The sequence below is a fragment of the Castor canadensis genome, chromosome 16, assembly GCF_047511655.1.
Source record: "Castor canadensis chromosome 16, mCasCan1.hap1v2, whole genome shotgun sequence".
NCBI lineage: Eukaryota > Metazoa > Chordata > Mammalia > Rodentia > Castoridae > Castor > Castor canadensis.
In genome coordinates, this window is record NC_133401.1 from 15987823 (window position 1) to 16055676 (window position 67854).

The following is a 67854-nucleotide window of genomic DNA, read 5'->3' on the forward strand; positions in this document are numbered from 1 at the left end:
ACCAGGCTGGCCTTGAACTTGCGATGTAACTCAGGCTGGCGTTGAGCTTGCTGTGTAGCGCAGACTGGCGGCTGGCCTCTAACACCCAATTTTCCTGCCTCAGCCTCCCAAGTGCTGGGATTACGAGTGTGTACTGCCACACCCAGCTGAGCCCAAACAATTTGATAGTGTTTCATTTACAGACAGGATGCTGGAGGACCTAATTAGACTGCCTGGGCTGTCTATCATCACCTGCTGGGACCCCTGTGTCCTTTTTGTCCCCTGCCCAACCTTTCCACACCCCTGGCCAGGGACGGGGGCAGATGCCAACCTCTGCCCCCACCTGCCACATCACATCCCCCCTGCTGATCAAGGCAGTTGGGGGAGGGGTGCATGATGTCTGCCTTCCAGACCAAAAGCAAGCAGGATGTTGTAATCCTCTGACTCAGCTGCTGCGTGCAGACCCAGCAAGAGGGAGAAAGGGGAAGATTAAGACTTGGCCACACTCCAGATGGGCTGATTCTGCCCAGCGCCAGTGGCTCTGGCAGCTACCAAGGCCCCAGAGCCAGAGAGGAGGAGGGAGAGAGCTAAGAGGTGTAGGCCTCGCTCCAGGAGTCTGGCCTGCGTTCACCCTGGCGGGGGCAGGGCAGCCTCAGAAGAACAGAAGCTGGACCCAGGGTGGACATCAGCCCAGAACTCAGAAAGGAGGCAGGCTGCCTGACCTTGGGCAAGTCCCTCCCCTTCCAGGCTCTGTTTTCCTGTCCTGCAGAGTCCTCTTGGTCCCCCTGAGTGACGCTGAAGTTGGACTCCAAACCCTCGTGCTGCAGTGGAAGTCTCTGGCTACCTCCTCCCGCTCCCTGTTCCTGGAGGCCGCAGAGCGTGGATGCTGTCAAGCAAAGGAGGGCATCTTGCAGACGACTTTCTCCATGTCTCTTCTAAACCAGAAAGTAGGGGTCTAGAATTAGAGCTGACCTGAAGTCTCTGGGATTAATGGCTACCCTCCCTGGTCAATAGATTGGGCCCAGGATGATGGGGCCACAGAGACCTGGCTTAAAATCCTAACTGCTAGCCAGGCACCAGTGGCTCACACCTGTAATCCAAGCTACTCAAGAGACAGAGATCAGGAGGATTGCAGCTCAAAGCCAGCCCAGGCTAATAGTTCTCGAGACCCTATCTCGAAAACTCCTTCACAAAAATAGGGCTGGTAGAATGGCTCAAGGTGAAGACCCTGAGTTCAAACTCTAGTACCTCAAAAAAAAAAAAAAATCCTGATTGTTCCTAGTTCCCTGTTCCCATGTGACCCTGACGACTTCAGATGGGAATTTTCATTGAATTTTTCCTTGCAACACATCAAGTGGATTAAGTGGGTTGATTCCTGATGCGATCTCAGCCCACAGTGAATGGGGCTATTTTGTCTCATGTGTGGACCTTAAGAAGGTGACAAGGAGGACCTGGCCTGAGAGCTAGGATGAAGGTTAAAGCAGGCAGTATGGAGACAGGAATGGACTTCATTCATTCACTTACTCATTCCACAAATTGGTCTCATTTAATCTCCTCTCTTTAGGTGACATGTGTTATTAACAACAGTTAAAATCACAACAGGAGCATGGCGGTGCACGCCTGTAATCCCAGCTACCTGGGATCACATCAAGTTGCAAGGTCAGCCTGGGCAAATAGTTCCAGATCCCATGTTCAACTAAACAGAGCAAAAGAGACTGGAGGTGTGAAACCAATGCTCCCAATGAGACGGGGCCTGCTACTGAAAACATACATCAGTATGGTGTTATTCTGTACTTACTATTATATTAACAGTAACATCAGCTCCACTGCACTGAGTTCTTTCTATACATCGGGCCATAGAGGACAGACACATGTATTCTTGATTTAGTCTGATGTACACATGAGGAAACCAAAGGTCCATGACATTAATTAACTGCCTAGAAGTCACAAAGTTAACAGCAGGAGGCAGGATTCGAAGCCTGGCCTCAGTTTGAAGCAAAAACCCCACAAGGCCCAGGAATTGAGGCAGATGGGAACGCTGGGCCTGATCAGCCCCACCTTCTCCTCTAGAAGGGAAAATTGGAAGCCAGAGAGCAAAAAAGCTGCCTACCAGCTGGACTTTATTTCCCTCTGGGGACATTGGTCAGGTCAAGTCTCCACCGGGAGTGATAGAGAAGCAGCAGGAGAGAAGAGGACATCTGAACAGACACAAAGGGTGGCCTTCGTGGGGAAAGTGGGTAGACAATAAGCAGGACTTCTGTGCTTTCTCTGGGAAGTTTCTGGGACTCATCCAGGGGCTGCCCCTGCCAGTCGGGGGGGTGAGGGCTCCAAATCTCAAGGGCCAGAGAGGAGAGACCCTAGTCCTCCCCGCGTGGGGCACAAGAATCAAGGGGAAAGGAGGGGGTGGCCATCCTGGTTCCGCATCCTCCATTCCCGACACTGGAGGGAGGCTGCTGTGGGAGCAGGGACTTTCCTGAGCTGTGAACATTCTGGGAAATTAGAGACAGCTGTGGGGCGGGGCTGACTCCCCAGTCTCCCTTCCCTCCCCTCCCCTCAGACCCTGCTGGTCCCCAGGCATCCCTCCCTCCCCTCCCCCCAGGGGGCCTCTGACTGCCTCCTCCTGCAGACCCTCAGGTCTTCTCCCTCACACCGCTTCCCCTCCCTCAGAACTGCTTCTCACCTAGTCCTCAGACTTCTGCAGACTGTGCCCCCTCCCTCCCTCAGACCCTCGCCCCCTCCACCAGGCTGTTACCTTATCTCTCTGGCGTCCCCACCTCCTCCCTCAGGCCCTCACCTCCTCCCTCAGACCCCATCTCCTCCCTCAACCCCTCACCTCCTCCCTCAACCCCTCACCTCCTCCCTCAGACCCCCATCTCCTCCCTCAGACCCTCACCTCCTCCCTCAGACCCCCATCTCCTCCCTCAGACCCCCATCTCCTCCCTCAGACCCTCACCTCCTCCCTCAGACCCCCATCTCCTCCCTCAGACCCCCATCTCCTCCCTCAGACCCTCACCTCCTCCCTCAGACCCCCATCTCCTCCCTCAGACCCCCATCTCCTCCCTCAGACCCTCACCTCCTCCCTCAGACCCCCATCTCCTCCCTCAGACCCTCACCTCCTCCCTCAGACCCCTCACCTCCTCCCTCAGACCCTCACCTCCTCCCTCAGGCCCTGTTTTCCCTCATCCATCCCCAGGGACTGGGATGGGACTTCAGCCCTCTGGGCAAAGAGCAGACACAGCCCACCGCCCCAACTGGCAAAAGTGGAGGGGACGAGGGTACCCTTCCGACCCTATGTCTTAGGACCACCACCCTCGGCCCCAGCTTCCCTTTCTGTACACTGGGCAGGGCTTGGTCTCCCGCCCTCTCCTGAGTTTGAGGGTCCCAGAGGAGAGGGCTGTTGGGCCCCAAGCAATTCCTTGCTGTTCTCTTGCAGCACCACTCCCCACCCCAGCGCAGGCTGGGAGTGACATCAGCCCCATTCTCCAGGACAAACTGAGTCTCCAGAGAGGGGATGGTTCCTCTGAGGTTCCACAGGCACTCGGGCTGGAGGTGAGCCTGGAGCCCCGGTCTGCTCCCCCTCCCCTATTTCCCGTGGGGGACGTGCAGAGAAAGAGTGAAAGAGGAGGGAAGGGGTGAGGCTCTCGCATCCCACATCCCGGGTTAACCATCCACTCGGGTGGGGCCCAAGCCGACCAAAGTTCCTTTCCGGGGACCGAGGCCCACACCCACTTTCACGTACTGAGTCGCCAGACGACAGAGCTCGAGAGACCAAAAGGGACTGGGGGGAGAGGGGGCAGGGCCAGAGACAGTGGGAGGGAAGCCAGGGATGGAGGGACTGAGTTGCAAGAGAGACAGCCTAACAGTTGAGCAGGGGGACTCTGCGTGTCCCCTGAGCAGCTCTGGGGTGCAGTCCCCATTCCCTGGGACCCAAAGCTTCCCCCTCGGTCTCCTGTGACTCAATGACCTGGACTCAACCCCAGCGGCTGCCCCGCCCCCAGGGAAATCCGGGAAAGCCCCGAGCCTCTGGGCCCCACCCCGGGGCGGGGTCAAGAGAGAAGGGCGTGGTCAGGGCGGGAGGACGGGAGGGCGGGGACGGGAGAGGCCACCTCTGCCCCGCCCCTCCCCAGCTCCTGCCCTTCTGAGTCATCTTGCCCCCAACCCGCCTGGCCTGTTCCCCACCCACCAGCCCCTCCCCGGGGTGGGAAGGGAAGTGGGGGAGCAGGAGGAGTCAACTTCTGCCCCCCTCCAAGAGCCTGGCCTTGACCGCTGTAACTGTGGCCCGTGCCCCTTGCTATCTCTCTTCCTTTGTCTCTCAAGATCTCTGCACCTCTGTCTCTGTGCATCTGGGATTCCCCTTTAGCCCCGTGGGCCCCGAGTGGGTGCAGGGCCCCCCGCAGCGAGAGACGCATTCAACACTTCTGCACGACCCCCTCCCCAATCTCCGCAGCTAGTGAGGCCTACAGAGGAGGCCAAGATGGGGTAGGGGAGGCACAGGGGTCGCTGGTTCCTGGGCACTTTGCCAGGTGCCAGTCCTCTGGCATGGGCTGTCTCCTCGCTCCCAAAGAGAAGGAAATGGCTCAGAAAGCGGAAGTGCATGGTCAAGGTCGCCCAGCAAGGAAGTGGGAAGCGGGATTCGAACCTGTGCCCTAGCAACCCCAAGACCTCAAGGACCTTACCGCGGGGTGGGGATGGGGGGAGGCTGAGAGGTGGTGAAAGACACGCATCAGGGAAAGATGGAGCCAGCGACAACAGAGACACAGGGGGAGGGTGGCACTCAGACACCTGTATTGAAACAGTCGGAGCCAGGTATAGAGACTCAGAGATCTGGAGACAGACGGACAGGCAGATCGGCACGACCGAGCCCGATGGAGGGGGGCGGGAGGTGACAGGGGAGGGGACCGTGGGACCTGGCCCCTCCTCCCTGGGCACCGGGCGCGGGGCGGGCGCGCGGCGGGGCGGCGCGGGTCCAGGAAACCCCTGGGGCGGACGGGTGGCCCCGGGGGGGCCGGGGGCGGGGAGGCGGGCGCCCGGCACCGCCCCACCTGACAAAAGTCCCTTCAGTTCAGCCGGCGGCAGGGGAAGTCCCGGCGCCCGGAGAAACCTCCTCCCGTGCCGCCGCGCCGCGCCGCGCTCCGGCCGCCCGCTCGGCCGCCGTCTCCGGCGGCCCCATGCCCCGATGCCCCGCGGGGGCCATGGACGAGGGGCCCGTGGACCTGCGCACCCGGCCCAAGGCCACCGCAGCCCCCGGCGCCGCGCTGCCGCTCCGCAAGCGCCCCCTGCGCCCGCCCTCCCCGGAGCCCGCCGCCCCCTGCGGTGCTGCGGGCCCCGTCGCCCCCCTGGACCCCCTGCGTGGCGGCTGCGACACGCCCGCGATCCCTGGGGTCCCCCACGGCCTGGCCAGGCCAGAGGCGTTTTACTACCCCGGTGAGTGGCCCCCTGCGGATCAGGGCCGGGTGGGGGCCACCCAGAGCTCGGAGACAGAACTGGGGACACAACAGATGGGCTTCCGGGTAGCTGGGCGACCAGAAGATGGAACCTGAGGTCCCAGGGACACAGATCCAAGATCATCTAAGAGCAGTGCCTTGGGACACAGATATGAGAGCCCCAAGGATCTAGGGGTCAGTGGACCTTGGAGGACAGAGCCCAGGAGCCAAGTGGCACAGATAATGGTGGCCAATGGTACTGATATGGGGGTGTCAGGGAACCAGGGGACAGAGCCTGCCGTCCAAGGACACAGAATTAAAGCTCTGAAAATACATAGGTTATGAAGAATCCTCCCTCAAGTCTGAGAAACTGGGCTTCATGGTATCCAAAAGTGTGGGGTCAATGGGAGTGAGTGACTGAGAGAATGTCAGGAGGTGAAAATCCCGGGAATGAAATCAGGAGGCATGGGAATTAGGAGAGCAGAATTGGGGCTCTGAGCGCCCCAAGGTTAAATCACAAAGATCCAAGGAAGAAAACCAGAGGTCCTGTGACCAGATACTGCAGGTTTCCAAGAACCAGGAGGACAGAGACCTGGCTTTCTGGGCATCCAATTATGTGTGGTCGGAAGTGATCAGGGTCCTATTTGGAATCACAAGGGCTTGGGGACTGATGGGGGAGGACAGGGAATTCTGGGACTCAAGGCTGTAGGGTGAAGTGGTATCTCCAGATGGAAGTCGTAAGGGTCCCAAGAGCTGGTGGTGGACACAGGAGCCTGAAATCCACAGGAAGGGAATCCCATGAAAGGACAGATGGCCCAGAAAGCCTGATACTATTCTCAGCCCATGTTTCAAGGATGGGGTGTCCCTTCCACAGCCACCTCCCCAAAGCTGCGAAGAGCTTTTCTCTAGTATCCCCAGGTCTTACCCAGTTTCAGCATCTCCTACCCCATTTGTACAGCAGGTCTGCCTCTGCCTCCCAGCTCTTCCCAGTCCCTAGGCGAAAATCCATACCGCAGTTTTTCCATCTGTGCAATGGGTGGGTGTGGATTTGCCTTTTGCTTAGATCCCTTACAACGGTAGGACCTGATCAGGGTCGAGCGCCACCTCTTCTGATCCTCCTCTTTCCCCAAACCTGCTGTATCTTCACTCCAAACCTTATACATTCCTGGTTTACCCTCTTAGCCACAAAGTCACTGGGCCAAGAGGCCCTGGGGTCCCTCTGCCTGGCGATTGGTGGGGAGTCCAGCTTTAAGGGCTTCTGGTAGGAGATGGAGGTCAGACACAGAAGACAGTGACTATCAGGGCTGGGGGGAAGGAGGCTGCAGGTGCTTTAAAGGGACCTGGGGGGGGCTGCGGCTTGGCCTCACTCAGTTACTTTCTCTGTGCCCCCTTTTCCAGGATCTTTACTGCATCTGTACTCCACCCCGACTCTCAGCTCCCCCTTTTCTCTGCTGAATCCACCTGCACCCCTGTACCCGATAATGTGCCAAATGGAACACCCTCTGTCAGCCGACATTGCCATGGCTACCCATGCAGATGAGGATGGAGACACGTGAGTGACAGTTCCTTATTCGTGGGAGATGGAGGGTGAGGTGCTCAAACCTCCACAACACAGGGTGCACACAGCTCCAAAGAAGCCAAGTTAGAGTCCCATCTTCACTGCTGGCTGTGTGACCCTGAGTAAGGCCCTTTCCCTCTCTGAGCCTCAGTTTCTGCCTCCAAAAAATGGGCTCCAAAGAGCATTAGGACTGTTTTTGGAGCAATAGTTTTTTTTTTTTTCCAGAGCTGGGGATTGGACCCAGGTCCTCGGACATGCTAAGTAAGCACTGCTGTACTACTAAGCTAGCTACACTTCAGCCTCTCATTTTTTTCATCACAACCCCAAAATGAGAATAGAGTTCATTTTTCTGATTCTCTATAGTTGGACACGAACAGCTCCTGGCACTGAGTCTGATAGATTATGTATTCAATAAATGCTGACCAATATACTTTGACGGCACTGGGATTTGAACTCAGGGCCTCAAGCTTGCTAGGCAGGAGCTCTACCACTGAGTCACTTTGCCAGCCCTTTTTGCATTGGTTATTTTTTAAGACAGGTCTCTGAGAGAGTCTGGACCTCAGTCCTCCTATTTGTACTTCTCACAGCTGGGATGACAGGCATGCACCACCGTGCCAGCCACTGAGATGAGAACTCATGAACTTTGTGCCTAGGTTAGCCTCAAACCTCAATCTTCCTGATCTCCAACTCCTAAGTAGCTAGGATTACAGGCGTGAGCCGCCATGCCTGGCCTATTAGTATTCAAGAGGATCTCAACTTCAAGGCCAACCTGGGCTACATAGTGAGAAAAGGGGGGAAAAATCACACAGAATGAAACAATATTCACCCCCACTTCGTGAGGTCTAATTTGATCTTTTCTATTCTAGTTTACTTCATTGTTTCCTTGTCACGGCCCACTAAATTAATGTGACAATCCCCTAAACTGATTTCGCAACCCCCCTGGTTGTCACCTAGGAATCTGCACAGGAGGGTTTAGCTCTGTGTCTAGCACAAAATAAGCACTCAGTACAACTGACCACCAGGACTACTGTCTTGTTTTTTGGCTGTACTCGGGTTTGAACTCAGGGTCTCTTGCTTGCTAGGCAGGTGCTCTATCACTTGAGCCAAGTCCCCAGCCCAGCCCAGACCCTGGGATTGACTCCCAGCTGGCCACTTTTCCCCCTTCTGTGCCTCAGTTTCCCTCTCTTTTGTGTGTGTGTGTGTGTGTGTGTGTGTGTGTCACTGGGTCTTGAACTCAGGGCTTCACTATTGCTAGGCAGGCGCTTTTTCTGCTTGAGCCACTCCACCAACCCTTCTATGTGATCATTTTTTTCCAGATAGGGTCTCTCAAACTACTTCCCCGGGCTGGCTTCTAACTCCGATCCTCCTGATCTCTGCCTCCTGAGAAGCTAGGATTGCAGGTGTGAGCCCAGTGCTCAGCTCAGTTTCCCTCTCTGTAAAACCTGATGAACTGAGATGATTTATACAAAGCAGTGAGAACTGGTTTGGGGGCTGGGAACCAGAGGCAGAGATGAACAGATCGTTTCTGCAGAGAACATATTAGGTGACTTCATGTCTCTAAGCTCAGTTTCCCCATTTGCAAACCAGGTCTTACCATAGCGCCTTTCACGATTAGCACTCAGTGCAATGACTGATGTACACAAAGACAGTGTGCAAAGAGTAAGCGCTCATACTTGGGAGTGGGTAGTGTTTAAACAGAGCTCCTGGGTGGTGGAGGAGAAAGTGCCTGAGAGTCATAAAGAATCAGTAAATCCTAGCTGTCCTGTGCTGGGCACCTCTGGAGGTCACTTAAGAAGCAGGTTTAGTTTGTGTGTCCAGCCCCAAGGGGGGAGTTGTCTGTGGCCTCCAAGTAGGGTGCAAGCAAGAGGACAACAGGCCCTCCAGGCTCCAGCCCCAGCCCGCTTACCCCTGTTCCCGTCCCCCCTCCCTCTCCCCCAATGCAAACACTTCTGCCTCAGCTGCCTGTCGGGGAAATCCCTTCCCGCAGAGCGCGACCGCAGCCCAGCTGCTCTGCCTCCCCCACGTCAGCACCCTTCACTCGCTCACCTCCCCCTCCCCGCGCTCCCTCCGACCTTAACCCCTTCCGCTGGGGCCTAGACTTTACCGGAAAGGACAGCCCCAGCCTCAGCCACCAGCCCAGCCCCACTCCACTCGGGGCGGGGGTGGGCAGGGAACGTTAAGTCTGTGTCCCCAAAGAAGCAAGGTCCTGGAGGCTGGCTGGACTTTCAGCTCTTTTTAAGTCAATAAGAGGCTTGGGAACAACTAGATCCCAAATTGATTAGGAGCTAGAAATCAAGGTCCCCAAAAGAGTGGGCCCATGCTCTGTGCCCACAGGGCAGAAGTTGGGGTGCTATATATACTCCTTGATCTCCAAGAGTGTTGGGACAAAAGGGGGGATAGCTTCAGGACTTGGCGCCCAGAGAGGCCTCAGGGGCAAGATCAGTTGCATGAATTTGCAGAATCCCCAGACAGCACACAGCAGAACGTTAAACTGGACCCCAGGGGGCGGGGGGGTTGGGGAATGAGGGGGTTGTACCACGCATGCGCCAGGCCATGGGTTCCAGCCCCAGCTCGGGAAAATAATCAATATAAAATGAATACTCGTGCAATCACACCGTGGTACGTGTGCTGTGAAACTGGTCGTGCCTAGGGGCCTGCAAGTCTGTGTCTCCAAAGGGGCAAGGGTGGGGATGCAGGGTTCGGGGGTGGTGGGGGGGGCAAGGAAGGGAAGCGCAACTGGAAGACCTAGAGCTCAAAATGACTGGGAAGTCCACATTCTCAAAGAAGAGTTGTGGCGCTGTGTTCTCAGCTCCCAAGAGACTTTGGGGGTGGATGGCAGGATATAGGGGGGACAGGGAGCCAGTTGGAGTCTGAGCCCAACGGGGTGGAGCGCCAGAGGGGCCCCCAGGCTAAAGAACTCTGGGTTTTGTCCCTCCAGGAAGCCCTTCCTCCCCCGCCCCATTTGATAAATGGATGTTGGGGTGCGGGGGGGGGAATGACTGGGTAGATCCCCGGCGGGACAGACTTCCCTCCCCCGGGAGCAGGAAGCGGAGCCCCGCCCGACAGACCTGTTACTGGAAGTCCGAGGGCTGGGCCGCCCCTCCCGTCCCCACTTCCTCCAGCCCCGCCCCACCCCCTGCGGCCCGCGCGTTTATGGGAACTCAGGCCTGGACGATTTCTCTGAAATCATTCAGCTGCTCTGCCCTTACTTAACCCCGCCCGCCCTGAGACGGACCCAGGCCTGGTGTCCAGGGAGATGTAGGGAAGCAAGGGGTAAGGGGGTCCCAAGGACCCCTGGTGCAGAGCCAGCCCCTCCCCCAACATTTTCTGTTTACATTTGGCTTTCGTGGATCAAATCCAAGTTCAAGGATTCACCTGTATAATCCGTCCTGGCATGTGGCACTACTGTGGACAGTACTTCCCAGGGGAGGAAAAGTGGGGCTCCTACAGCAACGTGACTTTTCCCTGGCTCCCACTAGGGGGCGCTGTGGCCGATTTTGCACCCCTGGTAAGCTGAGTCCCACCAAAGCCCGCCCGGGTCCCAGGATTCCCCCACTCAGAATCACCCGGAGAAGTTGAATCCATCTGTGGATTCCGGGTGCTCATGGCACTGTTGGGGGGAGCCACAGCTTTCCTGCCTTAGCAAGGTCCTGGTGTCCCCAGCTCTGTCCCCCCACCCCAGGCAACCACATGTTCGTACATGCTTGTCAGTGCTGAATGGTTCTTCCAAGCTGGGGTCCCTGGGAAGCGACACTGAAGAGAGCTCTCCCATCAACACCTATGGGGAAGAAATCCGGTGAGGGCAGAGGGAGAAGCTGAGTTTCCTGTCCACAGGGTCTCAGTCTCCCACAGGCAATGTGGAAGCTGGGTGCCTTTCAGAATTGGAACCAGGAAGCTGGGGCTCCCTGTGACAGCATTGAGCAGTCCCTGGGGGTGCTGGCAGGTGCCCACATCCCCACAGGGCATGACCTTGGGCAAACAGGTCTCTTTGGCTAAGGGGTAATTCCCGGGTTGTCTGAGAGCTGATGACCCCATAACCTAGATCAATGAGTCCTTCGAGGCTGGGTATGGTGGCAAATGACTATATATAGCAGAGATTGCGAGGATCAAGGTTGGAATCAAGGTTGGAAGCCAGGCTAGGCAAAAAGTTAGCGAGATCCTATGTCAAAACAACAAAAAAAAACTGGATATGGTGGTGTGCACCTGTCATCCCAGCTACTCAGGAATCATAAGCACAAGGATCGAAATCCATTCTAGCCCAGACAAAAACAGGAGGCCATACTTAAAAAATAACTAGAGCAAAAAAATGGCTGTGGTGCAAATGGTAGAGTTCCTGTCTAGCAAACATGAGTTCAAACCCCACTAGTGGAAAAAAAAAAAAGTGTCCTTCAATCTAGAAAATGGTTCTAGACTTAGAAGTCCAGTTCCAGAGCAATGACCGCTTTCCCACTTTTAGTCAAAGCTGTGCTCCCGCTGACATCTGGGGAAGACTGTTCCAGGCAGGGAACAACTCTGCAAGCACACTTGCTATGTCTGAAGTGCACAGATGGAGGCCAGTGTGGGCACCGCAGAGCCAGGGGAAGCAAGGAGGTGTGGTCAAGGGAGATCCAACAGGGGAAAAGAGATTACATAGACTTGGGAGGCTGAGGCAGGAGGATGGAAATTTCAAGGCCAGGCCCTGCCATGGCTCACATCTGTAATCCCAGCTACTCAGATTGGAGGATGGCAGTTCAAGGCTAGTCCCAGTAAAAAGTGAGACCCCCTCATCTCAACAAAAACATCTGGGCAGTGGTCGCTGCAATGTCTGTCATCCCAGCTACTTGAAAGGAGGATCACAGTCAGAGGTCGGGCCCTGCGCAAAAATATGAGACCCTACCTGAAAAATAACTAAAGCAAAAAGGACTGGGGGTGTGGCTTAAGTGGCAGAGCACCTGCCTACTGAGCTCAAGGTCCTGAGTTCAAATTCCAGTATTGCCAAAAATGGGGGAGAGCTGTATGTGGTCAAGGTGAGGACTTTGAAGGGGGAGGCGTGTCCTTTTGGCTAGGGTGGAATAATCCAGGATGAAGCCCCAGGGTGGAGGGCAGCAGGAGGAGAAGTGTCCCATGCACATTAGAGTTAGCACTGCCAACAGTGGGGCTGAGAGGTGACGGCCCCCAACGTCTGAGACTGCTCCTGTCCCACCCTGCAGGCCTCTCCACATTGCTGTGGTGCAGGCTAACCTGCATGCTGTCCACCGGCTAGTCAACCTTTTCCAGCATGGCGGCCGAGAGCTAGATGTCTACAATCACCTTCGGCAGGTGAGGCGGCTGCGGGCCTGGGCCTGATAGTGGAGGGGATGGGGGGCCTGGACTTGGGGCTCAACCACTCCAGGCTCTGGCTTGGATGGGGCCTTGGAAGTCCTTGATCCTGGGAGGGATCCTGGTGAGGAGGAGGTCCTGGGGAAAGGAGAGATTGGCGGCCCCGACTTTTAGGCTCTTAGAAGAAAGGGAGGCTGCCTCTAGAATCTGGGGGAGGGGGTACCCCAAACTTCCATTCCCGGGTTAAGATGGAGGCTGGGAGGCAGGACAGGGGTGTAAGGCTAGACACCGGTCCCTCATTGTCCCTGTTTTCTAGACACCACTCCACCTGGCTGTGATCACCACATTACCGTCTGTGGTCCGGCTCCTGGTGACAGCTGGTGCCAGCCCCATGGCGCTGGATCGCCATGGCCAGACGGCAGCTCACCTGGCGTGCGAGCACCGTAGCCCAACCTGCCTTCGGGCACTGCTGGACAGCGCGGCCCCGGGCACGGTGGATCTGGAGGCCCGCAATTACGACGGTGAGTCCTCACTGCGAGGCAGGGTGGGGCTGTCGTTCGGGACCTGGAGGCCATCGGACTTCGCAAAGGCCCAGGCCAGGGTTTGACGACGGCTCCCCCCCTCTCAGGGCTCACTGCCCTGCACGTGGCGGTGAACAGTGAGTGCCAAGAATCGGTGCTGCTCCTGCTGGAGCGCGGCGCGGACATCGACGCTGTGGTGAGCAATGGGGCGCAGTGAGGGGCGGGGGCCTGAGCGATGGGGGGCGTGGTCAGGGGCGGGGCCGGAGGGAGGAGCGTCCCGGGTGGGCGGGGCTTGGAGTCTAACTGGACCGAGGCTGGACCAAGCGGTGGGATCCTGGCCGCCGGCTCTGCGCAAAGCTTGGGGACTCAAAGACCTCTCGTCCCCACCGCAGGACATTAAGAGCGGCCGCTCCCCGCTCATCCACGCCGTAGAAAACAACAGCCTTAGCATGGTGCAGCTGCTGCTGCAGGTGGGTCCGTCCCTTCCCTGTCCCTCCTCTGACCACAACCCAGCTGTCACCGCCGCCCCTGGCACTGACCCGCGCTTTCCACTTCGGGCTCTGGCTCGTTCTCAGCTCTCTGACTTCACTCCCCTGGCTGTCAGCTTGTCTCATTCATCCCTGGTCCCCTCAGCGGCCGTGCCCAGCCTGAGATAGCCTCGTAACCCCGCCTTCCGGCTCTGACCCTATGTCCACTCTGTCTTTCTGCCCCGACTCTATCCATGATCCCAGCCAGACCTGGGACCCTTCCCTTCAGACTGCGCCCCTACCTACATCTGCCGGTCTGGTAGCTTCCACCTTCTCTCCATCCTTTTCCTCCTCCTCCCCCTTGTCTTCCTCCTCTTTTTTTTTTTTTTTTTTTTTAAAGACAGAGTCTTGCTATGTAGTCCAGGCTATCCTTGAACTCGTAATGTAGCTCAGCCTGACCTCAAAAACTCGCGATCCTCCTGCCTTAGCTTCCCCGGTGCTGGGATGGGATTACAGTCTTGCACCACTACGCCCGGCCTAGCTTCCCGACCCCACCTAGTTCCTTTCTAAGTTCTGACCCCGCCCTTCCCTGCACCCCGAGCCCGCCCGTGGGGCTGCTGACCCACGCGTGCCGCCCCGCAGCACGGTGCCAACGTGAACGCTCAGATGTACTCGGGCAGCTCGGCGCTGCACTCGGCGTCCGGCCGCGGGCTCCTGCCGCTCGTGCGCACGCTGGTCCGCAGCGGAGCGGACAGCGGCCTCAAGAACTGTCACAACGACACGCCGCTCATGGTGGCCCGCAGCCACAGGGTAAGTGCGCGCTCCTGGGGCGCCTGTGCCCACTGGTGGGGGCGTGGCCCTGGGGAGGGGGCGTGGCCTAGGCAGGGGCGTGCGCATGCGAATCACACATTCTGCAGGTTCTTAGCAGGTGAGGTGCAAGGGTGCAGGGAGCCGTGTGCGTGGAGACGCGCAGGTGAGAGGCGAGGAGGACTGAGGCACAAAGAAAGAGGAGAGGACGATGGGGGGGTGAATATGTTCGAAGTACTTTATATGCGTATATGAAAATAGCAATGAAATCCATTAAAATTGTAAAAAAAAAAAAAAAAGTATGGGGGAGGCCTGGCTAATGGGAGCAAAGCCCTGAGTTCAAACCCTAGTAATGTCACAAAAAGCGGGGGAGGAGAGAGATGAGGAAGAATTATAGATGTATTGAATACGATCAAAATACAGTATGTGCATGTATTGACGTGCCGCAATAAAAAGGTAATTAAAAAAGGAAAGAAGGTCCTGTCCGCCTTCACCTGCTGAGGAGAGGCCCTCAGTGGAGGTGGCGGACCCTGGCCAGAAGACCAGTGATCCAGGAGAGACAGAGAGAGGGAAGGCGGTGAAGGCAGATGTGGCCTGGGGATGACCCCCCTCTTCCCACAGGTCATCGACATCCTCAGGGGGAAGGCCACCCGGGCTGCCTCGGCAACACAGAGGGAGCCCTCCCCGGAGCGCAGTGCCGCCACCTCCCCCGAGAGCAGCAGCCGTCTCAGCTCTAACGGTGAGTGCTCGCTTCCCCCCCCCCTCGCCCCCCCCCCGCCTGCCGCCCCAGGACCCCGCTTAGCCCAGCGCCTTCCCCCGCGCCCTCAGCCTCCTCTCTCTTCCTTCCACAGGACTTCTGTCTGCATCGCCATCCTCTTCGCCCTCCCAGTCTCCCCACAAGGACCCCCCAGGATTCCCTCTGGCTTCTCCCAACTTCTTCCTTCATCCCCCATCTCCGCCCACCTTTCTGCACTTCCCTGGGGTCCTCCGAGGCCCTGGCCGGCCGTTGCCCCCCTCCCCAACTCCAGGAGACAGCTGAGAAGGATGGGGGGGGCAGATCTGGACTCATGAGGAGGGGGCCCCCTGAACCCCACGGGGCAAACCCTTCTGGAAACTGTGAAGATGTCACTCTGCCCCCCCCCCAATCTTTGGGACCATTGGTGCAGTAAGGCACATGCGCCTACAACCTGAACCCCTCTTTTGTGCATAGATCTTTCCCCATCTCCTGTCCGTGTTGTTCCCACCCCCCCACCCCCCCCATCCCCACCCCACCCAGGATTCACCCATTACTCCCTGGCACTGGCCACCTGTCTGCCATCTCCCCACCCAAGTGTTTCCCAGAACTGGTAGAACCAGGGAACCCTCTACCCAGAGGCAGAAACTGATAACAATGTAAATTATTAGGCATTTTGTTGAATTTCTTTTGTAATAAACTATTTTTGTACCATACCCCTGGCTTAGCCAGGCCTCTGTCCTGAGGAGGTCTGAATGGAGTGTGTGTGCGCACCTGTGGGCTGTGGGTGACATTGTGAACTTCGGAGGTGTGACTTGTAGTGTGTTTTTATTTTTATTTATTTATTTAATTTGGTGGGACTGGGGTTTGAGCTCAGGGTTTCACACTTGAGTCACACCTCCAGTCCATTTTGCTCTGGTTATTTTGGAGATGGAGTCTCGAGAACTATTTGCTTGGGCTGGCCTCAAACCTCCATCCTCCTGATCTTAGACTCCTAAGTAGCTAGCATTACAGATGTGAGCCACCAGTGCCCAGAGTGTAGTATGTTTAATCATGAATTGTCACTGGGCCACTGTTTTGACATCTTCCCAGGTAATCCTGGTACATGCCACAGTGTCCTCTTGTGTGTGGGTGTGTTTCCAAAGAACTCCAGTTTGTGGGTCCCAGGGGACCTTCAGCTGACTACAGTTCTCATGGTCTCTGGTAGCTGTTGTTTTGTTTTGTTTTCGGTTTTTGGTTTTGTTTTTTGTAGTACTGGGGCTTGAACTCAAGGCCTACACCTTGAGCCACTCCACCAGCCCTTTTTTGTGAAGGCTTTGTTTTCAAGATAGGGTCTCATGAACTATTTGCCTGGGCTGGCTTTGAACCTTGATCCCTTCTGAGGGACCTTGCTGCCTTCTGAGTAGCTAGGATTACAGGCAGGAGCCACTGGGACTCAGTTCTGGGTAGCTGTGGGTGGTGTTTTTTGACTGTTCCTGAAGGGATGGTTTCCATGTGACTTGCCTCATGTGGTGGGTCACATTTTATTCAGTGGCTTCATGGGGCCTCCTGAGAAACAACGCTTCTGCTTTGACCCCTGGTATGTCTCCATGTGACAACTGGGGTTTGTATTCATTTGCTGTGGCCACTGTCACAAATAACCACAAATTCAGGGGTTAAAATGACACAGATGCAAGTATAAGACCCTGAGTCTAATCACCAGTACTAAGGGGGAAAAAATGTCACAAAATGTATTCTCTCACAGTTTGGTTTCGTTTTGTTTTGGTTTAGAGGGGCTTTTTTTTTGGCAGTACTGGGGGTTGGAACTCAGGGCTTCCAGCTTGCTAAGTGAGAACGCTTCCAGCTGAGCCATGCCCCAAGCCGTTTTTGTGTTGGTTATTTTTGAGATAGGGTCTTGCTTTATTCCAAGGCTCGCTTGGACCTCAATCCTCCTATTTATGCCTCCCAAGTAGCTAGGAAGACAAACTTAGTGGTTGAGATGGAATCTCAATAACTTTTTGCGTAGGCTGTCCTTGAACCAAGATCCTCCCAATTTCCACCTCCTCAATAGCTGAATGAAACACTGTACCTAGCCTGTATTTTGTTTTTGAGGCAGAGTCTCCCTAACTTTGTGTGGTCTGGCCTCAAACACAAGATCTTCTTGCCTCTGCCTCCCAAGTAGCTGGGATTGCAAGGGTGCACCACCAAGCCCAATGGCTGTGTCTAGGTTCTAAGTGTACATGGTAAAGACCATGCATATGCTGCAATTGGCACTACTGGGAAGGATATAGGATCTCAGGCCCTGAAGTCAGAAGTGAGTTCAAGTCCCAGTGTTCCATTTCCTGGCTGTGCAACCTCGTTCAGGTAATTTCATGGTTCTGAGCCCATTTCGTTATCTGTAACAATGAGGGTATAAAGCCAGGAGCAGGTGGCTCACGCCTATAATGTTACCTATTTGGGAAGCTGAGATCAGGAGGATCTCCAAAATAACCAGAGTAAAATGGACTGGAAGTGTGGCTCAAGCAGCAGACTGCCTGCTTTGTAAGCACAAAGCCCTGAGTTCAAAGCCCAGTCCCATCCCACACAAAAAATGAGGATACAATAATAATGTCTACCTGGAAGGGTTTCTCTGAGGATTACACATGAACGACTTGCATCCGGTGCTTATCATAGGCCATGGTGCAAAAGAAGAACTTGACAAATCGGGCTGTGTCATTATCTTACGAGAATTAATACTGAGGACAGAAAACAAACATGGAGATGAGGGGATCCAGTCTTGGTCCTGATTGAAAATGAGATAACGAGATCTTAGACATGTGTGTTAGCTTGAGTTTTTTATTCCACTATTGTAAGAAAATAAATAAACAGTACCTTAAATAATATTAAATCTATTTTTCCCTCCACACTTCCACCATGCAGTCCAAAATGGCTGCTTCAGCTCCCACCATCACATTCACACTCCAAGCATTGGGAAGGAAGAGAGGCAGAGAGGGAAAGGAAATAGGGAAGGAGGGGAAGAAGGGATGAAAGGAGGGAGGGAGGAAGGAAAGAAGGCATCCAAGTGTATCTCTGCCGTTAAGTCTACAACCCAGAAGTCAAATACATCACACCTTAGTGACCAAATTTTAGTCACATGGTCACACCTAATGCAATGGATGCTGGGAGATGTAGTTTTAGCTGGGAAGCATATACCCAGCTGACATTCAGAAGTGTGTTTCAAAAGGAAGAGGAGAGGATGGCTATTGAAGACAGCACGTGTATCTGTCATATCAGAGCCCTGTCCTCAATGACTGCATGACCCTGGGCAAGGTGACTTAACCACGCTGAGCCTCAGTTTCCTCATCTGCACAATAACAATGACCCACCTTCCAGGGCTGGTGATGAGAAAGACTTAAGGAGTGTGCTGAGCACAGCCTGGTGCCACGTGTTGGGGTCCTTCCCTGCAGAGAGAAGCCATCACCCCGACCACCAAACCTCATCCCTCATGGGTGACCAGCCCAGCATTCTGGGGTCAGCCCTCAATGCATTTCTCAGGGACCCAGCCTCTGTGGCAAAATATCACTTGTTTTCACCACTCTGGATTAACCCATGTGGCCATTTTTTTTTTGGCAATATTGGGGTTTGAACTCGGGGCCTTTTGCTTGCTAGAAAGGTGCTCTACCACTTGAACCATGCCCCCAGTCCTTTTTGCTTTAATTATGTTTTGGATAGGGTCTCTCTTGCTTTTGCCTGGGCTGGGCTTGCACTTTGATCCACATCCCAAGTAGCTGGAATTGCAGCCATACACCACCATACTCAGCTTGTTTGTTGAGATGGGCATCATTCTAACTTTGCCCAGGCTGATCTCAAACCAAGATCCTCTGTCTCTGTCTCCCAAGTAGCTGGGATTATAGGAGTGTACCACCAGTCTGGCCTTTTTTAGGGGGGGGTCACTTGGATTTGAACTCAGGGCCTCATGCTTGCTAGGCAGGCACTCTATGACTTGAGCCACTCTGCCAATCATTTTTTTTTTTTTTGAGATAGGGGCTTGTGAACTATTTGCCCAGGCTGGCTTCAAACCTCAATCCTCCTGATCTCTGCCTCCTGAGTAGCTAGGATTACCGGCCTGAGCCACTGGTGCCAGACAATGCATCTGTTCTTGCAGTGTGTTTGCAGACCTTCATGTCAGCCCAGCTTCTATTTTACAGAAAGGTAAACTGAGGTCTGGAGAAGGAAGAATTTACTTGGTGAGTCTATGGGTCCTGGGTTCCATTTCCTACGGATCAAATTCATCATCAAAAATGGGACGATGCATGATGCACATCGTATGCCTTGTGATACCATGCACTGAGGACACCAGCATCACTTCTAGGATATTACTGCTACCACACTCTAACCACAAGGAAGCACCAGAGAAACCCAATCATGGGGACATCCTAAAAAAATAACTGGCCTGTAATCTTCAAAAATGTCAATTTCATGAAACACAAAGAAAGCCTGAGAAACTATATCAGCCAGAGAAAAACCTAGAGACATGGGAACCAAACACATGACCCTGAATTGGATCCCGAACCAGGAGAAAAATTATGACATAAAGTACAACTTGGAGCCAGGCACGGTGGTGCACGCCTGTAATCCCAGCTACTTGGAAGACAGAGGCAAGAGGATCTAGAATTCAAGGCCAACCTGGGTAAAGTTATGAATTCTTTGTCTGAAAAACAAAATATAAGCAAAAAGATTGGAGTAGAGCTCAAGCGATAGAGCACTTGTCTGGCAAGTGCAAGGCCGTGAGTTCAAACCCCCAGCACTGCCAAGGGGGAAAAAAAAAAAAGTCAGACTACTGTTGGTGTGTAAGAGAAATGTCCTCAAACCTAGGTATGCAACAGTCATATTTAGAGGTAAGCAGGATGAGGCGAAGGGTGTTCCCAGATGGTTGGGAGGGTGGACGGGGAGACAGAGAACAGCGGTTAAGAAATAAATTGATGACACTTGCAACTCTGGGTGAGGTTTAGGCAAGACGACTCTACGGGACCCGGGCAACTTCCCTGAAAACTCGAAGGTATTTCACGTTAAAAGAGTGTAAAAGTCTAGGGGACTTTTCTTGGTGGTTGTCTTAAGCGTTTTGGGGTTTGTGGTGCTGGGTGTGACGCCTAAGATTTCTAAGGGTCTGTGTTTCTAAGCGTTTCTGAGTCTGCAGGATCTGTGGCCAGAGATTAGGGAGTGGGGAGGGGGAATTTGGCTCAATCTTAGGGGTGTGACCAGTGCTTTAGGGCGGGACTAAGGTCTGGGGGTGTGGCCAGGGGCGTGGTCAGGTTCTGGGTGGGGCCAGGAAAAGAGGCGTAGCCAGACTGTGGGGACCAGAACAACATAGTCCCAAGGGAGGAGACAACCATGTGCTCAGAGCGCCCTCATGTGGTTACTCCATTTTTTTTTTTGTGTGGTACTGGGGCTTGAACTCAGGGCCTTCACCTTGAGCCACTCCACCAGCCTTATTTTTTTGTGAAGGGTTTTTTCAAGAAAGGGTTTCAAGAACTATTTGCTCGAACTGGCTTTGAACCGCGATCCTCCTGATCGCTGCCTCCCGAGTAGCTAGGATTACAGGTGTGAGGCACCAACGCCCAGCTGTGTCAGGTATTTTCAAGATAGGGTCTCACGAACTATTTGCCCGGGATGGCCTCGAACCGATATCCTCCTGACCTCTGCCTCCTGCATAGCTAGGATTATAGGTGTGAGCTACTGAAGGCTGGCCTGGAGAACCTTTTTAATTTTTGATGGATGTATAGGCTGTTTCTGCAAGTCTTTATGTGTACATATAGTTTCAATTCTCCTGGAGATTTTATCTACGTGTGTGTGTGTGTGTGTGTATGATTATACGGTATGGTAAATCCAAGGTTAACATAACATTTCTTTTTTAAGGTGGCACTGGAGTTTGAACTCAGGGCCTCACGCTTGCAAGGCAGGTGCTCTACCACTGGAGCCACTCTGCCATCCAAACATCTCAAGTTTTATATTTGCAAAGTAAATATGAAAATATGCACACATGCCTGGCTCCAGTGGCTCCCTTCTGTAATCCTGCCTACTTGGGAGGCTGAGATCTGGAAGATCGAGGTTGAAAGCCAACTGGGACAAATGTTCGAGACACCCCATCTCCAAAATAACTGGAGTAAAATGGACTGGAGACATGGCTCAAGTGGTAGAGTGCCCACTTTGCAAGTGTGAAGACCTGAGTTCAAACCCCTGTCTCCCCCCCAAAAAAAAGAATAAAGAACTGAGATCAGTATTTCAATCTACTTCAGTAAATAATAAAAATAAGTAATATATTAAAAATATGTATATGCGATCCAAAAATTTTTTTTGGTACTGTGGCTTGAACTCGGGGCCCTCACCTTGAGCCATTCCACCAGCCCAATTTTTTGTGATGGGTTTTTTTCAAGATAGCGTTTGCAAACTATTTGCCCCGGCTGGCTTCGAACTGTGATCCTCCTGATCTCTGCCTCCTGAGTAGCTAGGGTTACAGGTGTGAAACACCAGCACCCAGCTTGCAATCCAAATTTTTACAATAAAAGCAATAGTGGTCTGGTTGAGATCCCAACGTGGCCTCACAGCCCAACCTTTCCCTGCTCTGAACCCTGGATTTGATATTTAGACCTCTGCAAACATTTCCATACTATATTCTCATACATTTGTAACACCAAATAACAGTGCATTGGTTCTACCAGGTGTGGTGGCACACGCCTGTAATCCCAGCACTTGGGAGACTGAGGCAGGAAAAATCAAGCGTTCGAGGCCAGCCTGGGCTACATAGTAAGAACCTGTTGAGAAAGAGGGGGCGGGGGAAGGGGAGAGGAACAGAGAGGGAAAGAGAGAGAGAGAGAGAGAGAGAGAGAGAGAGAGAGAGAGAGACAACCCCTGGCTTTGGATAGATTACTCCAATCTCACCTGTGTCCTCACATGGTGTATGGTGTTCTGATCAAATTTCTTCCTTTTCTTCTTTCTTCTTTGTTTGAAACAGGGTCTCACTACTGTGAGGCCCAGGCTGGCCTCAAACTCTTCATTTTTCCTGCCTCAGTCTCCCACAGATTACAGACAAGCACCACCATGCCCAGGCCAGATTTCCCTCCTATAAAAACACCAGTCACACCAGTCAAGCTCACCCTAATCCAGTATAGCCTCATTTTTACCTGATTACCTCCTCCATCACCCTATTTCCAAATATGGCTACATTCGTAGGTAAAAGTGAACAGAATTTGGAGGTGGGGGTGGGGACACACTCCACCCGGTTCAGTCATCATTATGCTTTCATGACTCATGCTACTTGGTGCTTGTGTCAGGTCACCCACCCATCTATGCTGCCTGGGAGCCCCGCGTGTGTGCGTAAACCACAGCTCATTCAGCCTTTCTCGTGGTGTGAGACACTGGCTGTCTTCCTTTTTTTTCTCCATTTTCCACAAAACTGCAATTAATATCCCCAAATACGTCTCTTGGAATTTCTTAGGGCTGTAGTTTTCAAATTGCCAAACACGATCCATTAGCGGACTCTGGAATGAATTTAGTGGGCTGAGAACATGACTTTTCCATTAATGAAACAGAATTAAACAGAAGATATTACAGTGCATGCATGAAGTCCGAGTAAGGGCTAGGCTGTGAAATTTTGTTCCAAGGGTTTACACTGAGGGACTGGGTTCTTCAGGCACGCCTGTAATCCCACCACTCCGGAAGCAAAGGCAGAAGGATGGCGAGTTCAAGGCCAGCATGGGCTACATAGTAAGATACTCATCTCAAAAAAATGTTCTAAGGCCGTGGTATAAGCAACAGTGTTTACAGCCACACCTCCAGTCCATTTTGCTCTGGCTACTTTGGAGATGGGGTCTCCAGAACTATTTACCCAGGGTGGCCTTGAATTTCAATCCTCCCCACCTCAGCCTTCCAAGTAGCTAGGATTACAGGCGTGCTTAGTGTGACATGTGGCTCAAGACATAGAGCACTTGCTTCACACACGTGAGGTCCTGAGTTCAAACCCCAGTACCGCTACAAAATAAAAAAAAAATCAGTATGCAAATGTTTTATAGAGTCTGACACACAGGGACTGGATCATAGGGACTGGATCATGACTATGACTGACAAAGGCTGTTACTCGCTTCAAGTGCTGCGAGTGTAAACTGGAAAACAAGCTAACGTTCTCTACTTGGAAGCTCTCTCATGCGTGTTTGCCAGTAAGAAATAGGTGAGTTTCGGGGGCGTGGCTGGGAGGGGCGTGGCCTGGATGTCTGGGGGCGTGGCCCCCTCTGGTCCACACAGCGCCCTCCAGCGGCGGAAGGGTGCGCAACGCCGGCTGGGTTGATGCTGCAGGTTCTGCAGGTTGGGGTGAAAGCCCCGCCCCGCCCGGTGCATTCTCCAGCCGCACTTCCGCCTCGCCCCTCCCGGACCCAGGGATCTGCAGACTTTGGAAATCTGGGTAGCCAAACTCCCGGAATGGTGGTGCATAGGGGTGGTGGGGACAGAGGTAGGAGGATGGGTCCAGGCCAGCCAGGCGCAAAATCCCGAGACCCCATCTGAACACTAGCTAAAGCATAAAAGATTGCGGGCGTGGCTCAGTGGTAGAGCGCCTTCCTAGAAAGGGCGAGGCTCTGAGTTCAAATTCCATCCAGCAAAAAAAAATAAAAAATAAAATCCTAATTTCCCACAGGTCCCCAATCCTGGGGACCCAGGGCTCTGGTCCTTCTGTGCCCACTTCAGGGGGACAGAGAGTTAGTGCTCCCTGATGTTTTAGGAGGGTCAGCCCTGTTTCCCATCAAAGCCCCACTCCCTGTAGGGTGTGGAGAGCTATGCGCCCGGCCCTCGCCCTCTAGCACCCCACGAAAGTCCGGGGTCTCCCTGAAGCCCCCTCCCCCGCTGTGGAGGAGGGACTGAGCCTCCTCTCTGCAGTTCCCACCCACTCGAGTCCCATCGCCCCCACTGCGGCCACTCAACCTGTCCCTCATGGAAGTCAGACTTCACCCCCACCTCTGGGGACCCAGGAGCCACCGCACGTCCCCCAGCCCCGCCCCTTGGAGGACGCAAGTACCTGCGGTCCCCCGCCCCTGCCTCCACCGCGTCCCGCCCCGCCCGCGCGCCGCGCCTGTCCCCGCCGCGCCCGGTCCCGGACTCCGAGGGCCCCATGGCTGCCGCGCCGGCCCCGCGGGGGTGGCAGTGGCGGGAGCCGCGCGCGCTCGGCCGGGCGGTCCGGCAGCTGCAGCGCCTGGAAGAGCAATGCGGGGACCCCCGGCTGGCCCAGGGGCCCCTCTCGCTGCGGGACCTGCTGCCCCGCACCGCGCAGCTCCTGCGAGACGTGGCCAAAGCCCGGCGCGGAGCGGACGGACGCGGCGCCCAGGGTCCCGGGGGCGCCGGGGACTTTCTCGCCATCTACCTGGCCAACCTGGAGGCCAAAGGCAAGCAGGTGGCCGCGCTGCTGCCCGCCCGGGGCCAGAGGGAGGCCAACGATGAGCTCTTCCGGGAGGGATCGAGGCTCAGGTGAGCAGTGTCCCCGCCCCAGGAAAGGGTCCTCACAGGGAGGGTCTCAGACGCTTCAGACCCCAGCCTCCCCCCTCAGACCCCAGATCTCAGCCTCCCCCCTCAGACCTCAGACCCCAGCCTCCCCCCTCAGACCCCAGCCTCTCCCCTCAGACCCCAGATCTCAGCCTCCCTCCTCAGACCTCAGACCCCAGCCTCCTCCCTCAGACCCCAGATCTCAGCCTCCCCCCTCAGAGCTCAGCCTCCAGCCTCCCCCCTCAGACCCCAGCCTCCTCCCTCAGACCCCAGATCTCAGCCTCCCCCCTCAGAGCTCAGCCTCCAGCGTCCCCCCTCAGACCCTCAGACCCCAGCCTCCTCCCTCAGACCCACAAAAGCCCAGCCACCTAGATTTTCCTCCCTCGGGCACCCACACACACTCGCCACGCCCCCGTTTCCCCTTTCCTGGGTCACCTCGTTGCTGGGGTCCCAGCGCCCTCTGTCCCAGAGGCCTGGGCTGCAGCACCCTGTGACTGTAGGGATCCCTGTGCTTCCTGCTGGGAGGCAGGATGGAGACACCTGCAGTGCCGGATCCCCTGCCCATTCTGCTGGTCTGAACGCTGGGGACAGGCTGCTGACATTGGGGCACAACCCCAGCACCGCCAGACATTAAACCTACAGACCCAACTCTGTCAGCTTCCCTGCCCCGTCCTTTGGCCTTTCTTATCTCCTTAAGTCATCCTGAAACGAATGAAATATGCACATTCCACCCCTGCCTGCTCATAGGTTTAAATTTTACCATCATGATCCAGGCGCTGGTGTCTCACATCTGTCATCCTAGCTACTCAGGAGGCAGCGATCACAGTTCAAAGCCAGCCCTGGGCAGATAATTCACAAAACCTTATCTCAAAAACATCCATCACAAAAACAGGACTGGTGGAGTGGCTCAAGTGGTAGAGAGCCTGCCCAGCAAATGTGAGGCCCTGGGTTCAAGCCCATATAAATATATATATATATATCGCTGTAATGCCCAGACCACAAGCCAGTGGTCAAAGGGTGTTCTTTTTGGTGTATATCATCAAACCACAATTATTCTGGAAGGTACAATGCCACACACCGGCACCTTTGGGTAGAACCACCATGAAGCAGAATCAGACATTGATCACCTGGATTTTCGCAAATTTCAATGAAAGTTCCTTAGGAAGGTGGTGTAACTCCACTGAGAACCCGCTCCTCCTCGGAGTTAGAAACTAGAAGATTTAGGGGTTTAGCGAGTATTGGAAGGGTGCCCTTAGAGTCCTAGGTATCCTCGTAACTACTTGAAGATGGTTCCAGACCAGCGCTATGTAGCACAGGATGGCCTCAAACTCACCATCAACCTGCCTCCACCTCCCCAGTGTGGGGATTACAGGCGTGGACCACCACACCCAACCACAAAAAGATCTTTTAAAAACAAGTCAAATGGGTTCTTCATTTTGGGTTTTCAGTACTGGGATTGGACCTGTGCACAGCTGTGTGCACACTATGCAAGCAACGTACTATTCCACTTATCCAAACCCTTTTTCATTTTCTTTTTGAGACTAGATCTCACTAAGTTGCTCAGGCTACCCTTGAACTTGTGGCCATCCTCACTTAGCCTCCTGAGTAGCTGAGATTACAGGTGTGAACCACCACCCCACACAGCTTTGAAATGAGTTTTGATGACATTTTCTTGAACTTACTATAGCCAAAAATATAATTTCAACTTGTACTTAATAGGAAATTTTCCTTTTTCTTCCGTGTGTGTGTGTGTTTTGATTACGGTTCTAAGGTTTGGACTCAGGGCCTTTCGGCTTGCCAGACAGGTACTCTTATCTCTGAGTCACACACCCAACCCTTCACTTTCTTTTTAAATTTCTCTCTTTTGTGCTAAGTTTTTGAAACCTGATGTGTATTTTACATTTAAAGCACCTCTTAGTCTGCACCAGCCATAGTGGACAGTGGCTATCAGACTGGACCACACAGCTCTAGGATCTGGGAAGGAAGGTTGCTTAGAAAGTGTTAGGAACCAGCTAGAGGTGTTGGCCAACCTGGGCAAAAAGTTAGCAAGACCCCATCTCAATCAATGGCTGGGCATAGTAGTTCACTCTTGTGATCCCAGCTACACAGGAATTATAAATAAGAGGATCAGGCCTAGGTTGGGCCTGGGCAAAAATGGGCTGGGGTGTGGATCACATGGCAAGTTTAAGGCCCTAAATTAAAACCCCAGTGCCACCCAAAACAGAGAAATGTCAAACCTGGCCAGCCAAGGAAACTATTCAAGTAACAAAAGAACAGTAATAAAATTAACACACACTAAGTTCCAATGATATGTAGGCATATCATTTTTTTTTTTTTTTGCAGTACTGGGGTTTGAACTCAAGGCCTCACAGCTTGTTAGGCAGGTGCTCTGCCACTTGAGCCACTCCGCCAGCCCATTTTGTTTTGTTTTATTTTGCTTTGCTTTGCTTTGCTTTGTTTCGTTTTGTTTTGTTGGCTGTGCTGGGGACAGAAGCCAGCCCCCCATGCTGGGTGAGCGCTCACCACTGAGCCACACCCAGGGCACTGCATGTACTCAGTCCTCAGGGCTCCCACGCCAGGCAGCACTGTTTAACCAGTGTTTCTTCCCGCTTCACGGCTGAAGAATCTAAGACCTCTGAAAAAGAAAAAAAAGTAGCCAGGCACCAGTGACTCACATCTGTAATCCCAGCTACTCAGGAGGCAGAGATCAGGAGGATCGTGGTTTGAAGCCAGTCAGAGCAAATAGTTCCGTGAGACCCTATCTCAAAAAACCCTTCACAAAAAAAGGGCTTGAGGTGTAGGCCCTGAGTTCAAGCCCCAGTACTGCAAAAAAAAAAAAAAAAAACTAAAATAACAGTAACAAAAACACAGCTCTGAGCTGATTACTGGTTGGGCTTCAGCAGAGACAGGGCCAAAGGCTGGCTTGAACATTGAACAACTCCTATACTTCTTTCACAGATGAGAAACTGAGGCCCAGAGTGTGTGGGGGGAGACTCAGGATCTCAGGATTGAGACAATCTTAGCGTGGCCTCTTTTTTGTGAGACAGGGTCTCCTCTGTAGCCCGGGCTGGCCTTGAACTCCATCTCCTCCTATTTCAGCCTCCCTTGTGCTGGGATTACAAGCATACCCCACCATACCCAGTCCAACACATAGACTCTTACCATGTGTTGATACACTAGACTGGGGACTTGTCCCTGTGGGGATCCCCCGGGGGTGTCAGTGGGAGCCCCAAGGTATGGCCTGGCCCTCAGAGCTCATCCCTGCAGGCGGCAGCTGGCCAAGCTGGCCCTCATCTTCAGCCACATGCACGCAGAGCTGGGCGCGCTCTTCCCTGGGGGAAAGTACAATGGCCACCTGTACCAGCTTGCCAAGGCGCCAGCCCACAGCTTCTGGAGGGAGCACTGTGGAGCCAGGTGAGTGAGCACCGCCCGGGGCCCGGGGCCTCTGTCACTGCTCCAAGCCCTGCCCTGCCCTGCCCTGTCCTGCCCAGGGACACAGACCAGAACACGCCTCCTGCTACAGAGCCTCCCTGCCTCCACCCAGGTGTGTGCTGCCCTGGGCCGAGTTCCAGTCTATCCTGTGCTCCTGCCACCCTGTGGAACCAGGACCTGCTGCCCAGGCCTTGTGCTCCACCATGGATCTCACCTGCAGCCGCCACGTGTCCATCTTTGAGTTTGACATCTTCACCAGGCTCTTCGAGGTCAGGGGCGCCTGGCTTCTGCCACTAGGGAGGAGGCTGGGGCCTGGACCCCTGGGTCTGGGGGAGGAGGCTGGGGGCTGGACCCCTGGGTCTGGAGGAGGCTGGGGCCTGGACTCCTGGGTCTGAGGGAGGAGGCCGGGGTTCTGGATCCCTGGGTCTGAGGGAGGAGGCTGGGGCCTGGACCCCTGGGTCTGGGGGGAGGAGGCTGGGGCCTGGACCCCTGGGTCTGAGGGAGGAGGCTGGGGCCTGGACCCCTGGGTCTGAGGGAGGAGGCTGGGGCCTGGACCCCTGGGTCTGAGGGAGGAGGCTGGGCCTGGACCCCTGGGTCTGGGGGAGGAGGCTGGGGCTGGACCCCTGGGTCTGGGGAAGGCTGAGCCTGGACCCCTGATGACCCATGGGTGTGGGCAGCGTAACTGGAACCTGGACCTTGGAGATGCTAGGGACCTGGGCTACTTCCTTGGTTCCTCAGTGACCGAGCCCTGCTCCCCCAGCCCTGGCCAACGCTGCTCAGGAACTGGCAGCTCCTGGCTGTCACCCACCCAGGCTACATGGCCTTCCTCACATACGAGGAGGTTCAAGCACGCTTGCAGGCCTGCAGAGACAAGCCAGGCAGGTAAGCCATCCCGGCCTCAGCAGGTGAGGCTGAGGGGACCGGGGGTCTGGTCCTGGCTGGTGTGTGGTGGAAATGCAGCATCATCAGAGAATAAGAGCCAAAGCTCCTGGGAACTCAGGCAGCCAGAAGGGGCCAGGCACTGGTGGCTCACACCTGTAATCCTACCTACTCGGGAGGCAGAGATCAGGAGGATTGAAATTCAAGGCCAGCCAGGCAAATAGTTCAGGAGACCCTATCTTGAAAAAACCCATCACAAAAAAAGGGTTGGTGGAGTGGCTCAAGTGGTAGAGCACCTGTCTAACAAGCATAAGGCCCTGAGTTCGAACTCTAGTGCCATAAAAAAGAGAAAGAAAAAGAACTCCAACATTGGATGGCAAGTGCTTCTACCACTAGCCTGTGCTCCTGAGAACTCCTGGGCCATCCCACTCTTTCCTATAATTAAGAGACCAGAGTGTGGGTTTCAGGCACAGATGGATCCAGGTGCTCCAGACCAATCGTCAGGACTCAGTTTCTGTTTATACCCTATCTCTGCATTCTTGTATGTTAGCTTCTTTCTCAGACATGGTCTTGCTGCATGACAAGAATAAGAGGTGACTTAACGAGTTCTGTAGAAATGGGGTACCTGGTGTTAGGTCCCAGTTCACGGAGCCAGTGAGCAGTGGTGTGAAAGATGTCACAGAAAAACAAGAACTGAAGCAGAAGCAAGGTTTCATTTCCTTCCCAAGGGAGGAAAGAGGCTGATACTAAGAGGTATCCCAGCATGAGGCTAGGGCTGAGGTTTTATAAGCATTTGAGATGTAGAAGCAATACGCTGTTGACATTTTGGTTTTTTGGTTCAGCTAACTGTTCTAGGAAGTGACTGGGACCATCACTTTCTCAGTGCTTTGCTAGGGTGGTTGTGGGCCGGCTTGTGTAATCTTTTCTATGACATCATGGGGTCAAATGTGTTGTCAACAAGAACGCAAGTGGGTCCCCTGGAGTTCAGAAAAAGTTTCTGCAGAAGCACAGTAAAATAGCCTTCCTGCCAGACAAGGTGGAGTCCTGTGCAAAATGGAGTAGGTTAGGCTAATTTGAGTTGAGCTTTATATTTCCCCCTTGGACTCAGGGGGGCTATGTCTTTGGGATCCCTCTTCTAGGGTGTTTGAAGGAGGAAGATCGGTCTTCTGTCAATTCTTTCCTGCTGAGTAGGGTCTTAGAGTTGTCCCCAAGGTATTAGGGAGTCTTCCTTGGGTAAGGACTGGAATTGGACATTTAAAAGGCCAGGTTGCTTTTACACTTTTTATTAATTGGATCATCTGGTTTTGGAGACAGTGATTAAGAAACTGACAATGGAGGGTCCAAAAAATGAGAAGACAGCCAAAGGTCCTGAAAGGGAGTTAGCATGGAAAGCAAGGCAGTTAGGGGATCAAGAGTTCTTCAGGCCAGAGCCGGGCATGGGTGCTCACGTCCGTAATCCCAGCTACTCGGGAGGCAGAGATCAGGAGGATCGCAGCTCGAAGCCAGCCTGGGCAAACAGTTCATGAAACTCTATCTCAAAAAGAATTTAAAAATCACAGAAAAAGGCTGGTGGAGGGACTCAGGGTGTAGGTCCTGAGTTCAAGCCCCAGTACCGAAAGAAAAGAAAAGAACCTAGACCCCAATCTCCGTGTTGTAGAGCGAGTATTTTATAAGGACAGGTCGAAGAGGAGTTTGATCAGCATATTTTTTTGGGAAGCCTGTGGGTTGGTTTCATGACAGATAAGTAAGACTCTTCTCTAAGCGAGGAGAGTCTGAGGAAGTTAGGGTGCGAGACGGGGGGCCCATACAGGAGTTTAAAGGAACTAAGCAAAAGGGGGTAATATGAAGTCAACGGGGGGAGGAGCTGTCTCCAGCTTTGGTGGAGAGTGTTTAGTGACAGTGGGATTTCCCAGAAGGGACGTGGGGACCACCCCTCTCTCCATCCCACCCCACTGTCCCTGCAGCTACATCTTCCGGCCCAGCTGCACTCGCCTGGGACAATGGGCCATTGGGTACGTGAGCTCGGATGGCAGCATTCTACAAACCATCCCTCTCAGCAGACCCCTGTTCCAAGTGCTTCTGAAGGGGCAGAAGGATGGCATGTGAGTCTCCAGCCTGGGGCTGATGGGGGGCCCTGCAAATGCAGTCCTAGCCCAGCTGCAATCCTGGGGTTGGCCAGCAGGTGGCAGCCAAGGGTCCCCTCTTAGCTCACTCAGCTCCTTTGCCAATAGCCCAGGGGCTCCATTCCTTGAACTTGCCTTTGAAACTGGTGTCATCGTCTCCCGCCAGACTCTGGACTGGGAGGGCAGAAGGAGGACTGGGCAAACAGCCAGATTGGAGGTTTTCCACCTGTAACCTTGGCCGCTGGGGGCCCCCTTCTTTGCTTGGGAAGGTGCTTTGGGTGGATGGAAGGGAAGGACAGGGGAGATTCCCAAATTTCCCCTGAACCAGAGCTTTCTTGGTTTTGCCCTGATAGGAACAGAACCCAGGGCTTCGCAGTGCTAAGCAGGCACTGTGCCACTGAGCCCTGTGGCTGGTCTATGAGATAGGTAATTAGGTAGGTAGATGGATGGATAGATGGATGATAGATAGACAGACAGATATGCTGTCAATTCTCAAAATCCACCACAGTTCTGCTCTATAAAGTCACGAAGACCATGAATTATCAAATAATAACCATTATTCCTAGGGGAAATACAGCGTTAGCTTCCTGAAGAACTCCAGTCACAACTTTTTGCTGTTGCTTTTTTATTTCATTTAATTTGGGTTTTTATCTCTTTTTTTCTATTTTAAAATTTATTGGTCATGAGCCAGATGTGGTGGCCCATACCTGTAATCCCAGCAGGAAATCAAAAGTTCAAAGCCAACTTAGTCTACATAGTGAAACCTTTTTTTTTTTTTTTTTTTTTTGCCGTACTGGGACTTGAACTCAGGGCCTGCACCTTGGTCCACCCCACCAGCCCTATTTTTGTGATGGGTTTTTTGAGATAGGGGCTTATGAACTATTTGCCTGGGCTGGCTTTGAACCTCGATCCTCCTGATCTTGGCCTCCTGAGTAGGTGGGATTACAGGTGTGAGCCACCAGCACTGGCTAACCTGTCTTAAAAAAAAAAACAGAAAAATATGTACTGGTCGTGGCTGAGGGTGTAGCTCTGTGGTAAAGTGCTTGTCTGGCATGTGTAAGACTCGGGGTTCCATCCTCAACAGCAATAAAAAAAAAAAATTACTAGTTACAACATAGCTGGCAACCCATCACACAAAATATGTGTTTGTTGGAAGACCCTTTTTTGGGAGGTACTGGGATTTGAACTTAGGGTTTTGCACTTGCAAAGCAGACGCTCTACCACTTGAGCCACATCGCCAGTCCCTTTTGCCCTGGTTATTTTGGAGATGGGGTCTCTTGAAGTGTTTCCCCAGGCTGGCCTTGGACCATGTTCCTCCTGACCTCAGCTGTGCCTGCCTGGAAGATACTTTTTTGTTTGTTTTTTGCAGTGCTGGGATTTGAACTCAGGGCCTACACCTTGAACCACTCCACCAGACCTTTTTGTGGTGGGTTTTTTCAAGATAGGGTCTCTCAACTATTTGCTCTGGACTGGCTTCCTGATCTCTGCTTCCTGAGTAGCTAAGATAACAGGTGTGAGCCACCAGTGCCCAATTTCTTAGTGTCGTTTAAATAACAAAAGCGAGGAAGCTGGCAGAGTGGCTCAAGCGGTAGAGCACTTGCCTGCCTAGCAAGCTTGAGATCCTGAGTTCAAACCCCAGCACCACAAAAAAAAAAAAAAAAAAAAAGACAAAAGCAAGCCAGGAGTGTGGCCCAGTACCTTGCAGGAGGCCCCTGGATTCCAACCCACCAAGCAGGGGGAAAAAACAGCAAAAGCATAAAAAACAGAGGAAATAAGACACTACTTACTGCAAAAGACCTTGTTTCCCTGATGACAGCCCACGCCAGCAGGCAAGTGCCGTCACCCTGTTCTGCCCTATCTAAGAGCCAGCGCGGCCACAACTCCAAGTTGTCACCTCTCTGCACAGGTCTGTGAGTGGTCACAAGACTTGTGACTCCCTCATCAGTGTTAGTGAGGTGGTCATGGATAACGACCTGTTGTGTAGACTACCACGGGTACTGTTATTCTGTCCCTACTCGACAGCCGAGGAAACAGGCACAGAGAGGCAGAGACATTTGCCCAGGTCACACAGCTGGTGGTATCTGAAGCCAGGCAGTCAGGCTCAGTGTGCCCTCCTTACAGTACTGAGTTCAGGTCAGTAGGATGTCAGAGTTAAAACAAGTGAGCCATTGGCTCACGCCTGTAATCCCAGCTACTCAGGAGGCAGAAATCAAGAGGATCTCAGTTCGAAGCCAGCCCAGGCAAACAGTTCATGAGACCCTATCTCAAAAAAACCATCACAAAAAAAGGGCTGGTGGAGTGGCTCAAGGTGTAGGCCCTGAGTTCAAACCCCAGTACCACAAAAAAAAAGAAGGGGAGTGAGTACCACTGACCTGGTCCATCCTTTCTATGACACATACACAGCGCCCCTCCCCATTTTACAGACAGGAAAACCAAGGCCTGAGGGAGAGAAAAAGACACCTGGGTCACAGCAGGTGGTTTTCTGAGACAAACTCTCACCTGAGCAGTCTTCTCTTAGGTGGTTATGTTACGTGCTTATGTGTGTGGGGTGACGCTGTGCAATGTTTTGTTTTGGGAGGTTGTGAACCCAGGGCTTCACACATGCTAGGCAAACGCTCTACCACTTCACACCCCTCGCCTTTTTGTTTTTATTTTGCTAATTTTGCCCAGCCAGACTGAGAACTCATGATGCTCCTGCCTCCTGAGTGGCTGGGATTACAGACCCGCACTACAATGCCCAGTCCTTGCACGTTTGATGAGCCTTATTTTACCTTCTGCCCCAGGCATGATCACATCCTTTTTATGAAAGGAGAAGCTGGGGCCGTGGAGGTACAGTTGAGAGGAGAGCCACTATGGAGAACAGGCTAGGGGTCCTTTGCTGTTCTAAGTGTCCGGCCAGGCAGAGCCACCAGCCTCAAGGGTCCTGCTGTTGATGATCTAAGGCTGCAGAGATGACCCAGGTGGGAGACGCAGAGAGGCCAGAGCCTTCTCAGCTGCCCTGGACCTCAGCATAAGACTTTACCTGTGTCTTCCCGGGCCTTGCTGTGTGACCTTGGGGATACATGTTTCCCACTCTGAGCCTCTGCTCCTGGTCTGCAAGGCACGTAGTATAGACAGCCTCGGGGGGTCCTTCCAGTCCTGAGATTTGAAAGTTCTCAGATTGGCCACTGCGAGAACATGTGACTGACTTTGACCCTGTCCCTGGTATCCCCGGGGGGGCCGAGCCCGAGGTTGGATCAGCTTCCTGGTTCTCACCAGGCTGGTCCCCGGTGGCTGGAGGACATCTGGGGACAGTGAAGGGAACGCAGCCCTTCCTGGGCACCCGAAGAGGAGCATCTGCTCTGGGCGGCCCCAGTGGAAGAGGGAAAACATCCCCAGCCCAGCAGTGGATTGGGGCCGAGCCTCAGCCCAGGGGTCTCTGGTCTCCATGGAGACTGGGTCCTTGTTAGTCTGGGGGGGCGGGTGCTGGCCCTTCAGTGCTCCTTTCCCCTTCCCCAGCTACCTCTATCCCGATGGGAAGAGCCACAACCCAGATCTGACGGAGCTGTGCCAGGCAGAGCCCCACAAACGCATCCACGTGTCGGAGGTGAGTCCCGGTTCTGCACCCACAGCCTGCTTCCCACCCCAGCCCCACTGTCCCTTGGCTCAGAGGCCTTCAGTAGAACCTTGGTGGCTGTGTGACCTTGGGTCAGTCCCTGGGTCTCTCTGAGGCTCAGTTCACCAGTTGGAAACTACAGACCCTCTTGCTTCTTTCCCAAGGATTATCACAGGGATAAAACAGGAAACAAGCTGCTGACGGTATCAGAACAGCAAAAGCAGGGGCCGGGTATGGCATTACACACCTGTAATCCCAGCAACTCAGGAGAAGGAGGTCGGTAGATCCTGGCCCTTGGCCACCCTGGATGAACATATGAGACATTATTTGGAATAAAATAATTAAAGCAAAATGGCTGGGGGGCATAGGTTAAGAGGCAGAGCACTTGCCTAGCATTCCTGAGACCATAAGACAAAACAAAACCCACAGAAGATGCATTGGAGTGTTTGCCACAGACAATCCTGTGCCAGCTTTTTAAATTTCATTTTATTTTTTTGGAGACAGGGTCTCACTATGTGGGCCAGGCTGGCCTCGAACTCCCAGTTCTCCTGCCTCAGCTGCCTAAATACTGAGATTACCACCAAGGAAAAAGTTTTTTTTAGTATAAGTATATCCCACTCAACATTTGGGATATATTTATGCTTCAAATTCTATTCTCCGTTATTATTACTATTATTATTATTATTGTTTGTTTTTGTGGTACTGGGGTTTGAACTCAGGGACTTCACCTTGAGCCACTCCACCAGCCCTTTTTTTGTGATGGTTTTTTTCGAGATAGGGTCTCATGAACTATTTGCCTGGGCTGGCTTCCAACCTCGATCCTCCTGATCTCTGCCTCCTGAGTAGCTGGGATTACAGGCGTGAGGCACCAGCGCCTGGCTTCTATTCTCTGTATCTGAAATTCAAATCCAATAGAGCGTCCTGCATTTCTGTTTGCTAAATGTAGTATAGGCAAGCCCAGAAAAGGAGTCTGATGACTAGGAGTGAAGACCTGGGGTGGCCTTGAACTTGGGACAGGCTTCTGGCAGGGTTGAGGGCTCTTTTTCTCATCCTCCCCCACCTCCTCCACCATCTCACCTGTCAGGAGCAGCTGCAGCTCTACCTGGCTATGAACTCCACATTTGAACTCTGTAAAATCTGTGCTGAAAGCGACAAGGACGTGCGGATCCAGCCGTGCGGTCACCTGCTCTGCAGTCGCTGCCTGGCAGCCTGGGAGGTGGGACTGACCCCTGCCCTCCCCCCACACCCCAGCTCCCCACTCTCTATGGTAAAAGCCCTAACAGGGTCTCCCGTGTGCCTCAGTGAGCAGGTGGGGAAACTGAGGCCCAGAAAGAGTAGAGACCAGCGGGGGTCAGTCAAGGGCATGATTACTGTGCATCTGTCCCCAGCTCACCCTGTACTTGGGACTTCCATTTTCCCTCTTAGTTGTATAATTAGTGCAAAAGCCTCCTAGCGCCCTTGCTGGGCGATCTGAGATAATAGCTTTGAGTCTCTGGGCCTTGACCTTCTCTGGAGAACAGGGCTAATGACAGTGACTTCCCTGAGGCCATAGTGGAGGTCCAAGCCTCTGAGGCCTCCGCAAAGGTCAGGCCATGGCGCGGGCCCCTCCTCCCTCTGACTCTGGCCAGTCCCCCATCGCCTCCCCCTGTATCTCTCCCCTCACCTCCCATGCGTGGTCCCTCTCTCCATCATCCCTCCCTCCATCACTTTGTTGAGGGTTGAGGTGGAGGTCCTCCAAGTTGTCCCAAGGGATGTGGGGACAAAGGAGATGGTGACTGTCCCTCCCCTCCTCCCCCAGCGTTCAGACAGCAGGACCTGCCCCTTCTGCCGCCGGGAGATCCAGGGCCGGGAGGCCGTCAGCATCTACCAGGCGCGGGCCGCGCCCCAGGACGCAGAGGAGCCGAGGGACAGCAGTGGCCTGGAGGACAGGGAGTGGGAGCCCGTGCAGGTAAGAGGGCCACACGGGCTGGAATGAGAATCCTGGCTCTGAGGGAGGAGGCTGGGCCTGGACCCCTGGGGCGGGATTCTTGGGTGCTAGATGTTTCCTTCCCCTGAGGCGTCTCTGGTTGTCACCACCCGAGGGCAGGGACTTTCACTGCGCTGTATCTGGAATCTAGAACAGTGCCTGGCACAGCCTCCAGGCAGGAGCACAGGGAGGTGAGGGGAAACCCGCAGCTCACAGCCTCCTCCCTCCTGCCTCCTCCAGGTGGATCCCTTGCCTCCTCCGCTCCCCCCTCGGCTAGATCTGTCCTCCCAGAGACTCAGAAGCGAAGCCAGGCTGAATGTGGTGAGTCTGTTCTGCGAGGCTAGGGTCTCAGCCCCAGGGTACCTGGTATGGCCTGGTACCTTCCTCAGCCTTTGGAGTGCTGGGATTACAGGAGTGCACTCCCACACCTGTCCGCCCCTGCAATGTTTTCACAGGCCCTTCCCCTCCTGGCAGAGTGAACAGCAGATGGAAACTCTGCATGGGCGGGACTTCCTCTTATTCTCTGTTATATCTCCAGAGTCTAGAACAGGACCTAACACATGCCCACACAGTAGGCTATCAGTAAGCAGGCCTTGGATAAATAACCAAAACCAGGCTGGGCACCGGTGGCTCACGCCTGTAATCCTAGCTACTCAGGAGGCAGCAATCAGGAGGATCGTGGTTCAAAGTCAGCCAGGGCAAATAGTTTTGTGAGACCCTATCTGGAAAAACCCTTCACAGAAAAGAGGTGGTGGAGTGGCTCAGGGTGAAGGCCCTGAGTTCAAATCCCAGTACTGCAAAAATAAATAAATAAATAACATAAATAAACAAAAGCCAGTCTTCCTAACAGCTCTAGGAAGTTGACACTGTTCCTCTCCCCATTTTCCAGAGGGAAATAAGAAAGTTCAGAGAGGTATCTACACCTGTCCAAAGCCACACAGCCTGAAAGAGAATAAAGAAGCTATGGGGTGTTTTTGTTGGTGTTGGTGGGTTTTGTTTGGTTGCTTTTCTGTGGTACTGGGGTTTGAACTCAGGGCCTCCAGCTTGCTAGGTACATGGTCTACCATTTGTGCCACTCCTCCAGCCTTTTTTTCTTTAGTAATTTTTTCCCATAGAGTCCCTCTGCTAGGATGGCAGGAGCCCACCACCACACTGGGCTTATTTGTTGAGATGGGGAATCTTTCAGACTGTTTGCCTGGGTTGACTTCCAACCATAGTCCTTCTGATGTCTGCCCTCCTAGTAGCTGGGACCATACCCAGCTTGTTTTTGGTGCTGCTGCTGAAACCCATGGCCTTGTGTGTGCCAGGCAAGAGCTCTACCACCGAGCTACACCTCAGTCCTTCTTATTTCTTAATTGAGCCCCTCCCTTGCTTCCTTCTCCGACCCCCCCCACTTCCGTCCACCCTGCATTTTCTGAGACCCCATCCCATGGGGAGGGGCAGATCAGCGTTAGTGGCTCGGGCTGAGTACACACCGGCTCCAATCAATACTGAGCCGACTTCAAACAAACAGCTCAGGAAGTCAGCCGGGAACATTTTTCCACCACAGCAAACATGAGAGCCAGCAGGAAGGGGGGCCGAGAGAACAGCGAGGGGAGCTAAAATCAGATCCGATCCGCCCAGCAGCCAAAGGCAGATGGAAACATTAGGAGGCACTCAGGGCTCCCTGAGGACCGGGGCCACCGCCAGAAGGGCAGCGCTGGGCTCCTTGGGCCGCTGGGCACACCTCTCCCAGGCTGTGCCCCCGCCTGGCGCGTCCTCCCTGCTCCCCAAAGCCTGGCTGATTCAAATTCCTGGCAGTCCCTACGCTTTCACACCAAGCCCTTGGTAAGCACTGGCAAGCCACTTCCCAGCAAGGTGACTGTCCTCATAGGCCACTTTACGTGTCCTTTTCCTTTCTTTCTTTTTTTTTGGCAGTCCTGGGGGTTTGAACCAGGGTACTCTACCCCTTGAGCCACCCCCCAGCCCCAGCCCCCCTCCCTTTTTTTGGTTTTGGTTTTAGATAGTTTTTAGATAGTTTTTGCTTTTGCCTAGGCCAGCCTCAGACTACAATCTTTTTGTAGCTGGGATTACAGGCATATACCACCACACTCATTTTGTTCTTTGAGCAAGGCTCTTACTAACTTTGCCTGGCTGGCCTTAGACTGAGATCCTCCTACCTCTGCCTTCCAAGTAGCTGGCAAGAATCACTGTGCCCAGCTCAAGTGAGTGATTTTTTTTTTTTTTTTTTGAGGTATTGGGGCCTGAATTCAGGACCTCACACTTGCTAGGCAGGCGCTCTTATCACTTGGGTCACTCCACCAGCCCTTATTTGTAATGGATTTTTTTCAAGATAGAGTCACATTAATTATTTGCCTTGAACTCGTGATCCTCCTGCCTCAGCTTCTCAAGCGCTGGGATTATAGATGTACACTACTGTTCCCACCTTTTCCACTGTCCTTCTGACAAGCTACCAAGCCACTGTCCACCATAGTACTTCTGCTTTTGTACTCAGTCTCCTGCCTGATGGTTCTGTCTCCCAGAGGCCTCTGAAGCTGCTGTCCTCTCTCTGGTCACCCTGACTCTCCCCCATCACTCAGAAGGACCTGGAACATCTAGATACTTCCTTGTTTGTGAGCTGATGACTCACTGCAAGCCTCTTGCGCAGTAGACCATCAGCTCCATGACAATGGAGATTTTTTCTGTCTTATTCACAGCTGTGTCCTCAGAGTCTAGAACAGTGGCTGACATGTCACCGATGCCTGGGAAACATTTGTGGGACCAACGAACAAAGGGATGGAAAGGGGCAATGGAGACAGGTGTTCAAACAAAACCACTTCCTACTCAAGGCGGAGGGGCAAGGGAAATGCGTGCAATAGCATGGATTGAGAGCTACACTTCGTCATATTTCCCTCTCCCTGCGCTGTGTCACCCCCAACCAGGCTCACGAAATGACGCCCCAGTCCCCCACCTAAGAGATTTCTTTCTTTTTGGCGATACTGGTGTTTGAACTCAAGGCCCTGCCCTTGCCAGGCAGGCACTCTATCATTTGAGCTACACTCCCAGTCCTTTTTTGCCTTAATTATTTTTTGGATAGGGTCTCATGTTTTCGCCCAGGACTGGCCTGGATTGTGATCCTCCTACTTCCGAATCCCACATAGCTAAGATGACAGACAAGGACCACCACACCCAGCTAGTTAGTTGAGATGGGGTCTCACTTAACTTTTTGCCTGGGCTCAGCTTCAAATGTAATCCTCCTGATCTCCACTTTGTGAGTAGCTGAGATTACAGGGGTGAGCTGCCTTGTTGGGCTCATCTGAGACATCTTCTCCCTTCCAGGCCCCTCTCACCGTTCCCAGACTCCAGGCCCCTCTCCCCTTGCCTAGAATGAAAACCGTGGCCTCAGCCCCGTGGGATGTCACCTCCAGCCCCCAGGCCAGGCAGGGGGCTGCAGAGTAAGTAGAGTGGACTGTGAGACTGACACAGGGCTCTGAGGTCGGAGGGAAAACGGGGTCCCAGGTCCCAGGAAATCAACAGTCCCCCAATTCTGTCTTTGCAGAAGATCCTGATGGGAAAGTCACCGTGCCAGCTGGCCCTGTGTGACCCACCATCCCACACCAGGCCTGGAGGCCAGGTGAGTCCATGTCCCCATCCCTCTAGCTTCCCTCCCCTGGCCGCCCTGTCCCCAGGTGTGACTGTCTAACACGCCTTTCTTCTGCCATCACAGGGCACCGGGACGAGCTGTGAAGGACCCTGGGGCTGGGAGGGAAATAAACTCCCAAGCCTGCTCCGTCCTCCTGTGTGTGAACAATAGGGCGGCGACCACCAGGGGGCAGCTTGGCGCTGGGAAAAGGAGGTCCCCAGACCTGATGGCCACCCTGTCAACTCAGGCGCCTGACCCCACCCACCGCAATGCCCCCTCCCCATCAGTCCCAGGAGTTTTGCATATCCCTGATGCTCAGCCAATCAGCATCCAGGCCCCGCCCCCAGTAACAAACACCTTCCTGGACCTGCAGACCCAGTGTGTGTCCCTGGCCCAAAGACACCCCCACAGGTGACCACGGCCTCTGTCCTCCCCCTCCTTCCTCCATCACCCTAGGTCCTTCCTCCAGAGTAGCAGTGAGCACAGGTCTCTCACTGTAGACGTGCCCCCCACCTTGTCATGAGCTCCCCTCGCTTCTGGTCAAATCAGCCCACATATGAGCCCCACATCTGCCCAGGGCCAGAGCCGACATGGTGGTCACTGTCCTCCCTGTGGCTCACAGTCCCGTGGAGAAGGCAGACCCGTGATGACCCAGGGTAGGCACCGCTGGGGTGTGTGTGGCGGGGGTGGAGCTTGGGGGCTGCAGGAGCTCAGAGGAGGCACCTGACCTGACCTGGGTAGTTAGGGAGGGCTTCCAGGAGGAGGTGCGTAAGCCAAGACTGAAAAGACAAGAAAAAGGTGCCCCGTGGGAAGGACACTGGAAAGCTCTCATATCCAGATCTTAATACAAGGCAACAGAAACCACTTCAGGGACAGAAAGGGGACTTTATTGAAAGGATTTTGGGTCAGTCACAGAATTCCAGCAGTAACTTGGAGAGCTGGGGTTGGAGAGAGAGCAAGAAGACTGGCAGCTAGTCAGCAACGGTCACACCACAGAACCGGTCTGATGAGGACACTCAGGTGCCCCAATGACCACTGGGCATTGCAGTCACCTCGCTGCCTCGGCTGCTGCCCCTGAAGCAGGACAGAGCTGCTCCTCTCATCGGCCGGGATTTGTCATGTCATTTCCCAACTTCGAGGTAAATGACAATTCCGAATGTCACTGCTGGCCCTCCAAACCTGGGTGCGGGAGGGGCTCTGTTGTGTGGTCCTGGCTCAGGGCACAATGAACTTAGAACTCCTCCAAGTGACACATTCGCCATCTTGGCCTCCTCTCAGCACTTATGGTGGCCAGAGGCTCCATGTGAGGACAGTTGACCTCTGTAATCGGTGAGTTCGGTACCCACATAGCCATGTAGCCCAGGCTGGTCTCAAACTCACGATCCTCTTAACTCAGTGGGGTGCTGGGATTACAGCTGTGTATCACCATGCCGGGTTGATCTCTCTCTCCCCCGCCTCTCTGGGACTGGGGTTTCAACTCTGGCTTTGTGCTTACAAAGCAGGCTCTCTGCCACTTGAGCCATCCCTCCAGTCCTTTTTGCTCCGATTATTTTGGAGATAGGGTCTTGCTTTTTGCCCACAATGCTTTTTAATGCTGGGGTGACAGGCGTGTGTTACCACACCCCAGATTTTTTCCCTTGAGATGGGGATCTCAAAAACTTTTCTGCCCAGGCTGGCCTGGAACTGTGATCCTCTGGATCTCAGCCTCCCAAGTAGCTAGGATTATAGGCGTGACCACCGTGCTCGGCCATCCTCCACCGATTGATGGAGAAGATGTCAGGCCTCAATTGCTGACGAGCACACGGAAGGGGAGAGACTGTTGCAAGCATCTTCAGGAACAGGACATGGCCCAGCTGCCGTGGGCTGGAGGAGCCGAGCCAAGCCCCGTTCCTTCTGCAGCTCTCGCTCGGAATCCAAAAAGTCTGGCACCATTACCAGGCTTACATCATGCTGGCTTCCACAGAGGCAGGAGAGCGAACATCTGTCCTTGTCAGCTTCAACAGGGCATCGGGCTGCGGGCAGTGAGTTGCTCTGCCTGGAGGAAGGGGTGCAGATGTCGGGTAACTCGCCCCTAAAGACACCCACTGCAGGAGGACGTCCACTGGCAGAGTGGCTCAAGTGGTAGAGCGCCTGCCCGAGCAAGTGTGAGGCCCTGAGTTCAAATCCCCGTATATATTTTAAAACTCCACTACAGTCCACCCCTTTAAAGCTCTACAGCAACACATGCTGTGTTTTGTCCTTACACCACCTTCCCCAAAAACCCCTTCTCTAAAAATTCCCCGCACGAGTAACTCTCGTTACTCACGACATGGAGTATTCATAGTTCTGTTGTCCAGGCTGGAGACACGGGGAGATAAGCATTCACCTCCAAGTGGTCATGTTTCCCATATTCTGGAAGCTGTGGACTGGTCTTAAAGTTGACTACCACATGCTGTGTGGAAAATAATGAGAGACTGAGTGCTAGTGCTCATGCCTGTAATCCCAGCTACTCAGGAGGCAGAGATCAGGAGGTTGGTGGTTCAAAGCCAGCCTGGCCAAATAGTTTGAAAGGTCCTATCTCAAAAATACTGAATACAAAAAGGGCTAGTGGAGTGGCTCAAGCAGTAAAAGCACCTGCCTAACAAGCATGAGGCCATGAGTTCAAACCCCACTCCCACCAAAAGAAAAAGAGGCTGGGTGCCAGTCTCTTCATGTCTATAATCCTAGCTACTTGGGAGGCTGAGATTGGGAAGATGGAGATTCAAGTACAGCCCAGGTAAATAGTTTGAGAGAGAACCACCCCATCTCCAAAATAACCACAGCAAAAAGAAAGAAAAGAAAAAATATTTGGGGGAAAACCGCATCTGTACCAATCATGAAGCCTGCATTTTTTTTTCTTGTCATTATTATTATTATTATTATTATTATTATTATTTTAGTGGTACTGGGGTTTGAACTCAGGGTCTACACCTTGAGCCACTCCACCAGCCCTTTTTGTGCCAGGTATTTTTGAGATAAGTTCTCTCAAACTATTTGTCCCGGCTGGCCTCAAACCGCAATCCTCCTGATCTCTTGTCTCCTGAGTAGCTGGGCTCACAGGCGTGAGCTGCCAGTGCCTGGCTCGATGCCATTCTGTATAAGGGAGAGCTGTGACCCATAATTCTGCAATAATGGCCCACACAGGCGACAGCGATCCCGTAAGATATCACCTCCTGACCTATGGCTGGCTTTGTTTGTGGAAGTACACCTTGTGAGGATCACACAAGAACAAAATTGCCTAACAAGCTGGCTGCCAGTGGCTCACGCCTCTAATCCTAGCTACTTGGGAAGCTGAGATCTGGAAGATCAAGGTTTGAGGCTAGCCCAGGTAAATAGTTCTCCAGAGACCCCATCTCCAAAAATAACCAGAGCAAAATGGACTGGAGGAGTGGCTCAAGCAATAGAGTGCCTGCTTTGCAAGTTTGAAGCCCTGAGTTCAAATCCCAGTCTCACAAAAAACAAAACAAAAAACAACCAGACATAACAATGTGTTTCTCAGAACAGGTCTCATGGTTAAATGACACGTGACTGTACGTCTGTACACATGAGCAGCCAGCATGCAATTGGAACACTACTTAGTTCGGTCCCCAAATATTTACTTGTCTGAGGCCAAGCACGGTCCATGGCACAGGAGATATGGCGTGAACCAGGGAAGTTCCTGTTCTCTTGGAGCTTAGATTCTGTGCCGGACAAGGGTACAGATAAAAAAATAAGCCATCAGTCTGGCAGTGGTAAACGCTATGGAGGAAAATTGGAGCAGCTGGGTGAGCGGGAGTTGCTATTTGAGAAGGGATGGACAAGGAAAGCTTTTTAATAAGGTGAGGCGGAGGAGAGATTAGAAGCAAGTGAGGGAGGAAGCTAGGGGAGGAAAGAATGTTCCCCTCAGAGGGAGTAAGCAAGTGCAAAGGTCCTGGGGCCAGAACATGCCCGCTGTACTGGAGGAGCATCACGGCAGCAGCGTGGAGACAGGTGTGAGAAGAATGCCGCTTGCCAGGGAGGGTGAGTAGATTGGGTTAGGGAGACAACGAGGGGCAGACCCCAGGCCTTGTGAGCCATGAAGAGAGCTTTAGCGCAATGGCTCACGCCTATAATCCCAGCTACTCAGGAGGCAGAGATCAGGAGGATCCAGTTTCGAAGCCAGCCCGGGCAAATAGTTCAGGAGACCCTATCTTGAAAGAAACCCAACACAAAAATGGGCTGGTGGAGTGGATCAAGGTGTAGACCCTGAGTTCAAGCCCCAGTACTACACACACACACACACACACGCACACACACAAGAGTGAACTTTTGCTTGGAGGATTGTGAGTAGAACTGACTCACGGTTAACGGACACCTCTGGCTATTTTGCAGGACTACATTGTAGAGGACAAAGGCAGATGATATTATGACTCTAGTTTCTGCAAGTCTATGCAGTGTCAAGGCTGGGACTTAGGACTTGTCATTCACATTCCAAGTGGCCCTCCTCTGTCTCCCAATGATCGATGACCGCTGGCTTCTGTGAGTTTGCACTGTGTCCTGTGTTGACCAGTCTGGAGGTGGAATTTGCATCGGAGCTTGTGTACGTCGGAGTTTGTGCCTTCCCAACTGTCCCTACGTACCTGCTCTGGGTCTGGGTGAGGTGGGGGACACAGCAGCGACCAAGACAGTCCTGACTCTCAAAGGGGCTCACCGTCAAATGGGAGGGTAGACCCATCCGTGTGCAGGGCCGTGGTGGGGGGCCCAGAGAGCTAGGGTAGAGCAGGGAATGGTACATCTAATACATTAAGGTCACCTTCCCGGCATAACAATTGCTCCCCTGGGCGACCAAAAGATCAATGTAGCTGACCAGTCTGGCCAATGATGCCTGGGCTGACCTGTAATTTAAGCTTTCTGTGTGTGATGGGTAAAACCCCGGCTGTGGTGGGAAGAGGTCCTGTCTTACCAGTGACGCCTCCACACACACACCGAGTGATCAGAGAGCGAGGACTCCCCTAGCATGACCGGCGCACCCCCCTCCCATCCTGACCAGTGTCCAGGGTCAGGACATCAGGTGACCAGTGCCACATCCCCTCCCCCTCCCCAGCCAGCAATCTGTGGACCTCACTCTGACCTGGCTTGTGGAATCCTTGAGAGTTCTGATCTGTGACCCACTCATCTGACCTGTGACCCACTCTTGCAACCAGCGTCCGGGCTCCTCCTTCTTCCCCCTCTTTCCCCCTTATCCTGGCCTCCTCTCCTCCTCTCACCTGCCCCTGCCAGCCTAATTCTCCTCCCCTCCCCCAAGGTGGGGAGGGAATGAAGGGGAGAGAGGGAACGAGGAAGGGGGGTGACATTCCTGGGATTCCCTGGATGGGGGGAAGAAAGGGAGGGCCTTACCGGGAGAGCAAGGAGAGGCACCCTGCACCCCCACCCATCACCCCAGCGGCCTAGGCGGAACTGGCAATTGCAGACTAGGAGATAAGAGATTTGGTGAATTGGTGAATTGGTCGGTTCCAAGCCACTGCTCGGTCAGAAGAGGGGGCCAGCCACCAAGATCAGTGGCCACCTGAGGGGGCGTCCCAGGGCACACAAGGAGAAACTCCTCTGGGCCACTGGTAATGTTTGGGGCTATTAGTGTGACCCTGGTAGAGGCCAGCCCAGCTACAGAGGACAGGTGGTTAAAACCCACACTGGGAAGGAGCCTCCAAGGCTCCAGATCCGAATGGGGGGGGACACGATCTGCGCGTGTCCCCGAGACCCTAGCCCAGGACATTGGCTGGACTTGGTGGGTCTGTCCGTCTTGGCGGACTCTGGGCAGCCGGCTTGGGTTGGACGGACCCCGGGTGCGCGGGTGGGTCCGCGCGCGGCGGTGGGAGGTCCGCGCCGGGCAGTGGGAGGTCCTGGCCCCGCGCCCGGGCTGAGAGGCGGGGCGTGGTCAAGGGGGCGGGGTCAGGGGCGTGGCCTCCGCTGCCAGCCCTGCAGCGGCCGAGCCTCACCCGGGCTCAGTTGCCGCCGCCGCCGCCGTGAACATGGAGCCCCCGGACACCCGCGCCAGGGCGCGGAGGGCCGCGCGGCTGCTGTGTCTCGCGCTCCTGCTGGCGGCGTCCCCAGGTACGGCTCCGGGGCTGAGAGCAGGGCGGGGTTGGGGCGGCCCCTGGGGACCCCGGGGAAGGCAAGGGAAGGGGATAACACCCGCCTCAGGAAGCAAAATCTGGGGACCCCAGGGAGAAGGAGACACTGGGAAGTACTCAGGCAAGGGAGCTGGGAATAACACCGCGGTGGATCAGAGACGCCTTGCGAAGCGAGCCCCTTCCCCGCTCAAGACCTCCCCCCATCCGCCCCAAATCTGGGCCGCGTGCCCCCTGCTTCATAGAACCCAAAAGTTGGACACCCCTCGGAGAAGCTAGGGACCCTGTGGGTAAATCAGCGATCATGCAGTTTGAGGGTTTCCCTAACCTAAATTCAGAGTCCAGACTCTAGAAAGAACCCGCTTCTCCCAAAAAGGGCTGGGAGTACCAGCGCTGGCAGTGAGACCCGGGAACAAAGTGTTTCCAAGTGACAGTGTCCCTTCCTTGGGGCCCCAGATAAATCCAAACACCTGCATGGTGGTGGGAGGGGCCGGCGACCTGAAGGGCGGGGGCCAATGAGAGATGAAAGCGATCGCGGGGAGAGGGCATCTGTCTCCATGCCCTGGCTGTGTGCGGCTCAGACCCAGCCCCGCCACCAGCCTGCTCCGACATCAGTTCCCCTGGGGCAGACTTGGGGCAGAAGTGGGTGACTAGGAATCCAGGGCCTTGGCACAAGTGTGGTAAAAGAGTGGGTCCCCAGGGGATAGGCCTTGGCCAGGCTGGGCAGGGCAGGGCAGGGAAGGGAGGTTCTCAGAACCCAGAGTGATGCCAGGGTGCCAGCCTGAAGGATGGTTTCCCAGCAAGGAGTGCGCTATCTGCCAGGACCCTGACTAGAGTCCAGGACCCAGCCTCACAGTCCCTAGGACCCAGCCTCCCTGGCCCCAGGAGTCCAGACCCCCACCAAACCCCTTCTGCCTCAGGATCTGAGATCCTGGCCTCTCCCTTATCCTGCCCTGGAGTGACTCACCTTATTACCTCTTCAGTGTTCCATTAAAGAGGCACGGGCGCCAAGGGGCGGGCAGGGGGCTCTGGCGCCAAGCCGGGCAGGTCCCAGCCAGCCTGGCCCTCCCACATTCCTGAAACCTGCCCAGCCCTGTCCCCCTTTACTACCCCCACACACCCATTCTGCTCCAGGCGCAGCCTCAGCCTACACCTCAGCCCCCTACGCACCAGAGAGCACAGAAAAGCCCCAGGGACTGAGACAGAGTCAGAGACAGGGAGCCAGAGAGCCAGAGAGAAACGCTCCGAGATTGAGACTGAGATGGGGAGATGGAGAGATGCAGAGAGAGGGATTCCACACCGCTGGGCCCGGCCCTGCACAGGGTGCCGGAGATAGAGGCATGAGCCAGGCCTGGCCCTGCCCTTAAGGGGCCCTTGCGGTGTTGGGAGAGGCAGGGGCGCATGCACTCTTCCACTGGAAGACTTCATGGAATGAAGGCCACCCAGCTTCTGCTTCTGTGCAGCCAGGGACAGGTGGCATGCATCCGGAGCCCTTAGCTCTCTGCAAGTGAGGGGAGATGAAGAGGACCACTGATGTGGGGTCTTAGACATGCAGAGGTGGGAGACACAGAGCAAGAGGAGCTGGATCTGAGGGAGGAAGCTGGAGTCTGCAGGGCTCTCCATCTTGATGTCAGTAGCAAGAGCTCTGTTGCTGCCCAGCAGGTGTCCAGGCGGAGGTACACGTGTCTGTGTCCCCTCTAGTGGAGGTAATGCAAGGACAGCGCGTCATCCTGAACTGCACCCTCCTTGGGAAGGTCGACCACTATGTGCTGGAATGGTTCCTTGTAAGTGCTTTGGGCTGAGGGTCAGAGGGTGAATGTGTGTTGGGGGGGGTCAGGGGTCACGGCAAACCAAGGCTGCCTATATTTGTGCACAGGGCAGGGCCAGAGGGACCATATGGATCTGTCAACTAGTTGCATTTCCATTTTACAGTTAGGGGATTTGAGATCCAGAGAAGGCCTGTGACTCTCTGAGATCCCAGGTGTCAGGGCCACACGAAGAAAGTCAGAGACAAGAGAAGAGAAAGGGAACAGAGACGGGCAGGAGGAGGAGAGACAGACAGGAGGCCTGATAAGAGCAGAATGACATGGAGGAACATAAAGAAAGATCAAGAACAAATAAGAACTGAGCAGGGGTGGGGATGGGGACAGAGGGATGAAAGACATAACAGGAGAGAGAGACAGATCTATAAGGTGTCATCAAGAAAGGGCTGGGGGGCGTGGCTTAAGTGGTAGAGCACCAGCCTGGCAAGCTCGAGACCCCAAGTTCAAACCCAGTACCAACAAAAAGAAGAAAAAAGAAAAAGAAAGACGAAAGGGCCACAGAGGGAGACCTTAGAGACTGAGGACGGTCGGAAGCCTGAGCTGAGACCCTCCCTTGTTGCCCACCTGCAGACTGACCGCTCCGGGGCCCGCCGCCGTCTGGCCTCGGTCGAGCAGCAGGGCTCTAAGCTGCAGGGCTCGGTACATGACACGAAGGGCCGCAGTCCCCCGTACCAGCTGGACCCCCAGGGACACCTGGTGCTAGCTGAGGCTCAGGTGAGCGATGAGCTGGACTACGTGTGTGTGGTGAAGGCTGGGGCAGCAGGCACTGCTGAGGCCACCACGAGTCTCCGAGTGTTTGGTGAGTGCTCCCAGGCACCCCTGGGAGGGGGCGGGCAGGGGAGGGGTCTGGACCCCTGGGAAGGGGCTTCTGACATGAATATCTTCCCCACAGCAAAACCAGAGGCCACCGAGGTGATCCCCAACCAAGGGATACTGTCCGTGATGGAAGAGCTTGCCCAAGAGGTACTTGACCTTGGGCTGACCTTGATTTCAGGGTTCTGGACAAAGGAGCTAAAGGCCCAGGCTTCTTGGTTTAAGGAGTGGCAGACAGAGACTCCTCTCGTGGGACAAAGAGCCCAAATGCCTGCATTAGAGGGGGCCAGCCTGAGGAAAGAGGGAACCAGATTTCAGGTCTTGGCCCAAGTCCAAGGCCACACCCATGTCTATCCCAGATTGCCACCTGCAATAGCCGAAATGGGAAGCCGGTCCCCCAGATCACGTGGTATCGGGACGGGCAGCGGCTGGAGATGTCCATCAGGATGAAACCAGGTGAGTTGTCAGGAGCCCAGGGATACCTGGGCTGGGTGGGGCAGTGGTTGGCGCTGGCTGACACCTGCTGCCTCATTCACAGAAGGCTACATGACCAGTCGAACCGTCCGGGAGGCCTCGGGCCTGCTGTCTCTCACCAGCACCCTCTACCTCCGACTGAACAAGACTGATCGGGACGCCAGCTTCCACTGTGCAGCGAACTACAGCCTGCCTTCAGGCCACCATGGCCGCCTGGACAGCCCTGTCTTCCACCTTACCCTGCACTGTGAGTCCATCTGGTTCCCTGGGGCTCTGGCCTCAGGTCAGTACTGCACTGAGGCTTGCACCCCCACCCCCACCCCCAAGCCAACCCATGGCCTCACAATCTCCTTTTGCTGAAATGCTGTTAGTGCTGACTGCTGACCTCAAATGGTATCCCCAGCCAGGTGTGGTGGTGCATATCTGTAATCCCAGCACTTGCTATTCTCCACTTACCTCAACCTCTGACCTCTGGCGCCCACTCTTAGAAAAAGTGTGAGCCTTGAAACCTATGGTCTCTAATCTTTGAGCAACCTTAGGCCGTGGAGGCAGGGCTGACCCCTCCCCTTCACCCAGCCAGGACGCATGTGCTGACTGCCCTTTCTCTTTCCTTAGATCCCACGGAGCATGTGCAGTTCTGGCTGGGCAGCCCGTCCACCACCGAGGGCTGGGTGCGCGAGGGTGACTCTGTCCAGCTGCTCTGCCGGGGGGATGGCAGCCCCAGCCCAGAGTACACATTTTTCCGCCTTCAGGTGACCCACCCCGTGGTCCCCTTGGAGCCCCTACCCCTGACCTCTGTGATATAATAACCTGTACCAATTTCTCAAATTTTTTCTGCGGTACCTGGAATGGGACCCAGGGCCCCTCTCTGCCAGCCAGTGACCTATGCCCCCAGTCCAGCTGACAATTTTGACTTGGGTGGCTCTAGGCTTAGCAAGACACCTGACATGGCGTCCCATGAGCTCAGAGGACCTCTGACTCTTGACGGTCCTGACTGAGCACGTACCCAACTTGGGTGACCTCTGACCCTGGGCCTATATGGGCTGTGGCCTCGTGGGGTACTGAAACCGTGTCCCCTGACCTAGTATGATCCCGCCAGGTCAGGGGGGCTCCCAAACCCAGTTTCTCCTTTCTGCTCACACAGAACCACCAGGAAGAAGTACTGAGCACCAACCTCAACGGGAACCTGACCCTGGAGGGGGTGCAGCGGGGCCAGAGTGGGACCTATGGCTGCAGGGTGGAAGACTATGACGCCGCCGAGGACACCCAGCTCGCCCAGACTCTGGAGCTGCACGTGGCCTGTGAGAGCCGGGGGGCGGGGGGGTGGCAGGAAGGGGCCTGGTAGCATCAGCTGCCTCTGCACCTCACCCCGCAGCCCTGAAATTGCTCCATCGTCTGGAACATTCTGTCTCCCCCTGGCTTTGCGTTTCCATGGTGTCTGCTCTGGTTCTCTGGTCCTGGATCCCCACCCTGCCTCCTCCAGTCTATGCTGCACTAGGCCTCCGAAGAGCAATTTCCAGAGCATGCACCTGACAGTCCCTCAGCATAGAACCTGCTGTGGCTCCCCAGTACTCTGGGGAGGAAGCCTAGGACTCTCTCCCCAGACTTCAAGGCCCACCCGGCCAACACATCCATCACATCCATTGACTCTTCCCCCAGTCAAGGCTATGTCCTTGTCACACCACCAAGCTCTTCCCTCATGGCTACATTAAGTCCTTATCTTTCTGACTGTGTGTTTATTTATTTACTTACTTATTTGTTTACTTATTTCAGTATTGGAGATTGACCCAAGGCCTTGCACTTGCTAGGCAAATGCTCTACCACTTGGACCACCCCACCATATCCCCCAGCTCTTGTGTTTTTACTTATATATATTTTTTTATTTTATTGTATATTTTTACTTGTTTATTTATTTACTTTTGCAGTACTGGGACTTGAACTCAGGGCCTTCACCTTGTGTCACTTCACCAGCCCTATTTTTTGTGAAGGTCTTTTCGAGATAGGGTCTCGTGAACTATTTGCCAGGCTGGCTTCAAACCGCGATCCTCCTGATCTCTGCGTCCTGAGTAGCTAGGATTATAGGCACGGGTCACCAGCTCCCAGCTTTATTTTGTTTTTGAGATAGGGTCTCTATAACTCTACCTGGCTGGCCTGGAACGCTCCATCCTTCTGCCTCGGCCTCTTGAGTAGCTGGGATTACAGAAGATGCCACCATGCTCAGCTCTGACCATCCATTTTAACTCTGATTCAGGGTTTCTAAGCAGCCTTCAGAGTTCACTTTGCGGGACAGAGGCTCTGCACCTCTGCACTTTGTTTTTTGGTGGGGCTGGGGTTTGAACTCAGGGCTTGCACTTGCAAAGCAGGCACTCTACCGCTTGAGTCACACCTTTAGTCCAATTTGCTATGGTTCTTTTGGAGATGGGGTCTTTTGAACTGTTTCCCCATGCTGGCCTCAAACTTCTATCCTCCCAATCTCAGCCTTCCAAATAGCTAGGATTATAGGCACTCAGGCTCACCTTAGCACTCTTCAGCTCCCCTTCTTGGGGTGGACCTTGCCAGACAGTGGAGACACACCTGTGAACCAGTCAGACCAGCCCCCCCCACCCCCCCACTGCCATAGTAGGGAAGCCAGAAGGCAAACACTGTCTGAGACACTTCCAGTAGCACAAGAGTATCTTCAGGCAACAGCACTGATAAGATTTGAAGGACTGGCCTGCGGACTCGGGATTAAGCAGAGAGTATCACAGTCCTGTGCCCTGGAAACCAACTCTGCCATGGGTGGTGGGGTGTAAGGGCAGGAGAGCCGGGTGCAGTGGCTCACGCCTGTAATTCCGGCTACTCAGGAGGCAGAGATCAGAAGGATCAAGTTGGAGACCCCATGTCAGTCCAGCTATGTGGGAAGCAGAGGTAGGAGGATGACAGCTTAGGCATAAATGTGAGAAATAACTAAATAAGTGCTGGCAGATTGGTAGAGCACCTGCCTAGCAAGTGTAAGGCAATGGGTTCAAATCCCAGTAGTGTCAAAAGAAATTCTACACGGAGTCACTTGCCTCAGCTGTTGGTAGTGGGGAGCCTAAGGAAGCAACAGAGAGCAGGGAGGAAGGAAGTTTGGCTGTGGTGTGACAAAGGCCTGGGTTGGTCCCACTGGGCACATGGACACCAGAGTGGCCCTTCACAGTTGTCCCCAGCTGGGACAAGGAAGCTGGCCCCCATGTCAGCCAGCAATTGGTTGTGTGCTGCCTGGGAACAGAGCATGACCTTGGGTGAGGGGCTCTCTGCAGCTGAGGCTGTTCCCAGTGAGAAATGACAGCTGAGGGCTGACAGCTGTCATCTTTGCAACAGCTGGGGGACTCAATCCTTCAGTACGGAAGGGAGAGGTGGGTGTTGATGGTGGGGGGTCAGGGAGGCCTCGGAGAAGTGGACACAAGAAGAAGAGCCTGAGGAGTGAAATGAGACACAGGAAGAGCTGGAATCAGTCTGTTGCAGGCAGAGCGAGCAGGAGCAAAGGCCCTGAGGCAGAAGAAGACTCCAAAAAAAAAAAAAAAGAGAATAGGGTCCCTGGAACTATGTGGGCCAGAGGGGAGGAAAGGAGATGGCTGTAAGGGGTAGGCCAGGCCAGGATCTTGTAGTCTGTGTGTAGGAATTTGGCCTTGATGACAGGGTACTGGGAGCCACTGAAGGATTTTAAGCAGAGGGGAGGGCTGACCAGTGTGTGCTTTGAAAAGATTCTGCTAGCTACTCAGTGGGGGATGGAATGAGAGTGAGGAGCAGACCAGTGAGGGAACGGTGGGGACAGTAGGGTAGAGACAGAGGGAAGAGGGAGGATCTTTCTTAGCAGCCGAGCACATAAAGTTATTTATTTATTTATTTTGCTGTACCGGGGCTTGAAATCAGGGTCTTCACCATGAGCCACTCCACCAGCCCTTTTTTGTGATGGCTTTTTCGAGATAGGGTCTCGAGGATTATTTGCCCGGGTCTGGCTTTGAACTGCCATCCTCCTGATCTCTGCCTCCTGAGTAGCTAGGATTACAGGTGTGAGCCTCTGCTGCTCGGCTTCTCTTTCTTTTCTGGTACTGGGAACTGAACACAGGGCCTCACCCTTGCTAGGCAGGCAGTCTACCACTTTGGCCACACTGCCAGCCCTTTTTTTGTGGTTGGTATTTTCAAGATTGGGTCTCTAAATATTTGCCCAGCCTGGCCTCAAACCAGCCTGGCTCCTTATTTCAGCCTCCCAAGTAGCTAGGATTATAAGCGTGAGCCACCATGCCTATCTCCATCTTCATAATCTTTTAATGAAATGATGGGTGTGGGCTCGTGAGAGAAGGCAAAGGTTTGAGCTTTTGCAAAGGGTTTTTTGGAGGGAGGCTGGGGGCATGTGGATGGGAAAGTACAGATACAGAATTGAGAACGAGGAAGAACGGTTGACATTTCTCTGCTTACGGTTGTCCGTTGATGTCTTGAGTGGGCGAGGAGGGGCTGGGGAAGGTGACACCCTGCTGCCCCTGCAGACCTGGACCCCCTGGAGCTGAACGTGGGGGAGGAGCTCTCTGTGTTCCTCAACAGCAGCCGCACCGCTGTGAACTGCTCTGCCCGGGGCCTGCCTGTCCCCACCCTGCGCTGGACCAAGGTGACGGGGGGGGGGGGGGGGGGGGGGGGGGGGGGGAGCCCCAGCCCCCTGACCTCCTCTTCCTGCGTGCTTCACCTTCTCACAGCCCTGCCACCCTTCCTGTCCCCCCCTCCAGGATTCTGTGCCCCTGGGAGATGGCCCCATGCTCTCGCTCACCTCTGTCACCTTCGACTCTGCTGGCACCTACATATGTGAGGCCTCCACACCCACGGTCCCCCTCCTCAGCCGCACTCAGAGCTTCAAGCTGCTGGTCCAAGGTTTGAGATGGGGTTGGGGACAATGGCAGTGTCTTCTCTCTCTGTTTTTCGCTCTCCCTCCTTTCCTTTCCCAGTGTGCCTCTCTCTCACTTTCCTTGCGTTCCCACCACCCAAGGGTCACCTGAGTTAAGGCCAAAAGAGATGGAGTCCCAGGCAGGGGACGGCTGGACAGAAGGAGACGAAGTCAAGCTGGTCTGCTCTGCCCGCGGCTACCCAGAACCCCAACTCACCTGGAGCCACCGGGGTGGCACTGTAAGGGGCTTTCCTTGCCGCCCTTGAGCCCTCCCCATACCCTGCCGGGGACCCTGCCCGTCCTTGCCTGTACCCTCCGCCCCTGCCCTTCACCCCAGGGGGCCAGGTCTGACCCAAGCCTCCACAGCCAGCAGAGCCGTCCTTCGAGGGCCAGGGCTGGGTGAGCAGCTACCTGACCTTGAAGGTGACCAGCGCCCTGAGCCGAGAGGGCGTCTCCTGTGAGGCCACCAACGCCCTCGGGAAAGCCAGGCACGTCTTCCACTTCAGCTCGGGTGAGTAACCCCAGAGTGGGGAGAAGAGGGTGTGGGGGGCCCCAGGTCCCTCGGGCTGAGCCGCCTCCCTTGCCCTGTCCCTGCAGTAGCTCCCCAGACCGCCCAGGCTGGAGTGGCCGTCATGGCTGTGGCTGTCAGCGTGGGCCTCCTGCTTCTGGTCGTTGCCGCCTTTTACTGCATGAGACGCAAAGGTCGCCCAGGCTGCTGCCGGCGCGAGAAGGGGGCTCCGTGAGTGGCCTGGAGCCGGGAGTCCCACCCCTTGCCACCCTCCACCATATCCCACCCAGGCCCCCTGCACCCCAGTCCCAGCTCCCATGCATTATCCCCGGCCTCCCTGTAACCATTTCCAACTCAAGGACCCAAGCCCCACCACAGCCACCCCAAACCTGCCCCACCTCCTCAACCCTCCCATCCCATCCCCCATCCACAGGCGTCCTCAGCCCCACCGCTGCCTGCCTCATCTCTCTCTCTCGTTTTTGTTTTTTTGCTTTCTTCATTTTTGTGGTAGTGGGGATTTAAACCCAGGGCCTCTCACATGTTAGGCAAGTGCTCTACCACTTGAGCTACACCCTCAGCCCTTTTGTTTATCTTTTGTTTTTGAGACAGGGTTTCAATAACCTTGCTGGGCTGCTCTTGAATGAGTGATTCTCCTGCCTCCACCTCCAGAGTAGCTGGGATTACAGGCGTGCACCACGGTGTCTGGCTTCATCTCTACTCTTGACCTTACCCCATCATCAGCCCCACACAACCATCCCCAGCGTCCCAGCCCACCCTAACGCTGGTCACATCCCTAACCGTGTCTCTAATGCTAGCACCACCAGTCCTACTCTGTCACCATCCAGACCTTCCCTAGCCACATCCCAGCTTCAGCCACTTCCTCATCCTGATCCATAACCCCAAAGCTGGTCCCACCTCACCTGATCTCCAAGCCCAGACACATGACCATCCCCAAGTTCAAGTCCATGAGAGTCCCGTCCCCAAGCAGCCTCAGCAAGAGCACCTCCAACCCCACCACCATTGCCTCCTCCACCCCAGCCCCAGCTCTTTCCCCCGTGGTGATCACTTCACCATGCCCCTGTCCTTCCTCAGGCCACCAGGGGAGCCAGAACTGAGCCACTCGGGGTCCGAGAGGCCAGAGCAGACGGGTCTTCTCATTGGAGGTGCCTCTGGGGGGACGAGGAGTGGCAGTGGAGGCTTTGGAGATGAGGTGAGTAGGACCTGGGTGCACAGGTGACATGACAAGGGAAGCAGCTGGGCACAGGGCTGGCCTGGTGGACACGGACTGAGTGGTACACTGTCTCCCCAGTGCTGAGCCTGATGGCCTCTCAGAGAGGTGACTGCTGGACCTGAGGCTGCGGGCACCGGGAAATGGACCTGCATACGCCTCCGCCCCCTTCCTTCTCCCTGCTCGGCCCTCCCTTCCTTCCTCTGCCCCTGGGCCAGGGCCCACGGTGGCTTCAGCCTCCAGGAGGGAAAAAGGAGGGTGTGTGGCTGGGAGGGGGCCTTCCGCAAGCGAGCGTGGCTCGCTCAGGCCCCAGAATAGCTCCTGGACCCAAGCCCAGGCCCGGCCTGGGACAAGGCACCAAGGATCGGCAGGCCTGCGGGGCTATTTTTACCTCCTGCCTCTCTTGCTGGTCCCCCGCCACCTGATGTCCTGCTGCATAGTCTGACACTGGATCCCCGCCCTGCCCCGCCCTCGCCCCCCACCCACATCTGTGGACACTGGAGTCTGGAATAAATATTGTCTGTCACATGGACACCATCCTGTGGCCAGAGCCGCCTCTGCTGGGCAGGGAGGGGAAGGGGACCCAGGTGACTCCCCACCACCACCACCACTGCGCCCAGCGGCTGTTCACTGCCCACCTCCTCCTCAGAGCCTGATGTCATGGAGAAAGAAATGACAGCGAGAGAGAGAGAGAGAGAGAGAGAGAAAGAGAGAAAGAGAGAGAGAGTGACTCAGCTGGCTGAGGCTAGAAGAGAGAGATGCCAGGGGTCTGAGGACCAGAGACCTGTGCCTGGTTGGGGGAGGGGTGCCGTCCCCTTAAGGAAAAAAATCCTAGTCTCTCTTGCTGGAGCCGCTAGGGAGCTGAGGCTGGGAGGGAAAAGCTCTTCTCCAAACTGCAGAGTTGATGGAAGTGGGAGGCCATGAGTCTCCCTGCCAGAACTCCCTGGGGAAGCAGGGGTGGCTGGAGGAATGGTGGAGGGACCAGGGACAGAGCAAAGAGGCTGACAGATGGACTTTCTGAGGTCTGGTGCAGAAAGAGAGATTTGAGAGAGAGATGGAAAGATTTAGGGGTGGGGTGAGGAGTGGGTTAAGAAGTTTAGAGAAAGAGCCCCACAGAAAGAAAGATGGGGAAAAGTCTGGGTGAGGTGGCTCATATCTGTAATCCTTTCCACAATGGAGTTTGAGATTGGGAAAATGAGTTAGTGAGGCCTACCTCACTTGCTAGGCATGGTGGCCTGTAATCCCAGCTACTCTAGAGGCTAAGGATGGAAAGTTCAAGTCCAGCCTGGGCAACTCAGTGAAAACCTTTTTTTTTTTTTTTTTTGGTTTGGTTTTGTGTGTGGAGCTGGGGTTTGAACTGAGGGCTTACAGGCTTGCAGAGCAGGTGGTCTAGTGTGGGTGCCACACCTCCAGTCCATTTTGCTCTGATTATTCTGAGATAGGATTTCAAGAACTATTCACTCAGGCCTCCAACCTCGATCCTCCTGATCCCAACTTCCCAAGTAGCTAGGATTACAGGTGTGAGCCACCAGCTCCCAGATCAAAATAAAATTTTTACAAGGGCTGGGATGTAGTTCAGTGGTAAAGCCCTTACAGAGCACGCAAAAAAGCTGTAGGTACCACACACAAAATTTTGGGGAGCAGAAGAGAAAATAATTGAGAGAAATAAATAAATAGAAAGAAATACCAAGAATGATGAAGCCCAGCACTGGTGGTTCATGCCTGTAGTCCTAGCTACTCAGGAGGCAGAAATCAGGAGGATCGGGGTTCAAAGCCAGCCCAGGCAAATAGTTTACCAGACCCTATCTCGAAAAAACCCTTCACAAAAATGAGGCTGGCGGAGTGGCTCAAGTGGTAGAGCACCTGTGTAGCAAGTGTGAGGCCCTGAGTTCAAATCCCAGTGCTGCACCCCCCCCCAAAAAAAAGAAAGCTGAGTTGATGCCAAGGTAGAATTCAGCCAGAAGAGAGAGGCAGAAGCAGTTCAGATGGCCTCCATAGAGTGCTCAGTGGGGGACACGACACCAAGTGACTTCACCTCCCTGAGCCTGGCCTCTGTCACATCACAGGGAGACCAGTCACACTTGGCCCCTAGAGGCTGCTGTGTGAGCCCAGTTGGAGCCTAGTTGGAGGCCCTTGGAGTGACAGGCCTTTGGAGCAGTGGTGTGGACTCTACTCCCAGATGCCTCGCATGGCGTCCTGGTACCACTGCCCCTGATCTCAGGCAAGTGAGCACACCTGGAGTGTGCTCAGCCTCAAGTGTGATCTGATGCCTTGGGAAATTGGTGAAGTGCTCAGGGAGGCCAGAGATCCAGAGCTGAAGAGCTCCAGGTCCAAACGAAGATGCGCAAATCTCATGGTTTATTATTGAATCCATTTAAAACAAATGAGAAGCTGGATCCATTTAAAACAAATGAAGACGTGGTGGTTCACATCTGTAATCCCAGCACTCAGTAGGCAGAGGCGAGGATCAAGAGTTCCAGGGTAGCCTGGGCTACACAGCAAGACCCTGTCTTAAAAAAGAAAAAACTGAAAAGAGCCAGGTGATGGCTCATACCTGTCATCCTAGCTACTTAGGAAGCTGGGATCAGGAGGATAAGGTTCAAGGCCAGCCTGGGCAAATAGTTCAGGAGACTCCCCCCGCCCCCCAGCTCCAAAATAACCAGAGCAAAATGGACTGGAGGTGCGGCTCAAGTGGTGGAGCGCCTGCTTTGCAAGCGCAAAGCCCTGAGTTCAAACCACAGCACTGCAAAGAGAGAAGGAGAGGGAGATGGGGGAGGAGACAGAGAGAGAGAGAGAGGGAGAGAGATGGGGCCATTAATACACTTAGACTTGGATACAAGCGATCAGAGTTCCTGCCACCCAAATTCTGGGTGTATTGGTAAACATACATTGCCCCTCCCTGTCACCGTGGCGTTCTTGGATACTCCAGGCCAAGCCAGAAAAGCCTCCTGGGCTCAACCACAGCTGGCTGAGACTTGACCTGTGGCCACAGCTTTCTTTTCCCTGTGGGCATGGGAGAGATGGAGCAGAGCCAGTGTCACTGCCAGGACCTACTTAAGGACACAGGAATATTCAGCGTACTTGACTCTTCCATCTTCCTTTCCATCTGTGTCCAATTCACATTCTTTTTGTTTGGTTTCCTTTTTTTGGTGGTACTGGGGTTTGAACCCAGGGCTTTGTGCTTGTTAGGCAAGTGCTCTACCACTTGAGCTATGCCCCCCCACACACCCTTTTGCTATTTTAATTGGTTTTTCACATAGGGTCTGATGCTAACTTTGCTTGGGCTAGCCTCAAATTGTGATCCTCCTACCTCTGCCTCCCTTGTAGCTGGGGTTACAGGTGTGTACCACCATGCCCGGCTAGACTGTTTTTTCCTGTATATATGTACTGATGATAAAGCTTGAAAATTAAGCTCAATAAGAGCTTAATTTAGTAATAACTACTAATAGAATAGTCATCATCACAACACTATAACAAGAGCTATTTTTAACATATGAATTATTTATATCTGGAATGTTCTATTTAATGTTTTTGAACAGAAGCTGGCCAGGGATAACTGAAACCTTGGGAACTAAATTGTGAACAAGGAGGAGACTACATGTCCAGAAGGCTCATGACTGCTCCCGTCCTTTCATCTATCTGGGTCCTTCTGTTTTGGGGTGGGGGGACTGGGGTTTGAACTCAGAGCTTCAAGATTGCAAAGCAGGCACTCTACCACTTGAGCCACTTCTCCATTTCTTTTTTTTTTTTTTTTTTTGGTGCTGGGATCGAACCCAGGGCCTCACGCATGCTAGGCAAGCGCTGTGCCACCGAGCTACATCCCAGCCCCACACTTCTCCATTTCTTATGTGAACTCTTGTCCTCTATATAGCTGACTTGGATACCATTTTCTTCCATCCTTCTTCCTTCCCTCCCTTCTTTCTCCTTCTCTCCCTCCTGCCCTCCCTTCTTCCCTCCCTCCCTCCCTCCCTCCTCCCTCCCTTCCTTCCTGACAGGGTCTCCATATGTAGCCCAGGCTCCCCTTGAACTCTCAACCTTCCTGTCTCAGCCTCCCAAGTGCTGGGATTACAGGTGAACCACACACCCAGCTCACTTCCAAAAAAATGACAGGAAATTCATGGAGGGTCGAGCAGCAATGGGTGTTTGATGAGGTGACTGAGGACAGCGCTGAGGACTAAGCCTAGCACTGAGGGTATATGCCGTACACATAAGTCTTATTACTGACTAAGGAAAGATGGAGCGTCACAGTGAAAAGCTAAAAGGTCCCCTCGTCTAGGGAAGGGACCAGGTGCAGACAGACACAGGTGAGGAAGTGTGAGGAACCGGAGGGAGTGTGAACAGATGGCTGGGGGAGGAGAAAGCGGGCACCCAGGGAGCAAGGAGTTCTCTCCCCAGCACCTGGTCCCCATGTTCATAGGGGAGGGTCCCAACCTGCCCTCCAAGAGGGCGTGTATTTGCATAAGGCCCCTCTTCTGCCTGGCATCCCAGGCAATTTGCATACAGATGGAAGTCTGGGCCCGCCTTGGCCAAGGGTCCAGGGGAAGAGGATAGAGAGAGGATGACCACCTGGGAGCCCATGTTAAAGCAAGGTGGCAGTAAACTCTCTTGCTCAACAACCTTCCATGGCTACCTATTGTTGCCAGGAGCATGATTACCTTCTCCCGTCATAAATCATTGTTCCTCACACTCACTAGCTGTTCCCTCTCCCAGGCCCCGCCATGCTTTGAAGACACTACTGTTCCCTTATCTAGAATGCCTTTCCCCATGTCCCCCACTGTCCTTCCAGGCCTGAACAGCTTGGAATCTGAAAAGGTTTCTCCACCACCCTCTCTCCATGGACCTTTGGAATTTATAGAAATTGGTACTATTCTAACTTGTGTAGATTTATTAGTAAGACTGTGTTTGATTCTAAATGACAAAAAAATGTTGACCAGGCAAGGTAGTTCATGCCTGTAATCCTAGCTACATGGGAAGCTGAGATCAGGAGGATCAAGGTTTGAGTCCAGCCCAGGCAAAAAGTTAAAAAGACCCCATATCAACATGGCTGGGCACAGTGATGTGTTCCTATCTTCCAGCTATGGGGGGCAGCATAAATAGGAGGTATTGTGGGGGGGGGTCGGCCCAGGTATTAAGCGAGACCCTATCTCAAAAATATCCAATGCAAATCAGGCACTGGTGGCTCACATCTGTAATCCTAGCTACTCAGGAGGCAGAGATCAGGAGGATCGAGGTTCAAAGCCAGCCCGGGCAAATAGTTTCGAGACCTTATCTAGAAAAAAAAATCACCAAAAGGGCTGGCGGAGGGGCTCAAGGTGAAGGCGCTGAGTTCAAGCCCCAGTACCACAAAAAGAAAAAAAAATTGATTTTAATCCAGCTGCAGGATGACACATGCCTGAAATCTCAGTACTCAGGATGCAGAGGCCAAAGGAGTATCAGTCAAGGCCAGCTCGGGCTGTTCACAGCAAGACCATAGCTCAAAAATTTAAAGCTGATGTAGGTGAAAATGGAAAAGCAAGTACTGACTACCTTCAAGCGTAAATGAATCCAGGAGCTCATCCTGGTCCTGAATCAATGCCAACGGCCAGGGAGATCAAACGCTTTGATGGTCCAGGCCTAGGGGGCTGCTGCCTCCACCAGAAGCAGGAAGCAAGGGCTGGGCAGGTAAATTACTTGGCACCAACTCGAAGTTTCCAACGGGAAGCTGTTGACCCTGGGCCCCTACATCCTGGTGGCTATGGATCTTTGTTTTTGTTTTTGTTTTTTCGGTGGTACTGGAGTTTGAACTCAGGGCTTCTTGCTTGAGATGCAGGTACTCTACCATTTGAGCCACACCTTCAGTCCTTGGCTCTTCAGTGAAGTGCCACCCTGGGACTCCTTGATACTGGAAGTTTGACTCCCCAGGCATGGAACCCACCCAGTCACTTGTCAACACTCCTCAGCCTTAAGCATGTCCTTATACGCATGTGACCTGGAGGCATGAAACTCCAGCCTATACTCCAGGGCTCACCTGCCCGCCAAGACCAGCCAGGAGGGTGCTGAGCCTACTCAGTGGCAGACCAGAAGAGGCCTGGGTTCTTTTTTTTGAGACCATCTTGCTTTGTAGCCCAGATTGGCTTTAAACTCTCCATTCTCAGCCTCCTGAACTCCAGAGGCCTGCACCATCATGCCAGGCCAGTTCTTTTGCTCAAGGGAGAAACCAGACCCAGGTGCAAGATTTTACAAAACAAGGCTATCAATAAAACCCAGACCTTCTGGCCCTCCAGCTAAGCCCCAGGCTGAGGGGAGAAGGTCAGATGGATCAGAGTGCTCCTGGCATCACTCCAGAAAGAACAGTGACATGGTGGCTCACACCTGTCATCCCAGCTACTTGGAAGGCAGAGATCGGGAGGATCGAGATTCAAGTCCAGCTCTAGTAAAGAGTTCATGAAGCCCATCTCCAAAATAACCAGAGCAAAACAGACTGGAGTGTGACACAAGCAGTAGAGCGCCTGTTTTGCAAGTGCAAAGCCCTAAGTTCAAACCCCAGTCCCACTATAAAGAAAAAAAAAAAAAAAAAAAAGACCATCTGATCATCCAAGTTCAAATCCCAGCCTGCTCCTTCCTTGCTGGTGGCTTGGGTGAAAATAAGCCCTCTGTGCCTCAGTGTTCCTTTACATGACAGAGTCCCCTCATGGATTCCTGTAAGGCATTCATGATCTCCTTCATAATTCTGACCTGGGGCCAAGTCACTTCCCCCTCCATGCTTGTCACACAAGGCACTGGGTGGGTTATTATTTATTTATTTATTTATTTATTTGATTTTTTGCGTACTGGTGCTTGAGCTCAGGGCCTACACCTTGAGCTACTTCACCAGTCCTTTTTTTGTGTGATGGGTTTCTTTGAGATAAGGTCTCACAAACTATTTGCCCAGGCTTGGATTCGAACCTCCATCTTCCTGATCTCTGCCTCCTGAGTAGTTAGGATTACAGGTGTGAGCCACAGGTGCCTGGCTGGGTGGATTATTTGTGATAACATTTAGAGCACTTAGATTGGTGCCTGACATAGTGCTGAATGTGTTTATTAATGGTACCATTAGCTCTGAGCAGTGGTGGGTGCCTCTGTAATCCCAGCACTCTGGATGCTGAAATGAGAGGATGGAGAGTTGGAAGCCAGCCTGGACCAGACACCGCCCCCCACCCCCCACAACACACACACAATCAAGATTTCAAACTCTACTCTCAGGTACCTTCCTTCTTTGGGGAGGAAAGCCAAGTTTGTCGGAAGGGAGGTCCTAGCCCAGCCTAGGTGGCCATTTTACTAGGGCAAGAAGCCCCCAAGTGCCTGCCCCCAGCTGACCAGCTCGGCACCTGCTCATCGGGAGGACCCTGGATTCCGGGCACTCAGCGCATCCCCTTCCTCACATCCTGACCCCCCACCTCCCCTCTCCTCCCCTCCCCTCCCCCCCCCCGGGTCACCCGCCAGGCTCAGCGGCCTCCCCAGCTTCCCCCGGCTGCCCGAGGAATGTGAAGAGCTAGGGGGGTGGGGGAGGAGCGCAGTGGCCCGGAGACAAAAAGGGGCCGAGTCAGCGCGAGGCACAAAGACGCTAGGAGGCTGGGGAGATAGAGGAAGTGGGACAAGGACACAGGGAGGGGCTGGCGGGGTCCGGAGGCCGGACCCCAGTCCAGCCCCACCCAGCCCGGCCAGGCTAGCGGAGCGCGCGGGCCGGTCTGTGCTGCCCCCAGGCGGGCGACCGTGGTAAGGAGGCGGCCGGACCCTGTAGCGGGGGAGAGGATGGGGGGTGCACTGGAAGGGAGGGACATAGAACAGGGCAGGGACAGAAGCATGGAGAGGTACACACAGAGCAACACGCACTGAGAGAGACACAGACACAGAGAGACAACGACACAGAGACAGGAACAGAGAGAGAAACAGAAAGATAGGCAGAGGGACAGAGTCAAAAGGTTATGAAAAAGGGACACGGGACCAAGAGAGACAAGAGACAGAGCGACACTGTGGCGTCAGAACCGAAAGACCCAGAGAGAGAAACAGAGACGCAGGGACAGAGATGCAAAAACGATGGGAGAGACATAAGGACAGAGACTCTTAAGAGCGAGAAATCTAGAAAGAAATGATGCGGCGACACTGGAATCCGCGGCCGAGATTAGAAAAGGACGCGGGTACACTGCCCGCGACGCCACAGGGACACAGCCTGGCAGGGCAGTGGCCTGGCGGGGGGACCTGAGGAAAGTGCCCGGCCAGGTTGGGATCGGGATGGGGGTCTCGAGCCCCAGAAGGGGCGGGCTAGGGGCCCCACGTGCTTCACGCAGGTGTGACCAGCGGACCCTGAATGGGGCGGGACTAGATCTGTGGGCGGGGCTAAGGCCCAGCAGGACTAAGCTCCAGGGGACTGGGGGTGGGGGACAGGCTACCAGGAGGGCAAGGGGGCGGGGCCAGTGTGGAGGGCGTGACCTCACGAGCGCAGAGACGGCCGGAAGTTCCGAAGGGGGCGTGGCAGAACCTGGATCGAATCTCCAGTAGAGGGGGCGGGGAACCCCCCCTCGGGCGCAGAAAGGGGCGTGGTTAGAACGATAAAAGGGGCGGTGTTTAACACGAAGAGTGGGCGGGGATAGAATTCTGGGGGCGTGACGATTATAGAATCCTGGCAAGGAATTTCAAGGGGCGGGGCCGGAGCCCGCTATCCGCTCGGCAGGGGGAGGGAAGGGGCGTGTCCTGTGACGTCAGCGAGTCCGAATCTCCAGAGCTAACCGAGTGGCCGGGGGCGCGGATCGCAGAGCCGGGCGGCGAAAAGCTGAGCCCGGAGAACACAGAGCAGGGAGGGCAGTGCGCGGCGGGAACCGGCCTGGAGCCGGACCCTTCAGGCACCTGCTTGTCCGCCCAGCCGGTCGGTGCACGCATAGTGGCCCGTAGGCCCCCGCCCGGGCCCAGTCCCCTCCCGGGCCCTCCATGGCCCGGGCCGCAAACCTTCCGCCGTCGAGATTGTCGCCGACGCTACCGCTGTTGCCGCTGCTATTGCTGCTGCTCCGGGAAACAGGTGAGGGACCGCGGATGTCCTCCCCTCCGTTGAGTGGAGGAAGCCTGACACCTTCCCCCACCCAGCTTACCCGAGGCCCCTTCTCTCGCATGGCCCTCCTAGCCTGGCTCTACTGGTTCCGATGACCCCCTGCCGTCTGCGTCCCTCTCACTCCTCACAACCTTCTTAATCCCACCTGCCCATCGTACCCTGGGCTTTTCTGTCCCCACCTCCTCCGATCCTAGCGAGGAAGGGGTTAAGTCTAAGGTCTGCCGGAGGCCTCGCGCCCCCTCCCCATCCTGCGCCGACCAGTTATCCCGGGTCTGGGTTTCCGTCTCCGCTACCCCCCTCAGGAATGTGGGGAATGTCCCCCCCACCTCTAGCAGGAGGGTCTCGATGGTGAGGCGAGATCCCCCCTCCATTTTTTCCTTTTTGCTGTGCTGGAAGTCTGAGGCCCGGAAAAGATTGGGGGCATGAGGCCAGACGTCGAGGGGCGGGGAGCTCGGACTTTGGGGCCCTTAGCGCGCGGAAAATGAGAGTCCAGGCGCCCTGGGGGAAGGGCCTGAGCTGGGTGCTCCAACCACGGAGCTCAGGGAATTTTTCGGGCTCTGATCACTGGGTTCCAGAAAAATCAGGAGCTGAGGGTTCTTTCTCCTGGATTCCAGGAAGAATGGGGGGCTGGAGACCAACACTCGCTGGGATCTGGGTAGAATTGAGCCCAAGGGGACTCAAACTTGTGGGGTCTAAGGTTTAATTGTGGACTGGACGCTCTGAATCCTTGGGTCCAGCTAGAATTGGGGGGAGGCAGGTTCAATATCGTGGGCTTCAGATTTCATCGTGGGCACAGACCGGATACTGAGGTGGCCAGGGGACCCTGTCCTCTGGCCTCCAGCTAGAATCAAGGGCCCGACGCTCTCTGCCTAGAAGCTGGAGGGTCCATCGGTTGTGTACCGAGAGGCTGGGAGCCCCCTGTCTTTCCTTGTGAGAGGTCGGTGGCGTCGTCCCTGGGGAAGTTTTCCGGGTATCGCTTTCTCCCAGACTGGGATGGGAGGGACGGGGCGGGGCGGGGTGGGAGCACTCGGGCTCCAGGTTCCGGACTCCCAGTTTCGAGACCTTATCTTTCCTCTTGTCACGCCTTTGTCCTCCGATCCTCTTTGGGAGGGCGCGGGTGGAGCCGCCTAGCTAATCCCCGCGCCCTCTCCACCCCCTCTAGGGGAGGAGGGGCTGAGAGGACACAGGTGTGGAGCGCGGGCCCCGCCCCTTGCAGGTGACCGGGCTGGTTATTCTCAGCCAGAAACTCTTCGATGCTGTGGTTTCCCAATGGTTTGCCTAGAAAGGCGATGCGAGGATCTTGGGGAACCCCTGTCACTCCTTGATCCGGAGCTGCGGACTTCTCTTCCATCCCCCTGCCTCTCCCTTCTGTGTCAGCGACAGGGAGATGGAATCAGAACCTGCCGCCTCTGGCTGGATTCTCAGAAGCCACCAGATCTTCAGTCAAACGTTGACTTGGTGCATGATTTCATAGAAAGTTCCAGGTCACTCTAAAAGACACAAGTCCTGTTCCTGTTCCCATTTTGCAGATGAGGAAAGAGAAAAGGCTTATAAAGGAAAGGACAGGCCATTTTCCCAAAGCCCCTCCCCCCCACCCCCAGAGGTCCCTGGGAGACCACACTCCAAAGCCTACACTTGAAGTCAGCAATTCAGAGTCCAATTTCCTCCTTGTAAAGTTGGTGACAACCCCTTCCCTGAGGTGGGGGGTTTGGCTTTCCTTTTTTTTTGTGGTACTGGGGTTGGAACTCAGGGCCTCACACTTGCTAGGCAGGTGCTCTACACCTTGAGCCACTCCGCCTGCCCTTTTTTGAAATAGGATGTTTTTTTCGAATAGAGTCTTGTGAATTATTTGCCTGGGCAGGCTTCAAACTGTGATCCTTCTACCTCAGAGTAGCTGGGATTACAGGCGTGAGCCACTGGCACCTGGCTGTATTTTGCTTTTCTAACCTTCCATCCTTCTGCTTCTGCATCTCCCCCCTCCATCCCTAGTTCTTTTTCTTCCCTTCTCCCCACCTCTCTCCCCTTTTCCATCCATCTCTTTCCCTGGCTCTGGCTCCCTAGCCTCCCTCTCCTTGGCCTCCTCAGGGAATGGGGGTGCACCACCTGGGCCTCCGACTGTGCCCACCCCTCCTCCCTGTCCCTCCCCAGCTTCCTTCCTGTGCTCATCCATGTCAGCCAGGCAGCCCCGCGCAGTGGTGGGGGAGGGGCGGAGAGGGGACTGCAGGCCTGGCTGTCTCTTCATGTTAGGGAAGGGGACTGAGCGGAAGAGAATTGGAGGATGGGGGGGTGAGACGGGACAGGAATACACGGAAAGGATACACAGAGATGTGGCTAGAAGCCAATAGAGAGAGAGGTCAGAATCAAACCTGGAGGCGGGGGTTGGTGACAAGTAAGAATGACAGTGATGGAGGGGGAATGAGGTCCAGCCACAGCGATGGGAAAAGGGCCATGGAGAGGGGCAGAGAATGGTGGCAGAGGAAGGAAGATAACAGGGACACCAGAAATGAAGGCAGGAACAGCTAAAGGAGAGTGGCAGAGAGGTTTGGTGACAGGTGAGGAGCCCAGAAGACCCCAGCTGAGGGACAGTGGAGATGATCTGACCCAGAGAGGTCAGGGCACAAATGAGCCTCAAGGCCAGCAGCGTGTGGGGGACACTGGGAGTGGTGGACATGGGAGGGACAGGCAGTTGCACACAAGGCCAGCTCCCCCGCCCCTGCCTGGGACGATGTTACATTTTTAATGTCCCAGCAATGCTGAGAAATGGAGCAGGTGGGGGAGGGGAGGAGGGGACTTGGCAAGATGGCCAGACAGTGGGAGAAGCTTGTCAGATACTTGGAACTGAAGGTACAGGAGGCAGGGAGACCCCACTGACAGAGACTCAGAAAAGCAAAGACCCTGGAGGCTGGACAAGTCATCTTGAGAGATTACAGCCCCCAGGAATCAACACAGAGAGGAAGATTCCAGAGACTGGGAGACCCAGGCCCAGGAAAGGCCTCAGGGTCCTAGAAGCAGAGGAAAGAGAGCAAGAAAAACTCAGGGGTGCCCAGTGGGGTGACATCC

At 54.4% G+C, this 67854-nt stretch overlaps 4 protein-coding genes, 1 long non-coding RNA gene and 1 other non-coding gene across 9 annotated transcripts in view; 4 read left to right on the top strand and 2 right to left on the bottom strand.

Moving 5' to 3' along the window:
* The first annotated feature begins 5147 nt into the window (after positions 1-5147).
* Bcl3 (BCL3 transcription coactivator) lies at positions 5148-15313 on the top strand. Its single transcript, XM_020172990.2, has 9 exons — positions 5148-5403; positions 6801-6954; positions 12150-12258; positions 12575-12779; positions 12887-12975; positions 13172-13249; positions 13889-14056; positions 14675-14792; positions 14905-15313. Exons 1-9 carry the CDS (start codon positions 5148-5150, stop codon positions 15090-15092), a joined length of 1365 nt encoding a protein of 454 aa, XP_020028579.1. The 3' UTR covers positions 15093-15313.
* An 8574-nt stretch (positions 15314-23887) lies between these two features.
* Positions 23888-40037, top strand: Cblc (Cbl proto-oncogene C). Its single transcript, XM_020172918.2, has 12 exons — positions 23888-24254; positions 27537-27683; positions 27814-27970; positions 28462-28583; positions 30545-30682; positions 34202-34289; positions 35383-35514; positions 36097-36246; positions 36505-36585; positions 39583-39698; positions 39803-39877; positions 39971-40037. Exons 1-11 carry the CDS (start codon positions 23902-23904, stop codon positions 39810-39812), a joined length of 1494 nt encoding a protein of 497 aa, XP_020028507.2. The 5' UTR covers positions 23888-23901; the 3' UTR covers positions 39813-39877; positions 39971-40037.
* Positions 40038-40761: 724 nt separating this feature from the next.
* Positions 40762-44719, bottom strand: LOC141417986 (uncharacterized). Its single transcript, XR_012442602.1, has 3 exons — positions 44225-44719; positions 42192-42317; positions 40762-41921 (listed from the first exon to the last, which is right to left on the bottom strand). It is a non-coding gene; the product is annotated as an uncharacterized lncRNA (long non-coding RNA).
* A 1096-nt stretch (positions 44720-45815) lies between these two features.
* On the top strand, positions 45816-56267 carry Bcam (basal cell adhesion molecule (Lutheran blood group)). Of its 2 annotated transcripts, none has more exons than XM_020172975.2 (15): positions 45816-45973; positions 47653-47774; positions 48384-48612; positions 48706-48776; positions 48986-49082; positions 49165-49347; positions 49716-49852; positions 50245-50401; positions 53609-53727; positions 53843-53984; positions 54100-54236; positions 54364-54508; positions 54595-54736; positions 55598-55715; positions 55815-56267. In XM_020172975.2, the coding sequence occupies exons 1-15, from the start codon at positions 45892-45894 to the stop codon at positions 55818-55820; spliced, it is 1887 nt and encodes a 628-aa protein (XP_020028564.1). In that variant the 5' UTR covers positions 45816-45891; the 3' UTR covers positions 55821-56267. The 2 variants fall into 2 exon arrangements, with proteins under 2 accessions (XP_020028564.1, XP_073913697.1); XM_074057596.1 differs by lacking the exon at positions 45816-45973 and adding an exon at positions 47169-47547.
* A 2613-nt stretch (positions 56268-58880) lies between these two features.
* Trnav-aac (transfer RNA valine (anticodon AAC)) lies at positions 58881-58953 on the bottom strand. Its single transcript has one exon. It is a non-coding gene; the product is annotated as a tRNA-Val (tRNA).
* A 5492-nt stretch (positions 58954-64445) lies between these two features.
* Positions 64446-67854, top strand: part of Nectin2 (nectin cell adhesion molecule 2) — a 26355-nt gene continuing 22946 nt past the window's right edge. For all 3 annotated transcript variants that reach the window (XM_020172981.2, XM_074057586.1, XM_020172980.2), the window contains exon 1: positions 64446-64764. In XM_020172981.2, the coding sequence (XP_020028570.1) occupies positions 64677-64764 (88 nt within the window). In that variant the 5' untranslated portion in view covers positions 64446-64676. The remainder of the gene's footprint in view (positions 64765-67854) is intronic.

Coding starts and splice junctions, on each gene's coding strand:
- Bcl3 (XM_020172990.2), top strand. CDS start 5,148: ATGCCCCGATGCCCCGCGGGGGCCATGGACGAGGGGCCCGTGGACCTG. Junction 12,780..12,886: donor GGAGGCCCGCAATTACGACG/GTGAGTCCTCAC, acceptor CCCCCCTCTCAG/GGCTCACTGCCCTGCACGTG. Junction 13,250..13,888: donor TGGTGCAGCTGCTGCTGCAG/GTGGGTCCGTCC, acceptor GCCGCCCCGCAG/CACGGTGCCAACGTGAACGC.
- Cblc (XM_020172918.2), top strand. CDS start 23,902: ATGGCTGCCGCGCCGGCCCCGCGGGGGTGGCAGTGGCGGGAGCCGCGC. Junction 24,255..27,536: donor CGGGAGGGATCGAGGCTCAG/GTGAGCAGTGTC, acceptor TCATCCCTGCAG/GCGGCAGCTGGCCAAGCTGG. Junction 36,247..36,504: donor GGGAGTGGGAGCCCGTGCAG/GTAAGAGGGCCA, acceptor TGCCTCCTCCAG/GTGGATCCCTTGCCTCCTCC.
- Bcam (XM_020172975.2), top strand. CDS start 45,892: ATGGAGCCCCCGGACACCCGCGCCAGGGCGCGGAGGGCCGCGCGGCTG. Junction 53,728..53,842: donor CCACCCTGCGCTGGACCAAG/GTGACGGGGGGG, acceptor CCCCCCCTCCAG/GATTCTGTGCCCCTGGGAGA. Junction 54,509..54,594: donor CGTCTTCCACTTCAGCTCGG/GTGAGTAACCCC, acceptor CTGTCCCTGCAG/TAGCTCCCCAGACCGCCCAG.